The sequence below is a fragment of the Lathyrus oleraceus genome, chromosome 1 (assembly GCF_024323335.1).
Source record: "Lathyrus oleraceus cultivar Zhongwan6 chromosome 1, CAAS_Psat_ZW6_1.0, whole genome shotgun sequence".
NCBI classification, from domain to species: Eukaryota; Viridiplantae; Streptophyta; class Magnoliopsida; order Fabales; family Fabaceae; genus Lathyrus; species Lathyrus oleraceus.
Genome location: NC_066579.1, coordinates 216364676 through 216436764, shown reverse-complemented (window position 1 = coordinate 216436764; position 72089 = coordinate 216364676). Strand labels below are relative to the sequence as shown.

The following is a 72089-nucleotide window of genomic DNA, read 5'->3' as shown; positions in this document are numbered from 1 at the left end:
CATGTACCCCGAGATGAAAATCAAATGGCTGATGCCTTAGCCACATTGTCTTCCATGATTAAAGTTCATTGGCAGAACCATGTGCCACACGTTGCTTTGAATCGACTCGAGAGGCCTGCGTATGTGTTTGCAACCGAGTCTGTTATTGATGAGAAGCCATGGTTTTATGATATTAAGAATTTCCTCAAAAGCCAAGAGTATCCTGAAGGAGCGTCAAAGAATGACAAGAAAACATTGAGAAGGCTAGCTGGAAGCTTTTTCTTAAACAAGGATGATGTGTCGTACAAGAGGAACTTTGACATGGTTCTGCTCAGATGCGTGGTTAGACACGAAGCAGACATGTTAATGCAGGAAGTACACGAGGGATCTTTTGGTACCCACGCTGGTGGTCATGCAATGGCCAAGAAGTTGTTAAGAGCCGGTTATTATTGGATAACCATGGAATCTGATTGTTTCAAATACGCTCGGAAGTGCCACAAATGTCAGATCTATGTAGATAAGGTGCATGTACCACCAAACCCTCTGAATATTATGAATTCTCCTTGGCCATTCGCGATGTGGGGCATCGATATGATTGAAAAGATTGAACCTACTGCTTCTAATGGACATCGCTTCATCCTAGTTGCGATTGATTACTTTACCAAGTGGGTGGAAGCAGCTTCCTATGCCAATGTTACCAAACAAGTGGTTGCTCGATTCACTAAGAAAGAAATTATCTGTCGTTATGGTGTTCCTGAGAGAATCATCACTGATAATGTTTCGAATCTCAATAACAAGATAATGAAAGAACTTTGCAAAGACTTTAAGATCGAACACCACAATTCTTCTCCTTACAGACCAAAGATGAATGGTGTTGTAGAGGCGGCAAACAAGAACATTAAGAAGATTGTGCAAAAGATGGTTGTGACGTATAAGGATTGGCATGAGATGCTGCCTTTCGCTTTGCATGGGTATCGTACCTCAGTGCGTACATCAACCGGGGCAACTCCGTTTTCACTTGTGTATGGCATGGAGGCAGTCTTGCCAGTAGAAGTTGAAATCCCTTCTTTAAGGGTGATGATGGAGGTAAACTTGACGAGGCTGAGTGGGTTCAAGCCAGGTTTGATGAGTTAAATTTAATTGAGGAAAAGCGATTAGCAGCTGTGTGCCATGGGCAGCTATATCAGAGAAGGATGAAGAAGGCCTTTGATCAGAAAGTGCATCCTCGAAGCTATCAGATAGGTGACTTAGTTTTGAAGAGGATCCTTCCTCCCGGTACAGATAACAGGGGCAAGTGGACTCCGAATTATGAAGGTCCATATGTTGTTAAAAAGGTCTTTTCTGGTGGAGCCTTGATGCTTACAACTATGGATGGTGAAGATTTTCCGTCTCCTATGAATTCAGATGTAGTCAAAAAATACTTCGCATAAATTGACCCGCTGGACAAAAAAAGAAAGTCCAGGCAAAAAAGGGCGTCCCGGCGAACCAAGAGAAAAAAGAAGAGAAAAAGGTTTGGGCAAAACTTAGGGATAAAGAATAAAAAATAATATGTACACCCGGTAAGTCGAAAACCTGCAAAGGCGGCTTAGGCAAAAAAGGGTATCCCGGTGGATTGAAAACCTGAAAAGGCGATCCAGGCAAAAGAGGGATTAAAGCAAAGACTACAGTCTGAATCATCTGTACTTCATCGCGTTTCAGTGTCTACCATCTTGAAGGATATGATCAGTCCAATTACTCTTCTCAGAAAGCAAAGAATTTGGGGAAATTGAAGATCTGAGTCATAACAGGATTGGAAAGTAGTGGAATACCGTGTTCACATTGTCAATAGGATAGCTTATTTTCTCTTTTGGGGCAATTACCTCTTCCTAGGAATTGCTTCCTGATGTATCTGCCTTTATAGGTCATTTTCAATCAATAAAAGTCGTTATTCAGTCAATATGCTCTCTTGTTTTTTATTTTCTACTGTTTTGTTTGCAAAAACGTCCGAATTTTTGATAAACATTGCATCTAAAAACATGAAGGCTAGACAATGACATGTGAAAAGATAAAACATCTGAAAATCATTTTGAATGTTGAGTACACTTGAGTATATTTTGTCCATACGATCCCCTGGGGCATGTATGTCTTGTCGTTTTGCAGGTTACTATCTTTGATTGATGGCTAAAGCAGATGAGCCAAAGTTTGTTCGAAGGAAGACCCTGTTGTTTCAACAATGTCCAGTCGTGTAAGAAGTTGGGTCGTCTAAGTCGAGTTCAGGATTTGTTTCCCCAGCATGGTCGTGAGGTTGGTGTTTTCCCGACAAGTGACTCCCCCATTGAGTTGGTTTCTCTACCGTACCGAGAATGTCAGATCAGTAAGTATCCTCAGCAGAATTATTGTATGTCCCCACAGAGTTGGAAGGTCGAATCAGAAATTGTATGCTCAGTAAAGTGATCATTTTCTTTCCCAGTAGGAGTTTTCCTCCCTTTGCATCTCGCATGTAGTAATCATCATTTGCATTCGCATTCTCAAATCGCGTAGCATTTCCATTTAGAATGGAGCATTACGCCATGAAAAAACTCAAACATATGCATACACGCATTAAACCAGGTTGGATCATATCCCTAGAAGAGACGAATCATTTTTCAACATCAGTGCAGCCCATTTGCAACAGTTGCTCTTGGCAACATTCAGAATCGATAATCCCAGTGAGATTTATTTTCTCACTAGTCCGCGAAAGGAAAGCTTGATTCCCTTCCAATTTAGTCACCAGCAAGTGTCTGCCTTATTTTGACATATGTAAATGTCATCCTTACGATACCGGTAAGTGTCGTGTTAATCCCTGCAAGGGTCTGTGCTTTTCGTTGATATCGTCCTGTCAACACCCGTGTCTGCTCTTCTTTGGTGTCGGTAAACATCATTGTTCGATATCGGTAAACATCAGCCGCTTGTTAACCATCGGTAAATGGTTTTTTCGTTCAAGATTCCCCAGCAGATTCGTTATCCGTAAATATCGAGTACTTCATTTTCGCCATCGGTAAATGGTTTCGTTTCATAAATAGATCCTTTCCTTGGTTTTTGTAAACATCATTGTTCGATGTCGGTAAACATCGAGTCTTTTCCCAGTCATCGGTAAATGTTTGGTCTTGTTTCATTTATGAATATCATTGTTCGATGTCGGTAAACATCGAGTTTCTTCCCAGTCATCGGTAAATGTCTGGTCTTGTTTCACTTGTAAATATCTTTTTTCTCCCCAGCGAAGCCGCCATCGGTAAATGGCCTCGCTTTCTTTGATATCGGTAAATATCAAATTTTGTTTTGAAGCCACCATCGGTAAATGGCCTCGCTTTCTTTGATATCGGTAAATATCAATTTGCTTTTGAAGCCGCCATCGGTAAATGGCCTCACTTTCTTTGATATCGGTAAATATCAAATCTGCTTTTGAAGCCGCCATCGGTAAATGGCCTCGCTTTCTTTGATATCGGTAAATATCAATTTGCTTTTGAAGCCGCCATCGGTAAATCGCCTCACTTTCTTTGATATCGGTAAATATCAAATCTGCTTTTGAAGCCGCCATCGGTAAATGGCCTCGCTTTTTTTTATATCGGTAAATATCAAATTTTGTTTTGAAGCCGCCATCGGTAAATGGCCTCACTTTCTTTGATATCGGTAAATATCAATTTGCATTTGAAGCCGCCATCGGTAAATGGCCTCGCTTTCTTTGATATCGGTAAATATCAAATTTTATTTTGAAGCCGCCATCGGTAAATGGCCTCGCTTTCTTTGACATCGGTAAATATCAAATTTTGTTTTGAAGCCGCCATCGGTAAATGGCCTTGCTTTCTTTGATATCGGTAAATATCAATTTGCTTTTGAACCCGCCATCGGTAAATCGCCTCGCTTTCTTTGATTCGTCACCTACAGAGTGCAAATTCTCTGGTTCTTTTGGTATTCAATCCCTATTTACCTCGAAAGTCTGATAGCCGCTGCTTTCATCCGTTCAGGTTCAAAGTTGATTGAATAGGGGCAGTTGTAGCACCTCAAATTTGCCTCCCTCATTCATGCATTCACTTTAGGTCATTTAACATTTCATATTGCATTTCAGCAAAGTTCATTCGAATTACCTTTGGTCAACTGAAGGTCAAATGGCTAGAGAATGCTTTGATTTGCCTCTAACATGTTCAAATGGGGTCTATTCATCAGTCAACATAGTACTCTTAAAGTAACAAAGGTCCGATGCACAGGTTACCAAATTTGGAAAGACTTCCCTGAGCTGTCATGCTCGCTAGGCGAGCAGCATGGTTCGCTTAGCGAATCTCGACTGTCATGCTCGCTAGGCGAGCAAATCCTTCGCTAGGCGAAGCCGACGCGTTTTAAAGAAAAAATTAAATATAACAGAAAAATCTTGGACTTGGACCTCTCCCATTTGGGCCCACAAAGCCACGAAAATCAGGTTATAAAAAGGGGAGAATGGATGAAAGCTGAGGACACTCTAAAATTTTCTCGGAATAAAACCCTAGTGAAGAGCTAACAGAATTCAGAACAGGCTCCAGAGACCGAAGGGAATTCATCTGCAAAGAACCAATTCCCTCTCATATAAACCCTGAGATTGCTCTGCAAACCCAAGGGTGCAATTCAATTTCAACCGATCTCGCCAATCAGGTTTGTCCTATTCCTATTACTTTACGCCTTCAATTTGAAATTTCTAAATGTATGAGGAATTTGGATGAGTGGGTATCGTTAGGTTTCACATGTGGGTTTAAAACAATGCCTTGAATGTTTAATCGTTTAGTTTCTGAAGTGTGTACCATAGGGTTTGGGGTCTCTGAAATCGGACTGTTGTCAAGGAAGAATCTAAAACCCGCAGGCATTCGCTGGCACCTCGCTAGGCGAGCATGTAGCGAAGCTTCGCTAGCACCACGCTAAGCGAAGCAGTAGCGAGCGTGACAGTAGTTGTTTTTTGCTTGCTCTAATCTGTTTTGTGTTTTGTTGTGACGTGTTTTCTATTGCATCCGTGCACTGTTTACCTGACACTGTTGTTGTTATGTTTCTTTTGTTTGGTGCAACTCTTGATTGCATCCCATCTTGTTACTCTAACCTGTTTGTTGAGTTTTTGTGAGGGCTCACATGACTCCTGAAGAGATAACTTGCTTGGTATTCCACTTTATTTGTGGGATACCAGCTGGAGATTTATTCCGATTACCTGTGCTGACTTGATTTCTTTGATGGTGCCAGCTTGAGAGGTCTCTGGGTTTCTTGTTTCTTTAGTTGTTGTTACTTCGGATCTTTATCCGTGTGGTAGATCTTTTGATCCATTTTACATCTTTCCCGCATTTTACCGCTTTCTTAGCTGGAAGACCTCGATAGGAGGCAATGTTTTTTCGTGTGTTTACTTTTGTGTTAAAGACCTCCATGAAGAGGCAATTGACGGACAAAAGGGATTAATAATCAATCCCCCGTTATTCAGTGTGTCGTTCTTTATGCTCACACTATGTGTCGATGCTTCAGAACAAAAGCCAAAGATCTTTTTTCCGGTAAGCCAGTGGAGAGGGTTCCATCTTCCTGAATCCCCACTTTTTGTTACTAGCTCACCCTGTCCAGGGTTAAGAGCTATGAGGTCTTATCCTCATTACCCTTTTGATTTGCTCACCTCGACGTTCAATGTCAGTGGTTAAGAGCCCATTTGATTACCTTTCCATGGCTTGTTTGTCGAGGTTGATATGACCCCTCTTGACTAAAGCCCTACCCATGTATGTTTGAGCCCCTTGTTGGTTTGTTTACTTTAAGATACATGTTTTGTGTGGTGTGATCGTCTCCCCATAGGGTTGCTAGGCTTCGTATAGTCTCTCGTATGCATGACAATTAAGGTAGCATGGTTCCTTTGTCTAGGACTTCCTTTTTGCATGAGCATCCCTAAAACACAACCCCCCATAGGATTGCTAGGCTTCGTATAGTCTCTCGTATGCATGACAATTAAGGTAACACGGTTCCTTCGTCTAGGACTTCCTTTTTGCATGAGCATTCCTAAAAAAACACAAACAAACTCATTGATTTTTCTTCTCCTAAGAACATGTTAACTCCTTCTACTACAGGTGAGTAAGTCTTCAAAGGTCGAGCATCCGGTAGATTGCGTAGTAACGTCGTTCACCTAAAAAACACAAAACAAACAAAAATAGGTCCGCCGAACTACGTTTTGCTCTGATTCTCATTCCAGATGAGATACGTAGGCATAAGACGCGATGTCTTACCGAGCACACTTCTCTTTAACCCGTAGGTAGCCGAGCTACGAAGACTCTGATTCTCATATTCAAATGAGATACGTATGCAGTGGATGCGACATCTGTGCGAGTCATTTTCTTTTGACCCCTCTTTTGGTAAATAGTACATTAGATAAACCCACACCCTTCAGACAAAAACAACAAGAGTGGATCCCGTAGAGTACTACGGATGCGTAGGGGTGCTAATACCTTCCCTTTGCATAATCGACTCCCGAACCCAAGATTTGGTTGCGAGACCTTGTCTTTTCCTTTCCTTTCTCTAGGTTTACTTCGAGCGTTTCCTTTCCCCTCCTTTGGGATAAATAACGCACGGTGGCGACTCTTCTGTCATTTTCCTTTTTCGCCGGTTGTTTTTTCGCAGGTTGCGACAATATCCTACAACCTGGTGGAAATGTGACTGTAGATGTTGGCAAGCCTTTGAATGCCAGACATCTGAAGAGTATCGGGGTCATTGAAAAGGTCTTAGCCAAGCCAACTCTGGACACATCCTGGGAAGCTCTGAAGGATCAGAGAAAGATTCCAAATAGTCTTTATCTTTTCTCCAAGATAGATCCTCCAGAGGTCATTGTCCATTACATCCAAGATCTGGAATCTCAAGAAGTAGATATCTCAGAGTTCTTAGTGGATTAGCTACCATAACATCCACCCAACTTCATGAAGAGTATGAGAGAGCCCTCTGAGAGGAAGTCGAAGAAGAAACCTTTGAAGCTGGGAGAACCTTCAGAAACCAGATCGCCTATGCCTCTGGACTCCTCTGTTTCAAGTAAGTCATATCCCTGTGAAACTCCTTCAAATTCTAATTTAAAGCAAATATCTTCCTCTCTACATTAACCATCTTTCCTCTCTACATCAACCATCTTCTACCTATACCCCCCTTTGAACCCACCATATCTATTCCAACTCCCTCTGAACCTCACAACTCTAACCATTCCTCACCCCCTCTACAACAATTCAACCTCACTACCACAACACTTCCTATATCTGAAGCCTTACTTTTGAATAAACCCATTTCACATCCCTCATCACCACTATACTATGACCTCTCTTCTGACTCTGAACAGGTAGAAACCACTAACCCTCCATCTCCAACATTGGCCCAACTCCAAGCCATAACACTATCTAACCAACCTCCATCTATACTAGAAACCTCAGTGCCTTCACCATATGAACCTCAAACAAAACCTCCATCTGAATCTCCCACTGAACCCCCAACCGAACAACCCTATGAATCTCCCACTGAAACCACCCACACTTCTTCAGAACCCATTAATCCATCATCTGAACCTAAATCAACCTTCCCCGCCCTAGAAGAGTCAGTTGCTTTATTTTCATAATCTTCAGATGTGAAGCTCAGAACACTGTCTGAACCATCCAACCTAAGTGATAATCCCTTTGAAGTGAGGAATCATTGGAATGGATTTCTCAGATGGATAACATATGACGTCTTCAAGTTGAAAGTTTGCTCTAAACAAGTCAGAAACGACTACATTAGAGAAGCTGAGGAGAGGGTAAAGGCTTGTCTGGCCAGAGAAACTAAAGAGAAAGCATGCCAGGAAGCTGAAGAAAAGGCAAGACTAGAAGTTGAAGAGCGGGCGAGAAAGGAAGCTGAAGAAAAAGTTGTTGTTGAAGTTGTTGCTGCTAAAGCTAAAGCCAAGGCTGGCGCTAAAGAAGCAACACATATTACTGCAGAAGAAGCTGCTAAGGCAAAAGAAGTTGCTCTGACTCACGGGGAGTCCTTAAACTCTGACCTTGCTCCGCTGGTGCTCAAGACTCTAGAAGAAGTCCAGAAGGAACAACAGCTTGTGAGAGCCAGATTCGATCAACAAGACTCTGTCAACTCCAGTATTCAGACCCTCATGACTCAGTTGCTTCATAGGATCCCTCCTTCTCCAAACCCTTAGGCACCTAGGCTTTATGTTTTGTGTTCTTCCTTTAACTGTTTTGGCTTCTATGGTTTTTCTTTCTCTGTACTTCTCTCAGATTATCTAATGAAATTCTATTTTGCACTATATGTTTGTCTCTGTTATATCTTTTTGAGTCTGACGAAAAGGGGGAGAAATAATTAAACAGTCTTTTGATGAAATTAATATATGATTCTCATAATTCACTACTTACATCCTAAAATTCTAAAAATATTGCACAGTCTAAGTTTTCTTGCAGGAAATATCAAATTAAACATTTGAGAGACAATCTAAGCAATATAAGAGGCTTTAGTAAGAACCTCTACACTCTCTAAGTATCAGATTTAGGGGGAGCTTTCCTATCTCAGGGGGAGTCATAATATATCTGAATCTGAATTTATTATTATGAAGTATCATTGTTTCATCAACAGTATGAAGTTTTATAATCATCAAAAAGGGGGAGATTATTAGAACAAGATTTTGGTTATGCAATTTATCTCTAAGTTTTGATGATAACAAAGAGTGAAACATTTTGGTACCCTAATAAAATTCTCTAAATGTGCAGGACTCTAACAAAAAAGGAATCTGATGAAACAACATCTGATGTCACAAAAAGTCCAGAACAACTGACTTAGAGTTAAAGGTATTCGCTCTAACACTAAAGACAACGATGTCCATATCATCTGTTATCTGAAGACTCTAAAACTCTGCATCTGAAGGATCCCACATATGAAAAATCTGATGATCCTTACATCAGAAGAATGTCTAATCAGAGATTAGTCAAGAAGTTATGAAGAAGACATAACAGACAATTATCTGAAGAAAAGAAGATCTAAGAAAAGAATATGAATTCCACGCACTCTAATTCACGCCCAATAGATCAAAATCAAGAACTTAACAACGAAGTATTCCAAATTTGGTATGAATCTCTATATGGATAATATTGAATACTCTCCTAAACTACTATGGAAAGGACAATAAAATTAATGTCATTAAGTCCCATTATTGGCAAGATATCAGTATCAATGCTCCATTCAATGGTATCATCTCCGAGAACTATAAAAAGGCCCAACTATCATCATACCAAGATACAAAGCTATCTTACAAGAATTCCACACATCAAAATCCAGTCACACACTAAATTCTTGTTTTACGTTATCACACGAGTTGTTGCTCTAAGTGTGATTTTTGATCATTGTTCTTATTGTGTTCATATTGCTTATCTAGAAGCACTAAACACCTTCTTGCAATTTTATAATAGTTGTTGTAAATTTCCTCAAGTAACTTAAGAAGTTTGTAGACTTGAGAGGGCTAAGAGATCATTATACTCTTAGATGTTTGTTGTAATCTTTATAGATTATTGGATTAAGTCCTTATTGAAGGCGACATCACCTTGGTCGGGTGGACTGGAGTAACTTTGATTTTCAAGCGAACCAGGATAAACTTATGTGTTGTTTGTTATTAGTTTTGTGTGTGTAGCATTTCCAAAAGTTTTTATTGTCCGTGAAAACAATTCAAACCCCCCTTTCTTGTTTTTCTCTACCTTCATATATTAGTAGAAGTCACGGGGATTAAAACAAATCCAACTTCAATACTCAATTCTCATGAGAGGAGGAATAACTGCTAGGAGATAAGCAATGATTGACAAAGATCTTGCTTAAAGCTCAAACTGGGAGAGGAGAAAATACAACATGGGATTTTCCATGAGACGAAAGCACTGCTGAGGATATCAACCAACATGTTGAGGATAAGAGAGGTCTGTTGAGGATCCACATCTCAAGTCGGGGGATATATATATATATATATATATATATATATATATATATATATATATACTTCATAGCAACAAGTCAACACTTTGGGGGATTTTAGGTCAATACCATATCAAATAGGACACAACCCTACAGGGTACGGTTACACGAATACTGCTCAGAGTCAAATACTGTCTGAATGGGGAGATCTTTCACAAGAAGAGGAAACTCCGCAGTGAATCCGCGTCACAACAAGAGGCAAAACTCTAAGTGGAGAATCGGTGAGAAGACAAACTCCAACTGGGTATTTCATAAATCAAGATCAACTATGTGGGGATTAAAATTCGTCAGGACAAATTATGTGTGGGGATTATCTCTAACAAAGAAATAAACGTCGAACAGGGATGCAAAATGTAAACAGATTCCTCAAAAGGAAAACAATCATTCATAAGACTCTTCTTGGGGGATTGAGAAATAAACCAATTCCAAGGTACCAAATATCAACCAGACTTACAGGAACTCACTAAAGGAGAAACAATGCCACAACCATGTAACAACCAAATAAAGGTGTGTTGAGGATCTGAAAACCAAATAAAGGTTTTACTGGAGATCCAGGGTTCAATCACAAAATATGCAAATTGAGGATGAAAATCCATAAAGGCTCTCAACTGGAGAAAGATGATGAACTACAAGAAGAACAACAACATCAACTCTACTGGGGATAAACACCAACTGTTTGGGGAGCAAACACCTCCAAACATTGCATGGAGAAAGCAACAATGCTTCACACGTCAAGACCTACCGTTCTTAGATTGTTGTTGACATTCCTTTTTCGAATTCAGTATTCTTAAAGTAAATGCCTTATTATTTCAAAAAAAAGGTTATTCATTGATTTATTTATTTCAAAAATTATCATCATAAAAATGAAAATTTATTAAACAGAAACAAATAAGAATAGCAATTAATTGGATAAAAGCTCAACTTTATTTAATAGAATGGTAGTCTGCAAATGGCAGGACTCCATGGATCTTTACAAAGTTTGAAAATGGTAATATTCATGGAAAAAGGCTACATTGAATACAATGACCATTACTCTCCCTACCGAACTTGAAATCCAATTGTGCTTTGTCCTTGGTTGAGAATGATGAATCAGAGCAAAATGATTGGAAAAGTTGCTTCAACGATCAGATCTAGCCGAATACATTTACTTGCCATAATCCCTAGTTTTTGCCTAGATTTCCCCAAGGTGGGGTACTCAATCTACCAGAATGATTTTTTTGTTTCATGTCTCTAATTTTTTCCTAGACTTCCCTTTCGGGTTTTCAATCCACCGAGACACTCATTTTTGCCTAAGTCGCCCTTTCAAGTTTTCAACTTAGCAAGCTATTCTTTTCTTTTTTAGGCGAAGTATTTCTTGACTGCAATGGAATTCACAAGACGAGTGAACTTTTCACCATCCATAGTTTTAAGAATCAATGCACCACCTGAGAAGGCTCTCTTGACAACATATGGGCCTTCATAATTAGGACTCCACTTGCCCCTAGAATCAAGTTTGAAAGACAAGATCTTCTTGAGCACGAGGTTATCTTCTCGAAACACACGAGGTTTGACCTTCTTGTCAAAAGCTTTCTTCATTCTCTACCGATATGACTGACCATGACACATGGTAGTCAATCTCTTTTCATCAATTAAATTGAGTTGATCAAACCTGGTCTGACACCATTCATCTTCGGTCAACTTGGCTTCCATCAACGCACGCATTAATGGGATCTCAACCTCCACGGGGAGCACAACTTCCATGCCATAAACAAGAGAGAAAGGGATTGCCCTTGTCGAAGTGCGGATGGGCGTACGGTACCCATGCAAAGCAAATGGGAGCTTCTCATATCAATCTTCGTACGTCACAACCATCTTTTGGATAATCTTCTTAATATTCTTATTCGCAACTTCAACAACCTCATTTAGGTCTGTAGGGAGAAGAATTATGATGTGCTATTTTGAAGTGTTTGTAGAGCTCTTTCATCATATTGTTATTCAAGTTCGATCCATTATCAGTAATGATCTTACTTGGCACGCCATATCGGCATATGATCTGATTCTTGATAAACCTCACAATAACTTGCTTTGTTACATTAGCATACGATGCCGCTTCAAACCACTTCGTAAAGTAGTTAATAGCCACTAAAATGAACTGATGTCCATTTGATGCCTTGGGCTATATCATGCCAATCATATCAATTCCCCACATGGAGAAGGGCCATGGAGAGGAAATTACATTCAAAAGTGTCGTAGGAACATGAATCTTATCCATATAAATTTGACACTTGTGGCATTTCTTCACGTATTTACAACAGTCAGATTCCATTATCAGCCAATAGTAATTTGCTCTCAACATCTTCTTTGCCATAGCATGTCCATTGGAATGAGTACCAAAGGAACCTTCATGGACTTCAGTCATCAATAGGTCTACTTCATGTCTATCCACACATCTGAGCAAAACCATATCAAAATTTCTCTTGTAAAGCACATCACCATTCAGGTAGAAGTTTCCAGTCAGTCTTCTCAAAGTCTTCTTGTCTTTCAAAGATGCCCCAAGCAGGTAAATCTGACTTTGGAGGAAACATTTAATATCATGGTACCATGGCTTATCATCTTTGATCTCTTCAATAGCAAATACATGAGTTGGCCTATCAAGGCGCATTACAATCAGTTTAGGAACTTCATTCCAATAATTTATAACAATCATGGAAGCTAATGTTGTAAGAGCACCTGCCATCCGGTTTTCATCTCGAGAAATATGATGAAGCTCAACCTTTGTAAAGAAAGTTGATATCCTCCTCACATAATCTCTATATGGTATCAAACCAGGTTAATTCGTCTCTCATTCACCTTTAATCTGGTTAACAACCAAAGTTGAATCTCCATAGACGTCGAGATATTTGATTCTAGGATCAATGGCTTCCTCGAGCCCCATAATGCAGGCTTCGTACTCAAACTTATTATTCATATATTTAAAGGTTACTCTAGCTGTAAATGGAAAATGAGTTCCTTGAGGAGTAATAATCACTGCCCCAATGCCATTACCATATGAATTAACAGCTCCATCAAATACCATGCCCCAATGGGAACCAGGTTCTGGCCCTTCTTCAAGCAATGGTTCATCACAGTCTTTCATCTTCAAATACAATATCTCTTCATCATGGAAATCAAACTGTACTGACTGATAATCATCAATAGGTTGGTGAGCCAAATGGTCAGCCAAGACACTAAGTTTAATCGCTTTTTGAGCTCGGTATTCAATATCATACTCAGATAACAACATCTGCCAACGGGAAATCCTCCCAGTTAAAGCAGGCTTTTCAAATATGTACTTGATTGGATCCATCTTGGATATCAAACAAGTAGTATGATTCAACATATACTGGCGCAAACGTTTAGCAGCCCAAGCCAAAGCACAACATGTCTTCTCAAGCGTAGAATACCGAGACTCACAATCGATGAACTTCTTACTGAGGTAGTAAATAGTATATTCTTTCTTACCTGATTCATCTTGCTGACCAAGAACCTAACCCATACTCTCTTCAAGCACAGTCAAATACATGATCAATGGTCTTCCTTCAACAGGCGGAGGCAGAATTTGAGGCTTAAGCATATATTCTTTAATACTGTCAAAAGCTTTCTGGCAATCCTCGGTCCATTCACAAGACTGATCTTTTCCAAGGAGCTTGAATATAGGCGTACATGTGGCAGCCATATGCGATATAAATCTTTAAATATAGTTCAAGCGACCGAGAAAACCTCTGACTTGCTTCTCAGTTTTGGGTGCAGGCATTTCTGGTATTTCTTTGACCTTGTCAGGATCAACTTCAATACCCTTCTCACTGACAATAAAGCCTAACAACTTACCAAAGCGGACACCAAATGTACACTTATTGGGATTCAAGCGGAGTTTGTACTTCCTCAAATGCTGGAATAGCTTCAATAAGTGCTCAACATGCTCGTCTTCAGACCTTGATTTAGCAATCATATCATCAACATAGACCTCGGTATCTTTATGCATCATATCATGGAAAAGAGTGGTCATGTCTCTTTGGTATGTTACACCAACATTCTTTAAACCAAAAGGCATGACTCGGTAACAAAATGTTCCCCAAGGCGTAATGAATGTGGTTTTCTATATATCTTCGGGTGCCATTTTTATCTGATTATAACTGGAAAAAAACGTCCATAAAAGAGAAGACATTAAACTTAGCTCTATTATCTACCAACATATCAATGTGTGGCAGAGGAAAATCATCTTTAGGACTAGCTTTGTTCAAGTCTCTATAGTCGACGCACATGCAAACTTTTCCATCCTTCTTTAGAACAAACACAATATTGACCACCCATTGAGGATATTCAGAAGTAACAAGGAAACCAGCATCAATCTTCCTTTGGACATCGTCCTTGATCTTCACTGCCATGTCAGGATGAGTTCTTCTTAACTTTTGCTTAACTGGCGGAGATCCTGGCTTCAATGGAAATCTATGCTTCACAATATCGATATCAAGACCTGGCATGTCTTGATAAGACCAAGAAAACACAACAGAGTACTCTCGGAGAAGCTCAATCAATCCCTTCTTATCCTCTGGATGAAGTTGTGACCCAATCTTGACCTCCTTGATATCATTTTCGGAACCCAAGTTGACCAACTTATTTTTTTTCAAACGGCTGAATGGTTCTTTCCTCATGCTCAAGCAAACGGGATAACTCATCACAAACGTCTTCATCATCATTCTCTTCCTCAACTTCGAACATAGGGAAATCAAAGTTCGGAGAGGGAGTAGGGTCATTATTTTCAATGCGTTTGAGAAGCAACCTGCATAATGATTTGATACTTTGATTTTAGAAATATGAAGTGCAAACAAATATTATGCAGATATGGGAAAAATTATTGTCTATTTATGTTTTTTGTGATTACCATTTTCAGAAAAAAGCAAAAAGTAAAAACAACATAAATATGGATGAATAAAATCGCATTTTATTGATGATAATTGAAAATGCATGCCAATGTTTTCACTTATCCCTTAGGCATAGGTGATCGCGACTTTAGTAAGTCTATGTGAATCGTGACTGCAAGTGCACAGTCCTATCGCGTAGTTTTAAAGATTATCGAACCCACAAGGACTAATAATCGAACGTATCATGGTCTGAGGTTACTATGTAAATCTAAGGCGAATGATTGTTCTAAGATTGGAGGGATGAAGAGAAATAACTATAAAATAAAATAGAGATAAAGATATAAGATATAGGGGATATCGGTATGTAATACATCAAACCTCAGGGATTCGATAGATAGTTGGTGTAATCTTATGGGTTAAAATATTCTTCAGTAGAAATTATTTATAGAAAGGACTTATCCTCACACTCTCGTTTTATTGACTTCGACCATACTCCTAAACCAGAATGCTTGGCTCTCGCGGTCTCATTTTGAATTTAAAATTACTTTTTGAATATAGATAAAGTCTAATTAATCCTAAAGCGCTCTCGTTGTATTTAGGATCAATGCCTAGTTTCAGTTATCTGGTTAAAATCTCAAACTCTCGTTTTTATTGACCGTAACCTTAGTTTGTTTTGTACTCTCGTGCGAAAACCAATTTGATTAAAATAAGAAACTAAAACCGGAAAAATAAGTTTTAATAAAAACTAACACCAATTATTTATTGAATCCCGTCGTTTCGACGGTCTTTACATACCGACACCTAAGGTATAGCCGGACATAGATCCGGTGACAGACATGGCAATGGGGGAATTAAACATATAGTAAGGCATAAATAAATAAAACAGTAAACACTAATAAACTTGGATTGCAATTTAAGAACTGGAATTGAATCTTGAATCTTCGATTAAATAATTCCGACAGGCTTTGGCAATGAATACCTCTTGCAAATGAATCCCAAATGCCTGAAAAATAATAAACCGTAATAGTCCCAGATGTGGAGAAACTATCACTTTTACAATGGTAAGAAACTGCCTAGAAAACTAAATGAAAAATAAAGCAGAACAAAAATTAAGCGTAAACTAAAAACTGGAAGAAGAGAACTTTTGCTGGTAGTCAGAATGGTCTCTTTTTATATCCTTTTCATGTTCCTCAAATGTAGCAAGAGTGGTGGAAGCCGTGGCTAAAAGGGGGGCGAAAAAGTAGGGATAGTTGGGAGACTTGGTTGTGGCGGTTGCCACAACCCTAAATCCATGATGACTGGCGAGCACCACTCTTGTAGCAACTGCCACCCCACTTTTCAAGGGTTGGTGGAGGGCGTCACCTCCCTTGTGGCCCAATATGGAGGGCGCCACATCCTTTGAGTAATGGGTGCCACAAGCCCATGTGCTTTGGTGGCCCATTTTCCCATTGGATGGTTCATTTTCTTCTCTTTTCTTGCCTTTTTCTTTCCTTTTTGCTATTTCCCATTTTTCTTGCGGTGAACCTTTTATTCGATGAATACCTGCAAATAAACATAAAATTTTTTGTAATAAATAGTGTTAATCGAGTAAAAAGCAGTGCATATAGGGCCAAAAATACGATACGTTTTTGCATTATCAAACTCCCTCATACTTAAACCTTTGCTTGTCCTCAAGCAAATGCCGCATACATGAAAAAGTTGTAAAGTATTTTCCGCATACATTATCAAGACTCGTAGAAAACACAGTTGCATTCGGATAGTCATTCTAGTCTATAAACTTTACTTTGGTTCAAATTTGTATTAACAGGTACTCACTTCCATACTAAGAGTATCATTAGAACACAAAGTCACAATGTTGCAACCATAAGTCTCCCTCCTATACAAACCAATCCGAATCATGTTGTCATGCCTAAACCTACCTTACTAAACCTTCTTTTTATCCTTTTTCATTCTGGTGCAATCACATTAAGCCTGTTATCCTTTCACATTCATAGCAAGATAGTCTTTTAGTGACTATGATCTCATCATTATTTCTTTTTTTCTTTTTTTTCGCACTTTGGCTCAAATAACATTTGAAGCTGGTTATACCGTTGGGCTAAATGACCGGGTGAGGGTCACCTAACTTAGAGGGAACGACGTTTTTCATACATTTTGTAATCTTTTCTTCTTTTAAGCCTGAAAATCATACACTTATTTGCATTGACTTCTTGCATAGTGTGTGCTTAGGATGGTATTGACTGCTAGATAAACTACTTAAGGAATATTAAAGGGTAGAATTTAAGGCTATGGCATGACAAGTACTCAAATCGATCTAATACTTAGGAGATTTAAGGTGTTAAAGCGATACTGATCTTATAAAGCTTTTCCAAATCTCTACAATTCAACTCAGTTTGGTTTATAGTTCAGAATTTTCAAAAGATGCACTGTATTTCTAAGTCTAGATTTTTGTAAAAAATTTGTATGGCTCAAGTAAGCAGGAGAATTAGTAAACAACGGAAACCACGCATAAAGACTCGACATCACATTGATATTTAACTCGACTGACACTTTAACAAAAATTAAAATAACCATAAAAATTATAAAGTAACAAAAAGAAATGGCAATAATATAAATCTAACTAGAAAGCGGTAAATGAAAAGCGGTAAAGCTTCCTTCCCCATGCTTAAATCTTGCATTGTCCCCAATGCAATGACGTAAGATAGGAAAGAAAGGTAGAACCTGGTTTATTCTGCTACTGACGCCTTCTGCCACATGTACATGGATGTCCACCATTCCCTGGCTAGTGAGGTGGCATATAACTCTGGAGATCTTCCACACACATTGTCAGTGTTTTCATTTCATCGGTCAAGCCAGACATGTTTTTTTTCGTTCCTGAAGGCATAGTCGTGCTGATCATGCTGCATTTGGCATAGGAGTTGCATCATTTTAGTTTGCTGAGCTCCCATGGTTTGGAGTTGTAGGTCTCGTTGGGCGTCGAATTCTCTTCAAGAGTGGCTGGTGCCACATTTCTTCTTGGTCTCTGATTGGAAGATGTACCTGCAACATTTTCAAATGAAAAGTGTGTGGTGTGCGGGTCAGTAGCGGGAGCAGTTTGCTATGGAATTTGATCCTCGTCGGTGTCCCCACCAGCAGCTACATTCTCAGGAATGTGCATGAGGACTTGGTTAGGCACCAAATCATTTGTATAACAATAATTATCCGGGTTGCGCACATCTGTGCGATTTAGATTTGGGAGGATAAATTCTTGTAACACATTATTAGCAATTATTGAATTAAATTTACCGTCACTCCTTCGTTTTACTAGTTTCATGCTCCTTGCCATGTCAATGTCAATGGCATGATGCAGAAGCAGGGTTAGTCTGGAGAATTTTTCTTTGAGTCCTAGGACTCTGGCTATGGAGGTTATTAAACCTCCAAAAATAATCGGGCCTCGCTTCACATTGACAATGGCCTGCATGTGAGATAGCATAAACGGGACGATATCTACCTTTTGTGGCGAAAATGAGGCGAACAAATAGAAGAGTTCTTTTTTGTTCACCTTGTTCGAATTTGCTCGGCCAAAAATGGTGCACGCCAATATTTGGCGGAAATATCGATAGCCGGATTTTGAATTAAAGTGCCTCTGTTTCCTCAAAGCCATGGGTTAATGTACCAGTTATTGCCCTCCAAAATGGTTGGAAGGCGCGTTGCCAACCCTCAGTATCTGGAACCTCACTTACTACACCATCCCTATGGGGAAAATGTAGCAGGTCCACTAATTGGGAAAATGTAAGGGCATATTCAATGTTAAATAAGAGAAACTAGACAGTCCCACTGGAGCAGTTTGTGTGGGGTGTGGGATTAAAGATTAATGAGCTTACGAATTCTAATGTTAGTTGAGCATAGACAGGGTCCTTGAGAGATAGAAAATAATTCAAGTTTAAAATATCTAGCATATAGTTAACACTATCTTGAATTCCTAAAGCATATAAACAGTGTTCATCGGCATACCTTGTCGATTCGATCTTTCTAGCGCTTAGAAACGTGTACATCTCCTCTTGTAATTCGCCCGACTCGCCGTTTCTGAACACTATTTTGTATTCCCTCATCTGTGCCATAATGGATTTTATACTCCTTGTGTAATATAGTGAGGATAGAGCAAGAAAGGAGAGAAATATGTGAATGATAGTTTTGAATTGTTTAGGTAATGTGGGTAGTTTATATAGAGGTGGAGGTGGTTGGAAAATTAATTGGTAAATAAATAACATTAATCATATTCAATGCCTTGGTCCACGAGATTTGAAAATTGGTTGAATGGCTTTAAGCATTGTCTGCATGCAAGGAACATTTCATTAAAGGGGAGTTGAATGGACCAAAGCACACAGCCTGCGCGTCCAGGCTTGTGTAGTGGCCTGCGCCACTTTTGATGTGTGTGGCAGGCGCCACTAGGGCTCTGTGGCAGGCGCCACAGCTCTCACATGGGCGCCACAACTGTGTGTGGCAGGCGCCACATGCAGTGTGGTTTCCCATGCGTGTGCTTTTATTTTTTTCTTTGACCATGCAATTTTTAATTTACCAATAAATATAGTGTATGGGAATAGAAAAGCATGACACATTGGAATGGAATTTAATCGCAACATTGACGAGTAAAAGAATCGGGTAGACGGGAAAAGATGAAATAATTTGTCTACTAAAATAAAAGGAAATGAAGTAATTAAATAAATTCCAATGTGTAAAAGTAAACAACAATAAAATTCCAACATGAAAATAAAATAAAATGAAATTCAGTAAATCGGTAACTCTATAGTAAATCAGCCATTACGCCGGTTGCTGGTAGGAGGAGCAAACGAGTAGAAGTGCTGGTAAATGTGATCCAGGTTCTCTGTCACTACATCCATAAAGTCGTGGAATTCCATGCGGAGGGTGCTCAGCTCGCCTCTCGGATTGGCGACATCTGTATGAACAGCTTCAATGGCAACAACATGATCGGTGAAAGGTGTAGCAGGTATAACAGGGGCATGTGATTCAGCATCAGAGAGATAATTGTCAGGGTGAGCATGGATTTGGGGTGGTGGTCCATCCAAATCATAGAGCCAGATGTTCCTATCATGTACACTCGTCCTAGGGTCTGGCAGGGTAAATAGGTGTACTACTTCACGGTTGATTAGCAGTTCAAACACATCTGGACCTAGGTTCTCAATGATACTGGTGTTGAAGCAAAAGTCAATATTCATTGGTCGTATTCCACCTAAAGGGGTGAGCCTGATAAGTGGTTGTCTCATATCGATGGAATTTGCTATCATGGTTACTAAACCTCCCACTAAGATTGGTCCATAGTCCTCTTGTGCCATATGTTACATATTAGTTATCATAAATGTAGCAGCATTAACAGGCCGGGTCTGTGATGCGCAGTACATTATGAAAAGTTCTTCTTTGGATACAAAGGTTCTGTTATATTCTTTTCCAAACAAGGTGTGAGCTAGGATCTTATGGAAGTAATGAATCGTAGGGTTATGGATATTCTCTGAATGCATAAGGTTTGGCTCGGGGTGGTCATTACCTGTGATGCTACCCCATAAGAGATCTAATTGATGGTCTACTAGCCTGTCTTCCTGAGTGATGGTAAAGGTATCAGGTCCATAAGGGTAATCTAGGAGTTCATCCATTTCTCTATGGGTGTAATGGTAATCCATATTAAACAACCTAAAGGTGATTAGGCCTTTGTTAAGTCCAATACCATGGTTTGGCAGGTGCACTAGGGAGCTTAGGAATTCTAAGGTCAACCTATTGTAAGAACTAAATTTTCTCTTCATAGCAAAGGTGTCCCAGCCTAGTTGGTTAATTAGGAAAGTAACATTGTCTCTTATACCTAACTTGGTCATAGAGCGTCCATATGGGTATAGGGTTAGTGTCATTTCTCTCTGAGCTAGAGCCTCAAAATGTCTCCTTTGAGCTCTGCCTCTGAAGACTATATCCATGTAATCTACTTGTTGCATTGTGATAGTCAGTAGCTAGATAAAATCAAGTAGATAGTAGCATTAAGTTAGTAATGGTCAATAATATAGAAATGTATCGATTAACTTTATGAAAAATAAATAAAGAAGAAAACAAAGAAATGAAGATTAAGCAATAGTAGTAATTATAAATTTATGATGAAATTAAATAGTTAAAGACAGAGTGTGGGTTGTCTCCCACCAAGCGCTTTGTTTATTGCCGTAAGCTCGACAGAAATAAGATAGGTGTTATTCTTTCGAATGAGCATGAGGCTCTGCAAACTTAAGATTCGCAATGAAATCGTTGTTATCACCGTTGTGGTAATGTTTCAAACATTGGCCATTTACTATGAATGGTTCGCTCGTTTTTCCTTTTATATTTATTGCTCCATTCGGAAAGATATTGGTAATTTCGAAGGGACTGGACCATCTAGAACAAAGTTTTCCAGGAAAGAGTCTGAGGCGGGAGTTAAATAGGAGTACTTTGTCGCCTTCCTTAAACTCTTTCCTTAATATGCGGTTGTCATGCCATTTTTTTGTTCTTTCTTTATAGATTCGGCCATTCTCATACGCATCTAACATAAGTTCTTCTAGTTCGTGGATATATAATATTCTTTTCTCTCATGTGGCAGTATAATTGATATTAAGGGTCTTAATGGCCCAATATGCTTTATGTTATAATTCTACCGGCAGATGACATGATTTTCCATAAACTAGCTTAAAAGGTGTGGTTCCTATTGGGGTCTTATAAGTTATCCTATATGCCCACAGGGCTTCTGGTAATTTTGAGGACCAATCTTTCCTAGAGGTGGCAACTGTCTTTTCTAAGATTTGTTTGATTTCTCGATTCGAGACTTCTACTTGCCCACTCGTCTATGGGTGGTAGGGTGTTGCTACGCGGTGTCGGACTCCATATTTCACTAATAGCTTTTCAAAGATTTTTGAAATAAAATGGGAGCCACCATCACTGATGACAAGTCTCGGTACTCCGAATCTAGGGAAGATTATTCTCTTAAAGAGTCTAATTACCACTCGTGTGTCGTCTGTTGGAGAGGCAATGGCCTCAATCCATTTGTATACGTAATCAACCACAACAAGGATATACTTGTTACCAAAAGAAGATGGGAAAGGTCCCATAAAATCGATTCCCCAAACATCGAAGACTTATACTTCAAAATTCCTTTAAGAGGCATCTCGTCGCGTCTAGATATGTTGCCAGTGCGTTGACACCGGTCGCAATTTGTGATCACGATGTGGACATCTTTCTATAGAGTGGGCCAAAAGAGGCCAGTTTGCAAGATCTTAGTGCAAGTCTTCGAGGTGCTTGTGTGTCCTCCATAAGAAGCAGAATGACAGTGGGAAATTACATTTTCTACCTCATCTCCTGGGACACATCGACGGAAAATGTCGTTGGCGCCTCTCTTGAAAAGTAGAGGCTCATCCCAATAGTAATGTTTAAGATCGTGGAAGAATTTTTTCTTTTGTTGGTAGGTCAAGTCTGGCGTAAGCACCCTAGCTGCTAAGTAGTTGACGAAGTCAGCGTACCATGGTAGTATGGTTTAGGTGTAGATCGCTTCCATTACTTCGTTTGTTTTAGTATCCTTATGGGTTAACGCATCTTTAGTTGTATTGCTTTCCAATTGGGCTATGAGTCTTTCGTAAGGAAAATCATCGTTTATAGGCACTCGTTCAGGTTTAATACCTTCCATTCTTGACAAGTGATCGGCCACGATGTTTTCCGTGCCTCTTTCTTCCTTGATTTCCAGGTCAAACTCTTGTAATAGTAAGATCCACCTTAGGAGTCTTGGTTTGGCGTATTTCTTGTTCAACAGGTATCTAATTGTAGCGTGATCGGTATAGATAATTATCTTTGCTCCTACTAGGTAGGAATGGAATTTATCCAGACCGAACACTACAGCTAAAAGTTCCTTTTCTGTGGTGGCATAGTTCATCTGTGCAGGGTCTAGGGTTCTACTTGCATAGTATATAGCATGAAGTTTCTTGTCCCTTCTTTGTCCTAAGACTGCGCCTATAGCATAGTCACTAGCGTCACACATGATTTCAAACGGTAGTCTCCAATCGGGTAGTTGCGTGATAGGTGCGTTAATAAGAGTTGTTTTCAGTTGTTCAAACGCCACTAGGCATTTATCATCAAAGATGAATTCAGCGTCTTTCATCAATAAGCCAGTTAGTGGTTTTGTGATTTTTGAGAAATCTTTAATGAATCGCCGATAGAAACCGGCGTGTCCTAAGAAGCTTCGTATTTCTCTTACGGTTTTCGGAGGCTGGAGGTTTTCTCTAACTTCTATTTTGGCCTTGTCGACTTCAATCCCCTTGTTAGATACTATGTGTCCGAGCACGATTCCTTGTCGGACCATGAAATGGCATTTTTCCCAGTTTAGCACTAGGTTCACTTTTATGCATCTTTTTAGTACCATTTCAAGATCCGATAAGCAGCCTTTAAAGCTATGTTCGCGAATGGAGAAATCATCCATGAAGACTTCCATGATGTCATCTATAAAATCTACGAAAATGTCCATCATGCATCTTTGGAATGTTGCAGGAGCGTTACACAATCCGAATGGCATTTGTCAGTAGGCGAATGTACCATAGGGGCATGTGAAGGTCGTTTTCTCTTGGTCGTCGGGATGAATAGGAATTTGGAAAAATCCAAAATAACCGCCTAGGTAGCATAAGTGAGAATGCTTAGCCAATCTTTCAAGCATTTGATCAATAAACAGTAAAGGAAAATGATCCTTCCGAGTGGCTTTGTTTAATTTTCTATAATCAATACACATTCTACTTCCAATAACCACTCTTTGTGCCATAGATTCTCCTTTTTCATTGTTAACAATTGTGACGCTTCCCTTCTTTGGTACGACATGTACTGGGCTGACCCATTGACTGTCAGACATTGGGTAGATAATACCTGCTTCTAACAACTTTAACACTTCTTTCTTTACTACATCTCTCAGAATGGGGTTTATCCTTCTTTGATGTTCTCTAGAGGTCTTATTGTCTTCCTCTAGCATTATGCGATGCATGCATATGGAAGGGCTTATTCCTTTTAGATCTAAGATATTATAGCCTAAAGCAGTTGGGTATTTTCTCAAAACATGTAGAAGCTTCTCGGTCTCTATCTATCCTAAGTCTGCATTTACGATTACAGGTCGCTCAAGTTCAGTGTCTAGGAATTCATACCTTAGATTTTTGGGTAACGTCTTAAGTTCTAGGGCTGGTTTCTTTGGGCAAGGCATATGATCAGGCGTTAGTGTTAGGCATTCACTTAGGTTGTCATCTTGGTATTCCTTACTTAAATTTTCATCTTTAAAAGTATGAGGCCTTGGAATTTTCAGTATTTTGGAGTATGATGCTTGCTCATTCTCCATTTCTCTTATGCATTCATTAATGACATCTAGTAGACAATAGGAGTCGTCTATGGTTGCTGCCTTTAGGAATTGCGTCAAAATAAATTCGACTTTTTCCTCACCAACTTCGAATGTTAGCTTGCCTTTCTTAACGTCTATGATAGCTCCGGCTGTGGCTAGGAATGGTCTTCCTAATATGATAGGGATGTTGGAATCCTCCTTTATGTCCATGATTATAAAATCAGTAGGAATATAGAATTGTCCTATGTGCACCAGAATGTTTTCTAGCATACCTACGGGAAATTTAACAGAATGTTCTGCAAGTTGTACATACATCCTTATAGGTCTTAGTTCTCCCATTTTTAGCCTTTCGCATATGGATAAGGGCATTAAACTAATACTAGCTCCTAAGTCGCATAGTGCTTTGTCGATGACAAACTTTACGATTACACAGGGTATGGAGAAACTACCTGGGCCTTTCAGCTTATGAGGCATATTGTTTTGTATTATGGCGCTACACTCAGCAGTAAGTGTAACAGTTTCGTTATCCTCTATCTTCTTCTTGTTAGATAAGATTTCTTTGAGAAACTTAGCATATGAGGGCATCTGAGTTATGGCTTCTTTAAAGGGTATTGTGATATTCAATTGTTTTAGAAGCTCTATGAATTTTTTAAATTTCCTTACACTTTTAGATTTAACAAGTCTTTGAGGATAAGGGATAGGGGGTTTATATGGTGGTGGAGGCACATAAGGTTCTTCTTTCTCTACGGCCTCTTCATTTTTATTTTCCTCTTGTTCGTCTGCCTTCTCAGTTACCTTACCTGGGTCTTGATGCATGGATGGGTTTTGAGTTCTAGGTTCGGTTGATCCGTCTAGTTCTGTCCCACTTCGTAATATAATAGCATTTGCATGACCTTTCGGGTTTGGTTGCGGTTGTCCAGGAAATGTGCCTGCAGAAGCAGCAGTAGGTGCTTGTTGTTGAGCCACTTGTGAGATTTGTGTTTCCAACATTTTGTTATGGATGGCTAATGCGTCTACCTTGTTTGCTAACTGCTTGATTTGCTCACTAGTGTGTATGTTTTTATTTAAGAAATCCTTATTTGTTTGGGCTTGGGTAGCTATAAAGTTTTCCATCATTATTTTTAAGTTTGATTTCCTAGGAGCATTTTGAGTATTTGTGGCATCTTTTTGATATCCTGGTGGTACAACAGGTGTTTGATTAGGTGCATACAATGCATTATTATTTTTGTATGAGAAGTTAGGATGGTTCTTCTAACCTGGGTTATAGGTATTTGAGTAGGGGTTTCCTTGAGCATAGTTCACCTGGTCCGTAGAAGTTCCTGTCAAGAGTTGACATTCTGGGGCGGCATGCCCTTGAACTCCGCATATCTCATAGTTTGGTGCTACGGTAGCCACGGTGGCTGCTGGTGTTATGGTCAAGTTGTCTATCTTGTGAGTCAGGGCATCTACCTTGGCATTGACATGGTCAAGACTGCTCCATTCCTACATGTCGCCCTTCGGTTGAGGTTTCTCTACAGAGGTTCTTTTGCTTCCCCATTGGTAATGATTTTGGGACATACTTTCAATGAGTTAATATGCCTCGTTGTATGGTTTATCCATCAATGCGCCACCTGCGAAGGCGTCTATTGTCAATCTTGTATTGTACAAGAGACCATTATAAAAGGTGTAGATTATCATCCATTCTTCTAGACCGTGATGTGGACATAGCCTCATCATGTCTTTGTATCTCTCCCAAGCTTCAAAAAATGATTCATTATCCTTTTGTTTAAACCCGTTCATTTGGGCTCTTAGCATAGCCGTCTTGCTAGGTGGGAAATATCGGGCTAAGAAGACTTTCTTCAACTCGTTCCATGTAGTGACAGAGTTGGATGGTAGAGACTGGAGCCAAGCTCTAGCTCTGTCTCTTAATGAAAATGGGAAAAGACAGAGTCTAATAGCTTCTGAGCTAACACCATTCGCTTTCACCGTGTCTGCATATTGCAAAAATACTGACAAGTGTAGGTTCGAGTCCTCCATGGGACTACCTGAAAATTGGTTTTGTTGTACGGCTGACAACAGTGAGGGTTTTAGTTCGAAATTGTTGGCTTCGATCGCAGGGGCAGTGATGTTGTTATGAGGTTTATCCTGTGAAGGGATTGCATAATACTCAAGAGGACGGTTTTGCACTTGTTCGGCCATCTCTGGTTGAACAACTGATGCAGAAGTAGGAATGTTAAGGTCAGGAAGATTTATCTTGATACGATGTTCCCGTATCAAGTCTCGTATCCGACATTCTAACCTGATATAACGCTCGGGTTCGTCGAGTTGTAGCTTTAATTTCTTGCCTTGAGAGCGAGTACTTGGCATACACTCGACAGATGTAGAAAGGGAAAAGGAATTGTTGCCTTAGTCTATACTGAGTAACATTAGAGTTACGATATCGACTAAATTAGTCCTAGGCAACGGCGCCAAAAACATGATCGCGACTTTGGTAAGTCTATGTGAATCGTGACTGCAAGTGCACAGTCCTATCGCGTAGTTTTAAAAATTATCGAACCCACAAGGACTAATAATCAAACGTATCCTGGTCTGAGGTTACTATGCAAATCTAAGGCGAATAATTGTTCTAAGATTGAAGGGATGAATAGAAATAACTATAGAATAGAATAGAGGTAAAGATATAAGATATAGGGGATATCGGTATGTAATACATCAAACCTTGGGGATTCGATAGATAGTTGGTGTAATCTTATGGGTTAAAATATTCTTCAGTGGAAATTATTTATAGAAAGGACTTTGCCTCACACTCTCGTTTTATTGACTTCGACCATACTCCTAAACTAGAATGCTTGGCTCTCGCATTCTCATTTTGAATTTAAAAGTACTTTTTGAATATAGATAAAGTCTAATTAATCCTAAAGCGCTCTCGTTGTATTTAGGATCAATGCCTACTTCCAGCTATCTGGTTAAAATCTCAAACTCTCGTTTTTATTGACCGTAACCTTAGTTTGTTTTGTACTCTCGTACGAAAAACAGTTTGATTAAAATAAGAAACTAAAACTGGAAAAATAAGTTGTAATACCAATTATTTATTGAATCCCTTCGTTTCGACGATCTTTACATACCGATACCTAAGGTTTATCCGGACATAGATCCGGTGACAGACATGGCAATGGGGTAATTAAACATATAGTAAGGCATAAATAAATAAAACAGTAAACAATAATAAACATGGATTGTAATTTAAGAACTGGAATTGAATCTTGAATCTTCGATTAAATAATTCCGGCAGGCTTTGGCAATGAATACCTCTTACAAATGAATCCCAAATGCATGAAAAATAATAAAATGTAATAGTCCATGATGTGGAGAAACTATCACTTTTACAATGGTAAGAAACTTCCTAGAAAACTAAATGAAAAATAAAGCAGAACAAAAATTAAGCGTAAACTAAAAACTGGAAGAAGAGAACTTTTGTTGGTAGTCTGAATGGTCTCTTTCTATATCCTTTTCATGTTCCTCAAATATAGCAAGAGTGGTGGAAACCGTAGCTAAAAAGGGGGAGAAAAAGTAGGGATAGTTGGGAGACTTGGTTGTGGAGGTTGCCAAAACCCTAAATCCATGATGAGTTGCGAGCGCCACTCTTGTAGCAACTGTAAGACCCCAATTTTGACCCTAAGATCCCTCATGCAATTTCATCATAAGCATTAGCATTGGGATAATATCTTGGCATTCTCCTTACCCATTTCATTAGGTTTGTTTTGGGAGAGATCACCAAGCATCTTTGGGATTATATCACACTTGTATTTTATCATTTCACTAACCAAAATACCAAAAATATGTCTTTGCTTTTGTCTAACTGTTTTTGTAGGAAGGACATGATCTCATTGATTCATTGATCACATCTAGGGTTTGAGACCCTCGTGAACAAAAGAGAACAACCAAGAATTGATTCAAGAATGGTTATAAGCATCATATATGAGTCACAATGATCTTTACATTGTTATATTGATCAAGTTCTCTTCAAGAGTTTGAGGGTGATTTGCCTTGGAAACCCTAGTTTTACTAAGTATCTTAAGTAACTTCTCCAACAAGCTATCTCACCAATTGATCAAATTTCTCAAAATACACTTCAAATATCAACATCTTATTCCTATATGATCTACCATGATCCAATAAAGTCAAGAGAATTGGAAATTAGCAAGTTGGTTGATGGTGGTTGGCCAGATGAATTCACTTGATCAAAACTGGGTCTCCCTAGACCCTATCTCCTACAATTTTCACCATATGAAAATGATTCCAAGAGAAAACCTACTCTAAATAACATTACAAACAACTTTCATGTTGAGACCTAGATCTAATTTTTCTTTGAAAATCATTTTCTATGATGAAACATTATAGGTCATTTTGTCTAAACCCTAATTGGAAAGTCAACTTCCCAAGCCCATAACTTTCTCAATTTTTATGATATGAAATATTTCCAAGTTGCACAATCAAATTCAATGTGTCTAATTCAACTTTTATGTTTGGAGTGGGAGCTAATTCAACATTTTTGAGCATGTGATATGAGGTTACATTATAGGTCACTTTTGACCTATACCATTGATCAAGTGACTTTTCCAAACTTCAAAAATACATAACTTTATCATTTAAAATCCAAATGACATGAAATTGGTGACTATTTTGAAGTTCTTTGAGAGATCTACAACTTTGATGAATACACGTTTCTCATATGAAGCTCATAGAAAAAGTTAAGCAAGGTGGAATATTGAGACATATGGCTTAACACTTAGAAATTTTTTGATATGTTAAGTTTTTCCAAACTTCCACCTCAAATTTCCTCAAGTTCCAAGCTCCAAATAAAAAAGTGTTCAACATCAAACTTGTTTCTCTTGATCTCACCTTTCGAAAGAGCTCAAATTCATTCATTTTGGACTTGAAATGCATAGGTTGCACATGGCTTTAACAGGCTAATATCATTTGGCATGGATCCAACTTCAAGCATCAACGCTCAGTTGCCTTGCAATCCAGTCAATCTTCAAAGCATTTGATCTTCAATTTGGACCTTCAAACCATCATTCCATGGGACTATGCGTGCCCATGCAGCATGGTATCATCATTTTACCAAATTTGGAAAGTGGAGAGAGTGTGCAAATATCACATGAATTCATCTATAAATACAGCTCCATTTGCTCAGAAATAACACACATATTGTGCCAGGTTTGATCCCCCATTGAAAACCCTTCACTCTCATAGGATAAACCTGATAAATTCATTTGAATTTGAGCTTGAATCTCCACTATTTTGGAATTCAATTCTCCAAGAATCCATTGCTTCTAAACCTTTCCATTCCTCTCCTGCAAGTGATTGAAGCGAGTCCAAGTGCAAGCAAGCTCAAGATCCATCAAGTTCAGACCTCCATTGAAGGTAATTTGCAGAAATTTTAAACTCTTCGATTCTCTCAATTTATTGCTCAATTCCATTGATTATTTGGTTGTCTGAAGTCCTACCAATGTAGGCAAGAAGATTGAGTTGCTTTGAGGTCAAATCGAAGCAACTCAGTTCATGTACCTCGTTTTTCAATTCCACATATCTCTTAATATATTTGGAATTTGGAGAATTGGAGGTCACATTCAAACTCAATGATGTTTCTTCTTTAAGATCATGTCTCTATTTTTTATTTTGGTGATGGTTCATCTTGACCAGTCCGGTGGAGCTTACCGGGGAAGATGACCGGAGCTCTGGCTCCGACGATGATGTGTCTTACATCTGAACCATAGGATCCTCAAGCCACGTTCTAATCTTGAGCGTTTGTTTTAATTACCAATGGTACAGCGCAATTGACTCAAGAACACATGGAACGCGCGTTTTGGATCATCACATCTGCCACCTCAATTAATAAGGGAGATCTGATGGTCCATGTATTTTTGAATTTCTGTATTTTGTTTTAATTACATTTTCTTCAATAATTCATATTAAATTCAATATTGATCCAAAAAATAAGGGACTTTCACCCAAAAAAATCAAATATTTTTCTCTTTCATATTCTGAATTAAAATTATTTTTTGGATCATTATTAATATTTTTCATGAATTAATTGATTTTGCATTTGTTTTTAATTGCTTAAAAATATTTTTAAATGTCCAAAAATTATGAAATTTTTTGTCCAAGGTCCTTTGACCTTGTTTGACCTATGATAAATCTCATGGCCATTTCTTTGGTGTTTTGATGAGATTTTAGGAATTGGACAAAACATATTTGAATTTAATGTATTATTTTATTATTGTTAATTGAATAAATGTCATTTTAATTGTGTTGACCATTTGTATTGACTTAATTGAGTTTGATTGTTTGTTGTTGGGCCTTGGTCAAGGTTGATTTGACTTTGTCAAGTTAATATCATTGGATTTAGGGGATTGATGGAATGTACATTCCATCTCCAAAAATGAATGAATGATATTAATTTGGTAAAAGTCCTCCTTTGACCAATTTGTGATCTCATTCATCCCCTTCCCCTTCATCTAATTCCCCTTCTTCATTCATTCATTTCCATTTGGCCAATGACATCTCAAAGTCCTAATGCTAGTTGATTGAAAGATTAACATGAGTATGGATGAGATTATGCTACCCTTTTTGCATATTTTTGTGTGTGGTATGTTTAATGAGCATAGTTCATAATACTATGTCTTCAACATGCATTAACACCAAAAGTCCATTGCTCGGCCTCAAATAGTTGTGACTTCTATATATGTCCAATTACGATTACTTAACATAGCGCTAAATTTGTTACACAAAAGGTATAAGCATTCTAGTTAGTGAGATTGTAAGTCTCCCCTCTTCCATGGTATTGTGTGGAAACTTGGCCTTCTTTCCTTCCTTTGGAAGATGTTTTGGTTCAAGGATCCATGCTTGTGGAAAGTGGGTTGAGTGTTCTCCAAAGAATGTCTTGAAATCAAAAGCAAAATAAAACTAACTTCTAACTTATTAACCATTAAATTTTAATTTCAGGCTCTTACTTTTAATGCAATTTACTTTTAGCACTCTATTATCATTTGCCATTATACATATCATTCTAGTTGTTTATGTTAATGTAATTTTCACTTTGTCCATTTGGACCATATTGTGTGATATATTTTGTTTGTGTTGCTTTGTTTGTTTGTGTGGTCTTTGACCATTTAATGCACATAATAATCATAAAAACCCTAAAAAACTTCTGAGTGGACTGTTGGTTTGATCTTGAGTAAAGGACTTAGAATTTAGGCAACCTTCCTAAGCTAAAGGACTTGGCCAATGCCAATTTGTGAAGAACCAAGTGCTTACAATTTGAAATTCATCTGATACATCTTTGAAGATCTCTCTTAGTTCATCTGCAACATGATCATTGTGAAGCTGTTATTTTATACCTGTGACTTGTGGAATTCATTTGTTACATGGATTATTTCTGAAGAAGATCACAGAATGGACAAGCTTAGATGAGGTCATCTTTATATGATGCCTTGCTCTTCAAGATAATGTAATTGTGCATTTGTGTGTTCCTTGATTCTAAAAGTCTAAGGGAATTCTGGGTTTCTATTGACATACTTGTCTATTGGATTGCTATCCATTTGGCCAGATCTTTTCAACTTTAAACTTTTAAATTTTGTGCATAGGGTAGTCTCTTCATCTTCTCCCCATTTCTTTAATTTCAAAATCTCTACCTCCATTTTCAAAACCTTTTTTGTGTAAACTACTTTTGTTCTAAACTTTGACCACTTTCAAAAAAGATAGAAACTTTGGCCTTATGCCATTGCATTTTCAAACTTATTTTCTTAAATCAAACTTATGAATAAACTTAACTATACTTGACTTAAACTTTCAAAAAAGCCAAAAATAAATAACTCATTCAAACCATTTTAGGCCTTTGTACCTTTCAAACTTAATTTTTTTGTTAAAACCAACACACTTATTTTGAAATTTGTAGCACGAACTACAAGGTTTTGATCCCTCATTTTTATGTTGGTACGTAGGCACAAGACCGAAGGTCTTGTCAAACAAAAATATATAATTAATGAATTCTTTTCTCATCCCCCCATTCTATTTGTTTGTAAATATCACTTTGCACAAAATACATATGCACACAAAAAGGGCTCCCTAGGAGTATCTAGGACACTTTGGGTGTTAACATCTTCCCTTTGGGTAACCAACCCCTTACCTGTGATCTCTGACTTTTATTAGTTTTTATTTGAAAACTTCTTACTTATTAGGTTTTGTTCGTACTTTTTCCCTTTTCCCTTAGAAACAATAAAAGCGCGGTGGCGACTCTTGTTAATTGATCTCTAGCTTATCAATAGCTTGATGATCATGAATTTCCCACTATAGAAATTAAGTGGCGACTCTGCTGGGGAGTAGTCTCCAGTGGGTTTAGCCTACTTTTTATAAGAATATATTTGTATATATGTGATGTTTTTATATATGTATGTGTGATATAATCTGCTTGTTGTGCTTTGTGATCTCTGAGTGGTGAGATAAGTTCTAACCTGAATTTGAGTGCAATTAAGATAGGAGGATGGTATAGTCATGTTCGACTTGTGTGGAGTAGTCCTTAACAAGTTGGCTTGAGATCCATCTGCTCAGTGGAGACTCCTTTGGATTTGGAAATGTCACACAAGTATTTGTGGTTAGGCATTACTATTTCTAATTGGGTCTGAGAAGCTGAGGACCTTAGAACACCTAACCCATCTTGGCCTATTTAGGACGTAGTGCGAAAACTGTTCAAGTGTAGACTTGATAATAGTTGTTACGTGATACTACATTCAGACGAGTTTCTCTTGAGAATATTATGGGTCGATGAGTCAGTCATCTTAACCTGTAATATTTGATAGATGGAACTAAGACTCTGGGAACTTTTTAGAACATGATCTACAGGTTTTATCCTTAGTTCACTCCTTTGGGATGGTTCTTACCCAGACTCCATGCTCGTGACTTGGAACAAACCCTTGATTCTTGGTTGATCCAATCAAGTCTTGTCAATATCAATGGAACTTGGGTGTTTATAAGGTGCAAACCATAATCCACCAAAATGGATGATTGATCTTGAAAAAGACTTGATACATCCCTTGACCTTTGTTTTCCTTGTGTGTGATCCCTTACTTGTGATTAATGCATTCATGCATTCATGCGCATCATAACATTCATCACACGAAAATTTCAAAGAACTAAGGTGTCATTTGCAAATATTTCCAGACCATGGATTATGGACGAAGGAACACTAAGAAGTACAGTTTCAAATGTCCCGACTTGAAAGAGTTAAGGAAGCTAGCATCTTTTGTGTTAGATCCCTTAGACTTCAAACAACATCATGGGAAGCTTCTATCCATCTTGTCTGCTGATGTAGTTGAAGGATTGTTGAGTGTATTGATGCAGTTCTATGATCCTCCCTACCATTGTTTCACTTTCCCGGATTTTCAGCTTGTGCCTGCCTTAGAGGAGTATTCTCATCTTTTGGGGATACATGTTTCTAGTAGAGTGCCTTTTAGTGGATTGGAAGAGATTCCCCAGTCTAGTATTATTGCTGAAGCTCTTCACTTGAAGAAGTCTGAGATAGAGGCTCATTGGGTGAAGAAAGGAGGGTTATTTGGATTGTCTTTTGATTTCCTCATCAAGGAAGCTACTACTTTTGCTCAGGCTGGTAGTGTGGATGCTTTTGAAGCTATCTTTGTGTTGCTCATCTATGGATTAACTTTGTTTCCTAACATTGACGGTTTTGTTGATGTTAACGCCATTAGACTTTTCTTGATTAGGAATCATGTGCCTACTTTATTGGGTGATATGTACTTCTCTTTGCATCTAAGGAATTCTAAGGGTGGTGGAACAATTGTCTGTTGCATTTCTTTTCTGTACAAGTGGTTTATTTCGCACTTGCCTCAGACGCCTGCTTTTGTGGAGAACAAACAATGTCTAAGGTGGTCTCAAAGACTTATGTCTCTCACTAATGATGATATAATTTGGTAGGATCCGTCCTTAAGCAGTTTGGAGATTATTGATAGTTGTGGTGAATTCTCTAATGTGCCTCTCATTGGTACACAAGGAGGAATTAACTATAACCCCGCTTTAGCTCATCGTCAACTTAGGTTCCCCTTGAGAGACAAACCTAATAACACTTTGTTAGAAGTTCTTTTCTATCAAGAGGGTAAAGATCCCCAACATTTGAAGCAGAAGATTGTGCATGCTTGGCATATTGTGCATAGGAAAGGAAGATTCGAGCTTGGTCCGTGCAATTGTGTAGCTTTGGAAGCTTACACTCTTTGTGTGAAGAAGAGAGCTATGGAGTTAAAGATGCCTTATCCTTGTGAAAGACCTATGTCTATGGTTGTGGTTGAGCCATTAACTCTCCCTAACCAATATGTAGAGGAGTTGGAAGACGCGCTCGTCAAGATGAAGCAAGAGAAGGATATGTGGGAAGAGCGTTTTCATGCTTTGAGCAAGAAGCATGAAGAGTTGCAGTTGGAGTCTAAGGACAAAGAGGCACTTATCGAGCTACTTGAAGACTGAGTGACGAAGAAGCGGAGAGAGCCAGAGGTTTCATCTTCTAGCATGCCTCAGCCTTCCGTTGCTTGGAAGAAGATTATTGACCAGCTTCTCCTCGAGAAGACCTAGATGAAGGCTTCTTTTGAGACTGAGATCCGTCGCACTCGAAGGAAGTACGCGCCTTCAGCCAGATCTTCTAACATTGTTGTTAGGGATCCTTAGGATGACTAGTCTCCTTTTCTCTTGTATCTTTTTATTTTTGTTTCTGAAATTGTACTCAGTGTAATCCTTCCAATTTATATAAATAAAAAGAAATTTTTGGTCATATCAAATTGTTGCAATTGCCATTTAAATATATATATATATATATATATATATATATATATATATATATATATATATATATATATATATATATATATATATATATATATATATATATATATATATATATATATATATATATATATATATATATATATATATATATATATATATTTGCAAATGATATAGTAAGTTCCTTGAAAACAAAAATAAAAATAATCAAGCATTGCATATCATGCATCATCTACATAAGCAGGTTTTTTCCTGGTGTCTGATTGGTGTTCTTCTGTGCATTAGCCAAGCTAACTCACCGGTACAACACCAGAGCTAATCATCCAAGAATTATGAAGCACCTTGAGCAAGAGAAACAAGATTTGAAAGAGGAGATTTCCCGGATGACTGCCATGATGGAGTCAGTTCTCGCTGCCAAAGCCAAGCTTCTCCAACGCCCGCAACTCCTCCCGTGAGGACTATTATTTCTGAAGTGGTTACCTCTATTGTGCCTGCTACCACCGCCCACTTTGCACCAAACTTAACTGCCGGATTCCCGTGGGGAATGCCGCCCAATTTTGTGCCAGAAGGCTTTGCGCCTACTTTTGCTTCCATGCCGGCATCTAGCCCAGTCATGTCTGTGCCACCTCCCGTTGTGCACACTTTGCCTCACGTAGAGGACAACATCTATCATTCTGAGCCGTCTGAGGGCCCAGATGTTTATGAAAAGATGGACGAGATGAAAGACCAATTTCTTGAGTTGCGCAAGGAATTGAAAACGCTGAGAGACAAAGATCTGTTTGGGAAGAGTGTTGTTGAATTATGCTTGGTACCCAATGTCAAAATACCAGTGAAATTCAAAGTGCCTGACTTTGAAAAATACAAGGGAAACTCTTGTTCGCTCAGTCATCTTGTGATGTATGCCTGCAAGATGTCAACTCAAACAGATAATGACCAATTGCTGATTCACTACTTCCAAGATAGCCTGACAGGTGCTGCACTCCGTTGGTATATGGGGTTAGATAGTGCAAGCATCCGCACTTTCAATGATCTAGGTGAGGCTTTCATGAAGCAGTATAAGTACAATGTGGATATGTAAGACCCCAATTTTGTCCCTAAGATCCCTCATGGCATCATAACATTGCATTGCATAGCCTCAAGGATCTTTAAGCATCTTGGTTCCCCTTGCCTTTGGGTGGGACCCCTTGTGAGTGGTTTGAGATCACCAAGAATGCTTGAATTGTATATCATTGCTTTTCTCATTTTATTTACTAACCAAAAGCACAAAAAATATGTCACTAACATTTTTTGTTTGAAGCTTGAGCAATCACAAGGTAAAAGGCTTCAAGGAGGTCATTGGTACAAGGACATGGTCAAGAGGAGATGAAAGCAAGCATGGTAATGGTTCCCAAAGTTCTCATCCATCAAATATGCCCCCTAATGTCTCAATTCATCATATTTGATCAAAGCAAGTCAAAGGATTTGAGGTTTGTTCCCTAGAGAAGCCCTAATTCATCTGTGCACCATAATACCTTGCTCATGAAGCAACCTCAGCCCATGATCAAATACAATCAAGGGAAGTTCTTTAATTCATCATTTCATGCATATTTGAACTTATTTGAGTATCCTCAATCATCAATTCATCAAGATATGAGTCATGGACTTGAGAAGTTGATCAGTCAATTCATCTGACTATTTTGAAATGCACTGAGACCTAACTTTTTATGTGTTGGTCAAATGGAAATGGTTCCAAAAGAAAACCTGTTCTTAAGGACAATATGAACAACTTTAATGTTCATCAAAAATTGAGTTGAAGCATGGAAGTTTTGATCAACATGACATTTGTTCCTTATGCAATAAGCTTTCCAACCATTACTCATAAGCTTGCATTTTGATTTTGGGCATGGCATTTTCGAAGGCTTCAATGAAATAATGCATTTTATGAAAATCATTCCAATTGCCATGCATGATCCATTAACATCCAATCTGCACGTCCAATTCATATTTGGTGATGTATATCTTGCAATTCCAATCAGAACTGCACCCTCCATGCGCCTATACAGGCCCATGCATGGAGGCCCTCTTCTCCCATGCACACGAGTTTGATGATGCTTGCAGCTCCCTCCATCTATAAATACAATGCCTTGCCCTCTCAATTCTTCAACCTGAAGGCGCCTGAACCTCTGCTAAATTGAATCCCCACCCTCACACCAAAGGAACTCTCTCTTTTCTCTAAAAATTTCAGATCTACAATTCAGTTTCCTCGACTGTTTTCTTAGATCTAAAAGTTCCTAGACCTCTTCACCTTGATCCATAGAACTTATGTTTTAGCAAGGCAAGCAAGGTTACAAGCTCAAATCACCAGAACTCAAACTTGAACTCCAACTGGTATTTTCTTCGATTCTCTTAATCCTTTGACCTATTGGCTGTGATTTTGTGTTAGCTGAAGTCCTCTCAATAGAGGTATCATGTTTATGCTTTTAATTTTTGCAATTCATTGAGTTCATGATGAACACCAGAATTTTCAACTTCTGATTTCTCAAATCATAGAGATCTAGAATGAAAATGGATGGTATAGGGATGATGTACATCATCCCAGCTTTCTATTGATGTATAGATCGCACGTTTTGGTTTCCTTTTTTATTTCTGCAACTTGGCCGGAATCTGGGAGCTCACCGGAGAAGACGGTGGCTCCGGTGGCTTCATCATGTCCAGTTTAAATCTGGACCGTTTGATCTTGTTTCTAGATTGAATCGTGTCCTTTGGATCTTATGACTTTCGATAATGCATTGTGTTTCGCCTTTGACTCTGGATCATCGTGAGCGCGCGCATGAGGGCCTTAGGATGTGCCACCTCATTTAATGAATCAGATCCAACGCGCCAGGCTTTTTTCTATTTTCTTAATTTCTGTTTTATTTTCTTTAATTCCATTTTATTTCAATAATTAATATCTCTTTCATTTTTTATCCAAAAATTATGGGACCAATTGCATTATTTCCCGAATAAATTCTAGTTTCTATTTCTAATTTTTAATATTTTTTATTTTGTCATTTGATATTTTTTTGTGAATTTTCTCTTTTCTGGTCATTTTTAATTCATTTTAAATAGTTTTTGATATTCAAAAAATACAAAATATTTTCCTAACCTATTTGAATGATGATGGATCTATGAAAAATATTCTCATCAATTTTTGAATTTATTTGAGATTTATTTGAGATTTTAGTTCAATTAGGTTATTTTTATTCATATTTAATTGATTAAAAATAGTTTCTGACTTTTAAAAATGCTGAAATTTTTTGTCAAACTTTGTTTGACCTTGTTGAACTTAGGATAAATCACTTGGACCTTTCAAGGTTGATTTGAAGTGATTTTGAAGTTTGACCTTTCCATTTATTTTTAATTCAAGTTTATTTTTAATATTAAAAAATGCCAAAAATAGTTTATTCATTTCGTGACTTCCAATACTCATCTCACTTCTGTTTTTGATTGTTTGACCTTGACTTTCAATGTTATTGGTCAACATATGAGGATTGGTACATTTTATTCCATTTAATGCATTTTATTTTGTCATTTCCATTTTCTCTTATCCATCTTCTCCTTCTTCTTCTACTTCTTTTCTTTTTGATCAATGAGTTGAAGGTTGATAAGTTAGCATTGATTAGGGAGATTTAACATTCCTTGATTCAAATCTAATTCATCTTGATCAATTGATCAAGTGAATGGCTTTGCATTAAGGATATGTTGTCTTCTAAATCATGCAAATGGCTTAAACCAATACAAGATCAATTCTCTTCTTCTTTTTGGCATGGCAAGTTGTTGGGACTTGATTCACTAATCAAGACTCCTAACTTGTGTTTTTTGCGTACATTATTATTGATCGGCCTCAGATAGTTGTGACTTCTGCATAAGTCCAATTACGATTGCTTAACATAGCGCTAAATTTTGCCTTATGGCACACGAACCATTAACCACTAACAAATAATTTTTACTTTATGCAATTTACTTTTATGCAATTTACAATTCTTGCACATATTATTCATTTGCTTTTTCCTTTTCTCATTGGAGCACATGTTTATGTTAATGCCATTTGCCTTTTGCCCACTCGGGTTTATAATTGTGAATATATCTTTTGTGCTTGTGTTTGTCTGTTTGTTGTGACCCAAATGCAAAGAATTGGACAATATGGACTTAGAATCTAGGACCTTACCCAAGCAAATGGAATTTGAAGAGCAACTAGGCATTGGGCCTTTAGAGTGCTATAAAAGTCAAAGAGCAACTAGGCATTGGGCCTTTAGAGTGCTATAAAAGTCAAAGAGCAACTAGGCATTGGGCCTTTAGAGTGCTATAAAAAGAGAACTTTGAAAGGACTATATTCTAAAACTCCCTCTTGTCCATTCTTTGATTGTTTATAGAACTTTTTGATGTGTGTTTTCTTGTGCTAGGGGATTTCAACCTTGAGTAACTTTGAGGAACCATTACCATGAGCATCCAAAGTGAGAGATACAAAAGCCATCGGAGGATTCTTAGAAGCATGACCTTGTGTTCGATTGCTTGAAATATTTACTTGTGATTGCTTATTCCAAAGGATGGGAGCTACTTGGATCATCAATACGGTCTCAAGAGAGGAACTCCTAGTGTGGTTCATTTTCTTATCCCTCACCTTTTTGTTTTGCTTAGGGCTTTAGCCATTCTTCTTCTTCTCTCCCCTCTAACCCAAGCCAAAACCTTTTGTGCAAACATTTAACTATTGTTTTCAAACATTAGAAACCTAAGCCTTATGCTTTTGATTTTTAAACTTTCTTTTCATAATACTTGTTTTGAATTGAACCTTTTAATCAACTTTGACCATTTTGTATATACTTCTAATTGGTAAACATAACTCATTCAAATGTCTTTTTGTGGTTTCAATGGCCACTTCTTAATCAAACTTTTTCATAACCTTTAGCTATTAGGTTTGAGTTATCTTTGTGGTAGATGTAATACTCACCTATATCCTTAGTGATGGACAATGAGTCTTCCATGCTTATTATAGGGTTAACCCCTCATTATCATGTTGAAGCTATCCTCACATGGTGGATTTGTGGTTTGGTTGAGTTTTCTCCCTTTGATAACAAAAGACCTTAAGGCTTTTGGACCAATCAATTCACCAACTTGTTTTTGAGATTTTTACCCCGAACTACGAGGTTTTGATCCTAATCTTTTTTAAGATGGTACGTAGGCAATGGGTTTATCCATTCAAACACAAAATGTAAATAACTTGTATATTCTTCTCTCATCCCTTCAATCATGTTTGCACAAATAAATTTTCACAAAAAATACCAACCTTACAACAAGTATGAAAAGGGCTCCCTAGGAGTACCTAGGATGTTTTGGGTGCCTAACACCTTCCCATTGCATAACCAACCCCCTTACCCAGATCTCTGTTTTCTTTTACTAGTTTTTGTTAAAACTTTTAGGTTTTTGTTCGCTTTCTGACCATTCCTTTGGATAAATAGAAGTGCGGTGGCGACTCGACTTGTATGGTTTACCTTGGATTTAGTCAATATCTCTAATGGTAACGAATACCCCGCTACAGAAAAGTGGCGACTCTGCTGGGGAGAAAATTTGCCTAGTGGGTTTTGCCTACTTTTCATTTTTGTTGTATTGTGTTGTATATCTGTTTTATGACATATTTTTGTGCAATTTGGGATTACTGTATTGTATGTAATGATTGATTTGCTTGATATTAATTCCTTGTATGCTTGGTGATCTTTGTGAGATGAGTTCTATACCCGAACTCGAGTGCACTTAGGAAAGGAGAATGGCATAGTCTTGTTGACTTGTGTGGAGTTATTCCTTAGCAAGTTGACTTGCAAGCCCATTCACTTGGTGGAGGTCATGTTGGGATCAATAATGTCACACAAGTAAGTTGTGGTTAGACATTACTCTTTCCAATATAGACCTTAGAAGCCAAGGACCTTAGTTTACCAAACCCATCTTGGCCTATACTTAGGATGTAGTGCGAAAGTCGTTCAAGTGTAAGATTTGATACGATTGTTACGCGATACTACACTCATAAGAGTCTCTCTTGAGAATATTTTTGGAATACGAGTATTCGTTCCTCCGATAATATTCAAAAGATGGGATGATGACTATGGGAACCTCTTGTAGAACATGTTTGGCAGGTTTAAACCCTAGTACATTCCCTTTTGGGTGGTTCTTAACCAAAACTCCATGCTCGTGACTTGCAACAAACCGTTGATTCATGGTTGATCCGTTCATGTATCCTTACTATCAATGGAACTTGGGTGTTGATAAGGTGTAAACTGTAACACCCTTCTAAATACCCCAAATATTTAATTAAAACAACAACAATTAAATCATACATATCAGAGTAAATATTGTCACTCAAGGGTGTCACATAACAACTTCTTCACATAATTCAACATAAAAGCAGTCATACTCAATTTTATTCGACATAAAAACTTCTTTAACAATACGCAGCGGATAAAATATTTCAACATCTGTAATTCATCAAAATTAACATTTATTCGACAATTCAAACATCCCGTCCCGATGTTACATCTATCAGAGCATGACCCTCTAACCACACTAGACTTCAAGCACTAGCTCCTACTCAACTCACTGCTCGTTACCTGAAAAATATTGTAAGGGTGAGTTTCTCAATCGATATAACAAATATTATAAATCATCATGTTATGTTAAGTAATTCTACACGTTAATCACCCAAATCATATCATGCATGCGGTAACGGCACATTCAACTCAATTATCATACGCAAATACAACGTAAATACAACTCAATAACAACATAAAATGCAACTCAATGAGACTCGACTCTTTATGCATGTGGTACCATTTGGAGTAAAACTCCCAACTTAAAATCATTGCCAGTTTAGTGGGCATCAAGGCATAAGCCTTCAACTTTCAACTTAAAATTTTGCCAATCCAGGCCAACGTGGTGTGAGCAAAAGCCCCATAATTTTTGCCAATCCAGGCCAACGTGGTGTGAGCAAAAGCCCCGACTTAATGCATATGAATGTCTATGGCATGTACGACTTGAACTCAACAACATAAGAATAACAGCAACATAACAGCTTTTCTTTCAACAAAACAACTTATAATCAACTTTGGCTCATCAGCCTACAACTCAGTAATTTTCAACAAAGCAACTTAAAATCAACTTTGGCTCATCAGCCTACAACTTAATATTTTCAACAAAACAACTTATAATCAACTTTTCAACATATTTGCATCGGCATTTCACAACATAAACTCAACAATTTTATTCATCACAATTAACTGCAATAGGCCAACTACCAATTGCATTTACAACATAAAAATCAACTATTTTTCCACACTGCAACAGTGTTAACCGGTTAACGCTATAGGTTAACCGGTTAACGCAGGACAAAAATACCATTTCTGGCAAAACGCAACAGTGTTAACCGGTTAACGCTATAGGTTAACCGGTTAACGCAGGCAAAACTCAACATTTTCTCAATTTATAACAGTGTTAACCGGTTAACACCCTGGGTTAACCGGTTAACGCAGGCGAAACAGCAGTTCCTGCGCTAACACAAGGCAGAATGCAGAGTTTCCGCATTTTCCGCCGTTGGAGGACTTCCGGACCTCCGATTCCAAATCCGTAAAAAGCGATACGTTCAGAATCTCACAACTCACACAGCTACCGATCTAATTTCAGCTTAAATTCAACTTATTCATCATAATATTTCAGCATCCATAATCTCAATTCGGTCAAATTAACAGCTTATCACTACCCATTACATGTTAATCGATAATACCCGTTAAACGACGATAAACCCCCCTTACCTGATATAATCCGGCAAATCTCTAAGCTTTAGCTTCTCCGTTCCTCAACCGTGCTTTTCGGCTCTTTGCCCTTCTTCCTCTTCTCTGCAGCTTCTCTGTTTCTCACGTGAAACCTTTTCCAAAAAATGAAACCCTTTCCTTATTCCAACTTATATATTTTTCCAATAATTATTATTAATAATAATAATAATCCAATAATTCAATTTTATTTAATTAAATTAATAAATATATTATCAACTTAATTAAATAATTCTTTTTCTTTATTTGGGGTGTTACATAAACCATAATCCACCAAAATGGATGATTGATATTAAGGATGATATGATCCATCCCATGACCTTTGTTTGGTGTGATTTTCTTGATCCTTGAGTGTGATTGTTGCATTCATGCATCCATGCACCCATTTTGCATCCATATCATCGAAATAATAAGAAAATTTTCAAGGAACTTAAGGGGTTTATTTGCAAAATTTTCAGACATGGAAAGACAAAGAAGGAATACAAAGAAGTACAGCTTCAGACAACCAGATTCAAAAGAGTTAAGGAAATCTGACATCCTATGTATTAGATCCCTTGGGTTTCAAAGCTCGTTTTGGGAAGCTTCTTCCTCTTCTGACTACTCAGGTGGATGAAGGATTGATGAGCGTGTTGGTGCAGTTTTATGATCCCTTGTATCGTTGCTTCACTTTTCCGGACTTTCAACTTTTGCCTACCCTTGAGGAGTATGCTTATCTTGTGGGCATACCTATTCTAGATCAGTTGCCATTCAGTGGCTTGGAGAGTGTTCCTACTTCTCAAGAGATAGCAGACATGTTACACATAGATGAATCTCTGGTTGGTGCTCATATGACTACCAAAGGTGGAATTCAAGGTCTCCCTTCTGAGTTCCTCATTGCTCAAGCTACTATGTATGGGAAGGCCATGAGTGAGGACGCCTTTGAAGCCATATTTGTACTTCTCATCTATGGGTTGGCATTGTTCCCCAACATCGACAAGTTTGTGGATGTGAACGCTATTAGGATCTTCTCAGCTCTTAATCCCATTCCGACTCTGTTGGGTGATGCTTATTTCTCTTTGCATATGAGGAATGCAAAGGGTGGTGGTGTTATTGTGTGTTGTTTGCCTCTGTTGTATAAGTGGTTTATTTCTTACTTACCTCAGACGGTCGCTTTAAAGGAGAGCAAGGGATGTCTACGGTGGTCCACGAGACTTATGTCTCTCACTAATGATGATATCTCTTGGTATAACCGTGCATATGATGGTGGGCAGATTATCGACTCTTGTGGTGAATTCTCCAATGTGCCTCTTCTTGGTACATGTGGTGGGATTAACTACAACCCTGTTTTGGCACGTCGTCAGCTTGGGTTCCCCCTAAAGGATAAACCCAATAACATTTTGTTAGAAGGTGTATTCTTTCAGGAGGGTAAAGATCCCCAAGGCTTGAAAACTAGGATGGTCCGCGCTTGGCACAAGATTCATAAGAAAGGAAGGAAGGAGTTGGGTCCTAAGAATTGCATCGCTTTAGAGCCTTACACTGCTTGGGTAAGGGAGAGAGCGTCTGAGTATCTCATGCCTTACGAGTATCCGAGACCTACACCTATGATTATGGTTGGGCCTTCAACCCTCCCTAATCAAGGAGTAGAGGAGTTGAGAGACGAAGACCGTTCACGTGCCTGGATCCGTGAACGTGAAGAGTTGCTTCAGCAGATTAAGGAGAAGGATGCCTTGATAGAGTTTCTTGAGCATCAGGTTATTGATGATCCTGATAATGCATGAACTTCTCTACTTCCTTAGTCTTCCCATTTCTGGAAGAGGAAGTATGATCGACTCGCCAAAGAGAAGGCAGATATGGAGGCAGCTTATATAGAGGAGGTGAAGAGGCTTCGTGTATCTTATCTTCCTGTGTCCCGAGCATTAGATGATTGTTTCTAGGGATCCATAGGATGATTATTTTCCTTTCCTCTTGTACATGATTGACAATGTTGTACTTCTTTTCCCTGATGTTATTTTATGAGATATTTCCATATGTGATAAAATGCTTAATGTTTCCAAAATTTGCAAATAAAACCCTAAAAGTTCCTTTGAAATATAAAAACAAATCATATGCACAAGCATTGCATGCATCATGTGCATAAGCAGGTTTTGTTTCCGGTCTCTTGTCCTGTGGTCTAACTCTGTGCTCTTCATTTATTTTGAAGACAAGCTGACTCACCAGTACTACACTAGAGCCAACACTGCAAGACTGATGGATCATCTAGAGCAAGAGAACCGTGAACTCAAGGAGGAAGTAGCCAGATTGACTGCCCTGATGGAGTCATTCATGGCTGCCCAGAGCCAGTCTTCTCCGACGCCTTCAACTCCTCCCCAGAGGACGGTTATCTCCGAGATTGTATCCTCAATTGTGCTTGCTGCCAGTGCACACTTCGCTCCGACAGCCATGCCAACCGGGTTTCCGTGGGGGATGCCTCCTAATTTCATGCCTGAGGGTCCTGCTCCAACTTTTGCTGCTATGCCGGCATCTAGCCCGGTCCTTGTTGTTCCTCCTCCTGTCGTGCATACCATGCCCAGGATAGACGACACCATCTATCATTCTGAGCCATCTGAGGGCCCAGATGTCTATGAAAAGATGGATGCTATGAATGATCAATTTCTTGAGCTTCGCAAGGAATTGAAAACTCTTAGAGGAAAGGATCTCTTCGGCAAGTCTCCTGCCGATCTTTGCTTAGTTCCAAACGTGAAGATTCTTGTAAAATTCAAGGTCCCTGAATTTGAAAAGTACAAAGGAAATACTTGTCCTCTCAGCCACCTGGTCATGTATGCCAGGAAGATGTCTACTCAGACTGATAACGACTAGTTGCTCATCCATTACTTTCAGGACAGTTTGTCAGGTGCCGCTCTGCATTGGTACATGGGGTTAGACAGCGCGAACATCCGATCCTTCAACGACCTTGGCGAGGCCTTCGTTAAGCAGTACAAGTACAACGTGGATATGGCTCCTGATAGGGATCAATTGAGGGCCATGTCCCAGAAGGACAAAGAAACATTTAAAGAGTATGCCCAGAGGTGGCGAGAGGTGGCAGCACAGATCGTGTCTCCGCTAGAAGAGAAGGAAATGACCAGGATCTTTCTGAAGACCTTGAGTTAATTCTATTATGAGTGGATGATTGCTAGCGCTCCTTCTAACTTCACCGAGATGGTGAATATGGGGATGCGACTAGAAGAAGGGGTCAGAGAAGGGCGTCTGACCAGAGAAGAAGGCTCTTCTGCCAAACGTTATGGGGCGTTTGCAAAGAAGAAAGATGGAGAGGCACATGCTGTGACCTCCCATGTGAAACCTAGAAGACCCTCTGTGAGGAGGAAGACTGTGCGTCCCGCCAGTAACCAGCATCAGGTGGCTCATATAGCACCTGTTTTCAGAGACAATCAACAGTACCAGCATCACAACAACAATCAGCAACCACCTCAATAATATTAACAACAACAGCATCGTCCGCAACAGCAGGCCTACCAGCCTCGAAACAGTAATTAAACCAGCACGAGTTACGAGAGGAAAAGGGTCACCTTTGATCCTATTCCGATGACGTACGCAAAGTTATATCCCTCTTTGATAGAGAGGAAGTTGATTACTCCGAGAGATCCACCGGCTATACCTGTTAACCCCCAGTGGTGGTATAAGCCTGAATGGCATTGTGTTTATCATTCTGGTGCTCCCGGCCACGACGTGGAGAACTGCTATCCTTTGAAGACCAAGGTTCAAGACCTTGTAAGGTGTGGCATTCTGTGTTTCGAGGACGTAGGTCCTAACGTGAAGAAGAACCCATTGCCCGAGCATGGGAAATCTGTTAACATGGTCCAGGGTTGCCCTGGCAAATACAAGGTCAAATATGTCAGTCATATTCGACATTCTTTGGTCCAGATGCATCATTTGTTGTGTGACTATAGTCACTATGAGCACGATCATGATAGATGTCGAGTCTGCTCTGTTAACAGATTAGGTTGTTGCCAGGTGCGTAAAGATCTTCAAGAAATGTTGGATGAAGGAGTTATTGAGATCCTTCAGAATATGAATGTTGACGAAGATGAGCCAGAGGTCAACGTAATTTCCCCAGTATTCCGGATGCCCAAACCTGTTACCATCAAGTATGATGGTAGTAAGCAGAAGGTTTCCCCTTCCCTGATCATTAAACCTTCCGGTCCTGTGTCGTACTCTTCCGACAAAGCAATTCCCTTCCGTTACAACGTTGTTGCTGTGGAAGATGGGAAAGAGGTGTCTTTACCATCCTCCTTTGTTGTTAATATCGCAGATGTAAGTGGTTTGACCCGCAGCGGTCGTGTGTTTTCAGCACCACCGAAGCCTCAAGCTAATACTGATTTTGTTGAACGCCCGATTAGGAATGCGGTGAGCACCTCGAATCCGGCACTTGCTGTTAAACCCTCCTCTACACTGATAACTCCTACTTCTGTTGGCCCGAGTGGCAATATGAAAGAAGACTGTGATGAGATGCTGAGGCTCATCAAGAAGAGCGAGTACAATGTTGTAGACCAGCTTCTACAAACGCCATCCAAAATATCGGTGTTATCATTGCTTCTGAATTCAGAACCCCATAGAGAGGCTCTGCAGAAAGTTTTGGACGTGGCATATGTAGATCATGATGTCACTATAGAACAATTCGATAGCATTGTTGCAAACATTACTGCTTGTAACAATTTGAGTTTCTGTGATCTGATCTTCCTGAGGAGGGAAGAGACCACAACCTGGCATTACACATCTCCATGAACTGTAAAGACGGCGCCATGTCCAATGTGCTGGTAGACACTGGGTCATCCCTGAATGTATTGCCAAATTCCACTCTTTCAAAATTGTCATATCAAGGGCCTCCCATGAGGCAGAGTGGAGTTGTTGTGAAAGCTTTTGATGGGTCGCGTAAGACTGTGATTGGGGAAGTTGATCTCCCAATCAAGATTGGACCAAGTGATTTCCAGATTACCTTCCAGGTTATGGACATTCACCCATCATATAGTTGTCTCCTGGGAAGACCATGGATTCACGAGGCTGGTGCCGTGACATCCATCCTACACCAGAAGCTGAAATTCGTGAAAAACAAGAAACTGGTAGTGGTAGGGGGAGAAAAGGCTCTCCTGGTTAGCCATCTGTCTTCCTTCTCTTATATAGATGTTGAGGATGAAGTTGGAACTCCTTTCCAAGCTTTATCTATAGCTGAGCATATGGAGAAGAGAACTCCTTCATTTGCTTCCTATAAAGATGCAAAGTTGGCCATCGAATGTGGTGCAACTGCTGGTTTAGGAAAAATGATCGAGCTAGAAGACAATAAGTCTCGGGCTGGCATTGGCTTTTCTTCTGGGGTCTTCAATGCACAAGGGTTGTTCAAGAGTGGAGGTTTTATCCACACTAGTCAGGACGAAGAAGCTGCTGCTGTCTTGGAAGAGGATGTAGAGGACTCTGGCAATTTCATCATCCTTGGAGGGATCTGCAACAATTGGGTCGCTGTGGATATTCCTACAGTTATCCACAAGTCAACGTAATGATCACTTTGTTTAAAAACCCTTCCCCCATGCCAAAAGGAGGAGTGATGACATTATTGGCACATAAATACAATGATATTTTTATTCAATAAATTCATGTTAAATGTTTGTTTTTCCAATTTATTTTTGCTTTTTGCTTTTTGCATGAAATTGGTGATCACATAAAACCTTAAAAATAGAATAAAATCAATCTTTTCATCTGCATAATGATTTGCCTTGTTTGAATTCTAAAGCTTTTCATATCCAAAATCATTATGCAGGTTGATTTCTAGACCCATTGAACATAATGACCCAACGCCATCTCCCAATTTTGAGTTCCCTGTATTTGAGGCAGAGGAAGATGATGTTGAAGTGATTCCTGATGAGATCACCCGTCTACTTGAGCACGAAGAGAAGATCATTCAGCCACATCTTGAGAATCTGGAAACAGTCAACTTGGGATCTGAGGATTGTGTGCGAGAAGTAAAGATTGGGGCACTCCTGGAAGAATCTGTTAAGAAGGGGTTGATTAAATTGCTACGAGAATATGTTGATGTCTTCGCCTGGTCATATGAAGACATGCCTGGTCTAGATACTAATATTGTGCAACATTTCCTGCCTTTAAAGCCTGAGTGCGTGCCTGTGAAGCAGAAGCTCAGAAGAACTCATCCTGATATGGCAGTGAAGATCAAGGAGGAAGTTCAGAAGCAAATTGATGCGGGGTTTCTGGTGACTTCTACATATCCTCAATGGGTGGCCAATATTGTGCCCGTGCCTAAGAAAGATGGAAAAGTCCGGATGTGTGTGGACTATGGAGACTTGAATAAAGCTAGTCCGACAGATGATTTCCCTCTACCACATATTGATATGTTGGTAGATAATACATCCAAATTCAAAGTCTTCTCATTTATGGACGGATTTTCCGGATATAATCAGATTAAAATGGCACCCGAGGATATGGAGAAGACAACATTTATCACACCTTGGGGAACATTCTATTATCGAGTGATGCCTTTCGGTTTGAAGAACGCTGGAGCCACGTATCAACGAGCTATGACTACCTTGTTTCATGATATGATGCACAAGATGATTGAGGTATATGTTGATGATATGATTGCTAAGTCAAGAACAGAAGTTGAACATGTAGAGCACCTGTTTAAGCTTTTTCAGCGTTTGAGGAAGTTTATGCTTCGTTTGAATCCCAACAAGTGTACATTTGGAGTCCGTTCTGGCAAGTTATTGGGCTTTGTTGTCAGTGAAAGAGGTATTGAGGTTGATCCTGCAAAGGTCAAAGCAATACAAGAGATGCCTGCGCCCAAAACTGAGAAGCAAGTCCGAGGTTTTCTTGGCCGCTTGAATTACATTTCCAGATTCATATCCCACATGACTGCCACATGTGCGTCGATATTCAAGCTCCTCTGGAAAGATCAGTCTCATGATTGGACCGAGGACTGCCAGAAAGCCTTTGACAGTATTAAAGAGTACCTGTCCGAGCCTCTGATCCTGTCTCCACCCGTGGAAGGGAGACCATTGATTATGTATCTGACTGTTCTTGAAGATTCAATGGGTTGTGTCCTGGGTCAGCAAGATGAATCAGGAAAGAAAGAGTATGCCATCTACTACTTAAGTAAGAAGTTCACTGATTATGAGTCTCGATATTCAATGCTTGAGAAAACATGTTGTGCTTTAGCTTGGGCTACTAAGCACTTACGCCAGTATATGATAAATCATACGACTTGGTTGATATCCAGAATGGATCCAATCAAGTACATATTTGAGAAGCCTGCTTTAACTGGGAGGATTGCCTGTTGGCAGACGTTGTTGTCTGAGTATGACATTGAGTATCGAGCTCAGAAAGCCATCAAAGGTAGTATCTTGGCTGACCACTTGGCACATCAGCCGATCGAGGATTATCAGTCAGTTCAGTATGACTTCCCGGATGAGAAGATTCTGTATTTGAAAATGAAAGATTGTGATGAACCCACACTCGACGAAGGGCCAGAGCCTGGTTCCAGATGGAGTATGGTATTTGATGGCGCTGTAAATCAGTATGGAAATGGTATTGGGGCAGTGATTATTACTCCTCAGGGCACACATATTCCTTTTACAGCAAGGCTAACTTTCAAATGCACGAATAATATGGCTGAGTATGAGGCCTATATTATGGGATTGGAGGAGTGCGTCGATCTAAGGATCAAGCATCTTGATGTTTATGGTGATTCGGCCCTCGTTGTCAAACAGATTAAGGGTGAGTGGGAGACGAATCAACCTGGTCTCATTCCCTATAGAGATTATGCGAGGAGGATCTCAACATTCTTTACTGAGGTTGACTTCCATCATATTCCTCGAGATGAAAATCGGATGGCGGATGCTCTTGCTACACTTGCTTCCATGATTGTGGTCAAACTGTGGAATGAAGTCCCCAATATTACTGTGATGCGCTTGGATAGACCAGCTCATGTGTTTACAGTTGAATAAGTGAAGGATGATAAGCCATGGTATTATGATATCAAATGTTTCCTTCAGAACCAGATTTACCCGCCTGGGGCGTCTGTGAAAGATAGGAAAACTTTGAGGAGATTGTCAGGCAGTTTCTACCTCAATGGCGATGTGCTTTACAAGAGAAATTTTGACATGGTTTTGCTCAGATGCGTGGATAGACACGAAGCAGACCTGTTGATGACTGAGGTCCATGAGGGTTCATTTGGTACTCATTCCAATGGCCATGCCATGGCTAGAAAGATGTTGAGAGCAGGCTACTATTGGCTGACAATGGAGTCTGACTGCTGCAAATATGTGAAGAAATGTCATAAGTGTCAGATTTACGCGGACAAGATTCATATTCCTCTGACACTTCTGAATGTTATTTCATCACCATGGCCTTTCTCCATGTGGGGAATTGACATGATTGGCATGATAGAGCCGAAAGCGTCCAATGGACACAGATTCATTCTCGTAGCAATTGATTACTTCACCAAGTGGGTTGAAGCGGTATCATATGCAAATGTGACTAGGCAGGTGGTCGTGAAGTTTATCAAGAATCAACTCATATGCCGTTATGGTGTGCCAGACAAGATCATTACTGATAATGGATCTAACTTGAACAACAAGATGATGAAAGAGATGTGTAGCGAGTTCAAGATAGCACATCATAATTCTTCTCCTTACAGACCCAAGATGAATGGGGATGTTGAAGCTGCTAACAAGAATATCAAGAAGATTATCCAGAAGATGGTTGTCACGTACAAGGATTGGCATGAGATGCTGCCATTTGCTTTACACGGATATCGTACTTCTGTCTGCACTTCAACGGGGGCAACCCCTTTCTCCCTTGTTTACGGCATGGAGGTTGTACTCCCAGTAGAGGTGGAGATCCCATCAATGAGAGTCTTGATGGAAGCCAAGTTGAATGATGCTGAATGGGTTCAGAGTCGTTATGACCAGCCGAATTTGATTGAAGAGAAGAGATTGACTGCCATGTGTCATGGTCAGTTATATCAGCAAAGGATGAAGAAAACTTTTGATAAGAAGGTCAAGCCTCGTATGTTCCGAGAAGGCGACCTGGTGCTCAAGAAAATCTTGTCTTTCGCGCCCGATTCCAGGGGCAAGTGGACTCCAAACTATGAAGGTCCATATGTTGTTAAGAGAGCCTTTTCAGGCGGTGCTTTAATACTTACAACTATGGATGGGGAAGATTTTACTCGTCCTGTGAATGCAGATGCAGTCAAGAAATACTTCGCCTAAAAAATAAAAAAACAGAATAGCTCGCTAAGTTGAAAACCCGAAAGGGCGGCTTAGGAAAAAATGAGCGTCTCGGTGGATTAAAAACCCGAAAGGGCGGTCCAGGCAAAAGTTAGAGACATAAAAAAATATATATATGTATCCCGCTAGATTGAATACCCCATCCTTGGGCAATCTAGGCAAAATTAGTAATTTGGCAAGTAACTGCATCCTGACAAGACTTTCAACTGTCATCCATCAGAGATGCTCGCTCAGTCATCATCAACTGAAGCTTCAAATACATCGGATTCAGAATTGGTGGAGAAATGGTCATTATGTTCAATGTAGCCTTTTTCCAATATATATCACCAATTTCAAATTTGTAAAGATCTATGGAGTCTTGCCATTTGCAGACTACTATTCCATCAAATAAATTCGAGCCTTTTATCCAATTATTTGCACTCTTATTTGTTTCTATTCAACAAATGTTTCACATGTTTTAGTTGAGAAAATATCATTGTTTTAAACAAATAAATTTTTCACAAATTATTTTTTTACAAAGTGAACATTCACAATGATGAAAGGATACTTAGGAGATCCTTAGTGCTCTCCCAAGGGTGGTATGATCTCCAACAGGGTAAGACATTTGTTCATATTCCTGGCATGACTGTATCCTCTCCCCCCAGAATTGTTGTGGTTTAGTCCACTGAGTAGAGTGCTTGTTAAGGCTATTCACCTCCCCTCCCTTCAGCAGAGCTGTGATCTTTCCTCCTCAGCAGATGTGTTTCTCTTTGGAAGGTTCGGTATTTGGTGGTTGATCCCCAGAATTCTTTCATTTCCTCGGATAAATCCCCAGTAGAGTTATTGGTGTGGTGGATTTTATCTGTGATGATTGATCCCCTGCAGAGATACTGCTGTTGCCTTGTACCTCTGATCCCCGGCAGATTGGATACTCTCCGGTGATCCTGGTTCTTTCTCTTGAGATGTAGTACCAGATGGTTGATTCCTGGACTTGCTTGTGTTAGATATGTCTGTCTGTCAGCATTCATCAAACATAAACCACGCATATACATGCATAATTATAACATTCAGATATTCATGTTGCATTTCTTTGCCATATATCATTGTTTGTTGTCTCCTGCTATTTGGTGGTATATATTTCCCCAAGCAGATGTGTGCGTCTGATCTCTTCATATAGAGTCAGCTCCATAGGCAGAAAGTGTCTATCCTTTCTCCCATATTCCCCACCGAGTTATATCCTCGTGGATGATGGTTGTTTCTGTTTCCTCCCAACACATATATTGGGATGGGTTCCCCTATTGACTTATATCCTCATTAGGGCGAGTCTTGATTCAGTTTGCCTCTTTGGTTTGATCCTAAATTGGCGCCTTATGACTGTTTCCTTTTGCTTCCCTGTGGTATAAATGAATAATTAATCAGTAATAAGCAATCATTCATATTATCCCCGGCGGACTCTGTGGTTTTCTACCCTTATACCGGTAATTGTAAACCCTATTCTTTTTCCTCGAAGAGTTAACCTTTGGTTCATCTTAATCGGTGACGGTTATTTTTCCGTGGTTTCCTATCCAGTATCCGGTAGGTGTAATCCCCTCCTTGGTGTTTATCTTCATCCAATATTCGGTGTTGATATTCCCTCTTTTGCCTGGATAGTTTCCCTGTATACGCAATTTATCCCCAGTGGGTCATCTCTTGTTTACCCTTTCGTTGTTGGTAACGTTTGTTTCCCTCCTGAATTGGTCATCATTATATACCTAGTTTCGGTATCCCGATGCCTTTTCTTTTCGGTCGATTTATCCTTTATTAACCCAGTAACCGGTTGTGGATAATCTTCCATGCAAGTATATTATCTACATTCTGACGGTAATAGATAGTATATCTCATGCACTCTTTGGTTGAAGCCTTTTTGTTCTTCCCCAGTTGAGTAAGATTCGTATCCCCTTCGCGGAATCGAATATCTATCCTGTGATCGAGTTTGCTTTTAGCCCTCTTTTGGATGATGAGTGTCTTGGGAATATTCCCCAATTCACACCTTGGTTGGTCACCTATTATATGCCCAGTAACCGGTATCCCTGGTGTTCCTCCCTTTCTGCTCCCTATTATGACTTTTTTTGTCCCCTGTGGAGTCAGATTTCCCTGAGTTGAAATATACCTTTTAGGTCTTCCTCGGACGTTTGAAGTTTTGATATCTCTCACCCTTATACCGCTCTTAGATATTAATTTCTTCCCGAGTATGTTGTATCTCTCACCCTTATACCGGTGTTCAGATCACATGTCTCGTTGAGCTTATTACCCAGTAACCGGTAATACCTCATCCCGCTACTTCCCCAGGAGATTAGTGGGTTGTTGTCGCCCGGATTTTTATCCGAAGTACCCATTGTGGGTAGTTTTTGCTGTATTGGCATATTCCCCAATACATACATCTTTGAGTCAGCTCGAGTCTTTCCATTGGTCTTTTCCCCTTGGAATTCTGATCCCTAAGCTTTGAGTCATGACCTGCTCACGCATTTTATCCTTCTTTTATCCCCATAAGAGTCCCCAGGATCTTGGTCCCATTGGGTGAATTACTCATATGGATTATCAGTGTCTTCTGATTTCTTTTCCTTTGTGAATGCATATCCCCACAAAGTTTTACCTTTTGCATACATACATTTGCATCGTGAGGTCTCTTAGGGACCAAAATTCGTCTCTTTGTTATTGTTTAAGCCCATTCTACCTCGTCGAGACGATGATTTTAACCTTCCCTTCTCCGGCTAGAATGACCTTAAATAGGGGCATCTGTAAGACCCCAATTTTGTCCCTAAGATCCCCCATGGCATCATAACATTGCATTGCATAGCCTCAAGGATCTTTAAGCATCTTGGTTCCCCTTGCCTTTGGGTGGGACCCCTTGTGAGTGGTTTGAGATCACCAAGCATGCTTGAATTGTATATCATTGCTTTTCTCATTTTATTTACTAACCAAAAGCACAAAAAATATGTCACTAACATTTTTTGTTTGAAGCTTGAGCAATCACAAGGTAAAAAGCTTCAAGGAGGTCATTGGTACAAGGACATGGTTAAGAGGAGATGAAAGCAAGCATGGTAATGGTTCCCAAAGCTCTCATCCATCAAATATGCCCCCTAATGTCTCAATTCATCATGTTTGATCAAAGCAAGTCAAAGGATTAGAGGTTTGTTCCCTAGAGAAGCCCTAATTCATCTATGCACCACAATACCTTGCTCATGAAGCAACCTCAGCCCATGATCAAATACAATCAAGGGAAGTTCTTTAATTCATCATTTCATGCATATTTGAACTTATTTTAGTGTCCTCAATCATCAATTCATCAAGATATGAGTCATGGACTTGAGAAGTTGATCAGTCAATTCATCTGACTATTTTGAAATGCACTAAGACCTAACTTTTTATGTGTTGGTCAAATGGAGATGGTTCCAAAAGAAACAATGTTCTTAAGGACAATATGAACAACTTTAATGTTCATCACAAATTGATTTGAAGCTTGGAAGACCATCTTCCATTCCAATACATTATAGGTCATTTTGACTGAAACCCTAATTTTAGGTCAACTTCCCAAGGACATAACTCACTCATTTTTTATGATTTTTAGGTGGGATCAAATGCATTGTAAAGATTAAGATGTCTACTTCAAATACTATGTTGAACAAAATTTCAAAATCTCAAAGGAAATACATGTGATAATGCAAGACATTATAGGTCCTTTTGGGTCAAATGCATTAAAAGTCAAAAAAGTCGAACTTCAAGTGCCCATAACTCTTTCATCAAAAATCCAAATGATGCAAAGTTTAATTCCATTTTAATTGTCTTGAAAAGGTCTACAACTTTGATGTTGGAGGTTTTTCCATTTGGAGCTTGCATCATCAAAACAGAAGGGCTTGAAAGTTGGCCAATTTTAGAAACCTTGCCTTGACATGTTTTGCACATCACCCTTCAAGCTCAAATTTCACTAATTTCCAAGGACCAAATGAAGTTTTGATCAACATGACATTTGTTCCTTATGCAATAAGCTTTCCAACCATTACTCATAAGCTTGCATTTTGATTTTGGGCATGGCATTTTCGAAGGCTTCAATGAAATAATGCATTTTATGAAAATCATTCCAATTGCCATGCATGATCCATTAACATCCAATATGCACGTCCAATTCATATTTGGTGATGTATATCTTGCAATTCCAATCAGAACTGCACCCTCCATGCGCCTGTACAGGCCCATGCATGGAGGCCCTCTTCTCCCATGCACACGAGTTTGATGATGCTTGCAGCTCCCTCCATCTATAAATACAATGCCTTGCCCTCTCAATTCTTCAACCTGAAGGCGCCTGAACCTCTGCTGAATTGAATCCCCACCCTCACACCAAAGGAACTCTCTCTTTTCTCTAAAAATTTCAGATCTAGAATTCAGTTTCCTCGACTGTTTTCTTAGATCTAAAAGTTCATAGACCTCTTCACCTTGATCCATAGAACTTCTGTTTTAGCAAGGCAAGCAAGGTTACAAGCTCAAATCACCAGAACTCAAACTTGAACTCCAACTGGTATTTTCTTCGATTCTCTTAATCCTGTGACCTATTGGCTGTGATTTTGTGTTGGCTGAAGTCCTCTCAATAGAGGCATCATGTTTATGCTTTTAATTTTTGTAATTCATTGAATTCATGATGAACACCAGAATTTTTAACTTCTGATTTCTCAAATCATAGAGATCTAGAATGAAAATGAATGGTATAGGGATGATGTACATCATCCCAGCTTTCTATTGATGTATAGATCGCACGTTTTGGTTTCCTTTTTTATTTCTGCAACTTGGCCGGAATCTGGGAGCTCACCGGAGAAGACGGTGGCTCCGGTGGCTTCATCATGTCCAGTTTAAATCTGGACCGTTTGATCTTGTTTCCAGATTGAATCGTGTCCTTTGGATCTTATGACTTTCGATAATGCATTGTGTTTCGCCTTTGACTCTGGATCACCGTGAGCGCGCGCATGAGGGCCTTAGGATGTGCCACCTCATTTAATGAATCAGATCCAACGCGCCAGGCTTCTTTCTATTTTCTTAATTTCTGTTTTACTTTCTTTAATTCCATTTTATTTCAAAAATTAATATCTCTTTCATTTTTTAACCAAAAATTATGGGACCAATTGCATTATTTCCCAAATAAATTCTAGTTTCTATTTCTGATTCTTAATATTTTTTATTTTTTCATTTGATATTTTTTGTGAATTTTCTCTTTTCTGGTCATTTTTAATTCATTTTAAATAGTTTTTGATATTCAAAAAATACAAAAATATTTTCCTAACCTATTTGAATGATGATGGATCTATGAAAAATATTCTCATCAATTTTTGAATTGATTTGAGATTTATTTGAGATTTTAGTTCAATTAGGTTATTTTTATTCATTTTTAATTGATTAAAAATAGTTTCTGACTTTTAAAAATGCTGAAATTTTTTGTCAAACTTTGTTTGACCTTGTTGAACTTAGGATAAATCACTTGGACCTTTCAAGGTTGATTTGAAGTGATTTTGAAGTTTGACCTTTCCATTTATTTTTAATTCAAGTTTATTTTTAATATTAAAAAATGTCAAAAATAGTTTATTCATTTCTTGACTTCCAATACTCATCTCACTTCTGTTTTTGATTGTTTGACCTTGACTTTCAATGTTATTGGTCAACATATGAGGATTGGTACATTTTATTCCATTTAATGCATTTTATTTTGTCATTTCCATTTTCTCTTATCCATCTTCTCCTTCTTCTTCTTCTACTTCTTTTCTTTTTGATCAATGAGTTGAAGGTTGATAAGTTAGCATTGATTAGGGAGATTTAAGATTCCTTGATTCAAATCTAATTCATCTTGATCAATTGATCAAGTGAATGGCTTTGCATTAAGGATATGTTGTCTTCTAAATCATGCAAATGGCTTAAACCAATACAAGATCAACTCTCTTCTTCTTTTTGGCATGGCAAGTTGTTGGGACTTGATTCACTAATCAAGACTCCTAACTTGTGTTTGTTGCCTACATTATTATTGACCGGCCTCAGATAGTTGTGACTTCTACATAAGTCCAATTACGATTGCTTAACATAGCGCCAAATTTTGCCTTATGGCACACTAACCATTAACCACTAACAAATAATTTTTACTTTATGCAATTTACTTTTATGCAATTTACAATTCTTGCACATATTATTCATTTTCTTTTTCCTTTGCTCATTGGAGCACATGTTTATGTTAATGCCATTTGCCTTTTGCCCACTCGGGTTTATAATTGTGAATATATCTTTTGTGTTTGTGTTTGTCTGTTTGTTGTGACCCAAATGCAAAGAATTGGACAATATGGACTTAGAATCTAGAACCTTACTTAAGCAAATGGAATTTGAAGAGCAACTAGGCATTGGGCCTTTAGAGTGCTATAAAAGTCAAAGAGAAACTAGGCATTGGGCCTTTAGAGTGCTATAAAAAGAGAACTTTGAAAGGACTATCTTCTAAAACTCCCTCTTGTCCATTATTTGATTGTTTATAGAACTTTTTGATGTGTGTTTTCTTGTGCTAGGGGATTTCAACCTTGAGTAACTTTGAGGAACCATTACCATGAGCATCTAAAGTGAGAGATACAAAAGCCATTGGAGGATTCTTAGAAGCATGACCTTGTGTTCGATTGCTTGAAATATTTAGTTGTGATTGCTTATTCCAAAGGATGGGAGCTACTTGGATCATCAATATGGTCTCAAGAGAGGAACTCCTAGTGTGGTTCATTTTCTTATCCCTCACCTTTTTGTTTTGCTTAGGGCTTTAGCCATTCTTCTTCTTCTCTCCCCTCTAACCCAAGCCAAAACCTTTTGGGCAAACATTTAACTATTGTTTTCAAACATTAGAAACCTAAGCCTTATGCTTTTGATTTTCAAACTTTCTTTTCATAATACTTGTTTTGAATTGAACCTTTTAATCAACTTTGACCATTTTGTATATACTTCTAATTGGTAAACATAACTCATTCAAATGTCTTTTTGTGGTTTCAATGGCCACTTCTTAATCAAAAAATTTCATAACCTTTAGCTATTAGGTTTAAGTTATCTTTGTGGTAGATGTAATACTCACCTATATCCTTAGTGATGGACAATGAGTCTTCCATGCTTATTATAGGGTTAACCCCTCACTAGCATGTTGAAGTTATCCTCACATGGTGGATTTGTGGTTTGGTTGAGTTTTCTCCCTTTGATAACAAAAGACCTTAAGGCTTTTGGACCAATCAATTCACCAATTTGTTTTTGAGATTTTTACCCCGAACTACGAGGTTTTGATTCTAATCTTTTTTAAGATGGTACGTAGGCAATGGGTTTATCCATTCAAACACAAAATGTAAATAACTTGTATATTCTTCTCTCATCCCTTCAATCATGTTTGCACAAATAAATTTTCACAAAAAATACCAACCTTACAACAAGTATGAAAAGGGCTCCCTAGGAGTACCTAGGATGTTTTGGGTGCCTAACACCTTCCCATTGCATAACCAACCCCCTTACCCAGATCTCTGTTTTCTTTTACTAGTTTTTGTTAAAACTTTTAGGTTTTTGTTCGCCTTCTGACCATTGCTTTGGATAAATAGAAGTGCGGTGGCGACTCGACTTGTATGGTTTACCTTGGATTTAGTCAATATCTCTAATGGTAACGAATACCCCACTACAGGATATGGCGCCAGACAGAGACCAGTTGAGGTCTATGTCTCAGAAAGACAAGGAGACTTTCAAAGAGTATGTGCAGCGATGGAGGGAGTTGGCTGCCCAGATCTATCCTCCTTTGGAGGAGAAAGAGATGACAAAGATCTTCCTGAAAACCCTGAGTTCATTTTATTATGAACGTATGATCGCCAGTGCCCCCAATGATTTTACCGAAATGGTAAACATGGGGATGAGACTTGAAGAGGGGGCCCGTGAAGGACGTTTGTCAAAAGATGAGGCATCAACTAGCAAGAAGTATATGAGCAGTTTCAGCAAGAGAAAAGATAGTGAAACCAATGCAATTTCTAGTGGGAGGAAGCGGAGGCCTCAAGTAAGAAGAAATCCACCACCCCTTCAACATCATCATCATCAAGTATCATCAGTAATTCCATTATTCTCTAATCAACAAGCAACAACAATTTAACAACAACAACAACATCAGTATCAAAATCAACGTCAACAACAACAACTGCAACAAAGAATAAACACCTACAACAACGACAATATCAACAACCAGCATCAGCAGAACTTTGAGAGGAAGGTCTCTTTTGACCCGATCCCGATGTCGTACGCAGAGTTGTATCCATACCTGGTCCTCAAAAACTTGATTCAACCGAGGAAACCACCGCAGATTCCAGAGCCACTTCCTTGGTGGTATAAACTTGAGCTTCACTGTGATTTTCATCAGGGTGCACCTGGGCATGATATTGAAAACAGTTATCCGTTGAAGTATGAGGTGAAAAAGCTTATGAAAAGTGGTATGGTGTCCTTTGAGGACCGCGCGCCTAATGTGAAAGCTAACCCTTTGCCCGCTCATGGGAACTCTTCAGGGAATATGGTGGACGGTTGTCCCGGTGAATTCAAGGTTTTTGATGTCCGGTTTATCCGAAGATCGTTGGTGCAGATGCACAAAGATATTTGTTTGGTGAGTGACTATGAACATGACCATGATGTTTGTGTTGTCTGTAGTGTGAACCCAAGGGGTTGTGACGTAGTGAAAAGGAACATCCAGCGTTTGATATGTTCATCCTAACCAATGATGGATGATCTCTCTGTCAGATCTTTATTGTCTCCTTACTCAGTAACAGGTAGTAGATAATAGATTTTTGCTCCTCCTGTGTTGAAGTTTATTTCTTCCCCAGTTGAGTTAAGTGCGCATTTCCTTAGTGAAATTGCTTTTCCCCTGCGCGAGTCGAGTACTTCAGTTTTATCCTGACCTACCCGTATTCTCCGCAGATGTCTTTGTTTCCCCGGCTGAGTCTTTCCATTTTGTATGGAATCCCTCGAGTCCCCTAGTAGTTTTAAGTCGTAGCTTGGCCTACGCATAACTCCTTTATACCCCCTCCCCAAGAGTCTCTATCTCCCCAGTGAGTTTTCCTCATGGAATGCATTATGCTCTTGCGGACTTTCGGTCTCTCTGATTTCTTTTCCCTTTGTGGCAATATCTCCCCACATAGCGTTAACCTTTTGCATTTTTCATTTCATATGCATCATGAGGTCTCTTAGGGACCAAAATTTGTTTCTCTATGTTGTTATTTAAGCCCATTCTACTGAGTCGACATGAAGATTTTAACCTTCACCTCCTCAGTTAGAATGTCCTTAAATAGGGGCAGCTGTAAGACCCCAATTTTGACCTAAGATCCCTCATGCAATTTCATCATAAGCATTAGCATTAGGATCATATCTTGGCATTCTCCTTACCCCTTTTCATTAGGTTTGTTTTGGGAGAGATCACCAAGCATCATTAGGTTTGTATTGTGATCTCATTCATCCCCTTCCCCTTCATCTAATTCCCCTTCTTTATTCATTCATTTCCATTTGTCCAATGACATCTCAAAGTCCTAATGCTAGTTGATTGAAAGATTAACATGAGTATGGATGAGATTATGCTACACCTTTTGCATATTTTTGTGTGTGGTATGTTTAATGAGCATAGTTCATAATACTATGTCTCCAACATGCATTAACACCAAAAGTCCATTGCTCGGCCTCAAATAGTTGTGACTTGTATATAAGTCCAATTACGATTACTTAACATAGCGCTAAATTTGTGACACAAAAGGCATACGCATTCTAGTTAGTGAGATTGTAAGTCTCCCCTCTTCCATGGTATTGTGTGGAAACTTTGCCTTCTTTCCTTCCTTTGGAAGATGTTTTGGTTCAAGGATCCATGCTTGTGGCAGGTGGGTTGAGGGTTCTCCAAAGAATGTCTTGAAATCAAAAGCAAAACAAAACTAACTTCTAACTTATTAACCATTAAATTTTAATTTCAGGCTCTTACTTTTAATGCAATTTACTTTTAGCACTCTATTATCATTTGCCATTATATATATCATTCTAGCTGTTTATGTTAATGTAATTTTCACTTTGTCCATTTGGACCATATTGTGTGATATATTTTGTTTGTGTTGCTTTGTTTGTTTGTGTGGTCTTTGACCATTTAATGTACATAATAATCATAAAAACCCTAAAAAAACTTCTGAGTGGACTGTTGGTTTGATCTTGGGTAAAGGACTTAGAATTTAGGCAACCTTCCTAAGCTAAAGGACTTGGCCAATGCCAATTTGTGAAGAACCAAGTGCTTACAATTTGAAATTCATCTGTTGCTCTTCAAGATAATATAATTGTGCATTTGTGCGTTGCTTGATTCTAAAAGTCCAAGGGAATTCTGGGTTTCTATTGACATACTTGTCTATTGGATTGCTACCCATTTGGTAAGATCTTTTCAACTTTAAACTTTTAAATTTTGTGCATAGGGTAGTCTCTTCATCTTCTCCCCATTTCTTTAATTTCAAAATCTCTCCCTCCATTTTCAAAACCTTCTTTGTGTAAACTACTTTTGTTCTAAACTTTGACCACTTTCAAAAAAAGATAGAAACTTTGGCCTTATGCCATTGCATTATCAAACTTATTTTCTTAAATCAAACTTGTGAATAAACTTAACTATACTTGACTTAAACTTTCAAAAAAGCCAAAAAGAACTAACTCATTCAAACCATTTTAGGCCTTTGTGCCTTTCAAACTTAATTTTTTTGTTAAAACTAACACACTCATTTTGAAATTTGTAGCACGAACTACGAGGTTTTGATCTCTCATTTTTATGTTGGTACGTAGGCACAAGACTGAAGGTCTTGTCAAACACAAAAATATAATTAATGAATTCTTTTCTCATCCCCCCATTCTATTTGTTTGTAAACATCACTTTGTACAAAATACATATGCACACAAAAAGGGCTCCCTAGGAGTACCTAGGACACTTTGGATGCTAACACCTTCCCTCGGTGTAACCAACCCCCTTACCTGTGATCTCTGACTTTTATTAGTTTTTATTTGAAAACTTCTTACTTATTGGGTTTTGTTCCTACTTTCTCCCATTTCCCTTGGAAACAATAAAAGCGCGGTGGCGACTCTTGTTATTGATCTCTAGCTTATCAATATCTTGATGATCATGAATTTCCCGCTATAACAACTGCCACCCCACTTTTCAAGGGCTGGTGGCGGGCGACATCTCCCTTGTGGCCCAATGTGGTGGGCACCATATCCTTTGGGTAATGGGTGCCACAAGCCCATGTGCTTTGGTGGCCCATTATCCCATTGGATGGTTCATTTTCTTCTCTTTTCTTGCCTTTTTCTTTCCTTCTTGCTATTTCCCATTTTTCTTGCGGTGAACCTTTTATACGATGAATACCTGCAAATAAACATAAAATAATGTGTAATAAATAGTGTTAATCGAGTAAAAAGCAGTGCATATAGGGCCAAAAATACGATACGTTTTCGCGTTATCAATAGGAGAATGATTTTTCTTTAAACAATAAGGTATATTACTTTGAACTATGAATTATAACAAGAACATCAACAACAACCCAATTGTTGCAAATTTGTCCATGTGTTATAAAGTTAGCACCGTCTTCTTCTTCATCTTCGTCTTCATGAAGGATCGTAGTTGATTGTTGTTCTTCCTTGTGGATGAACCCTCATCTACGAAAAATATGTTGCATGGCCTTGACTTCCTTCTTGAACGGCCCTTCCTCGAATCCCAAACTGGCCCGATTCTTATTCTCAACCACTTTCATGACACTGACCCAATTGTTTATGTCACCAGCCAGAACAATCTCTTGTGCATCTTTAAAAAAAGAAACGGATGCCCTAGTCTTCTGGATCACATTAGCCACAGACAAAGCTTGGAACAGAGTTCTAACAGCTTCCTTGGCTTTCTTTCCAACTATGACGTTCTCAACAACCTTCGGGAATACCAGACTGAACACTTGACTGCTTCGGGTCATCTTGACAATGTTAGCAATGCTTACTACTGAAATAGCTACGGGAAGAGTAACCTCTTCCCCATCTTTGATCATAGTAGCATTGTACTTGTAAGGCACAACTTTATCAGATGTGTACGGGATTGGGCCCATCAACTGTATCACTAACAGTGATACCGGTCTATTGCTTCTCTTACTGCTATCATACTGAATCACCACTCGTTAAGGAGTTTTGAAAACTGGAACAATCATAATCAGGTCATCGTCCAGATTTCTAGCTTGGTGGATGTGAATCATACCTTCATCCATTAACCTTTGAATACCCCCTTTCACAATCACGCACCCACATGGATTGACACTAAAAATGATACAACCGTCATGATCATGCTCACACTCACTAATATAACACAAAGTCTTGTGAAGCTCTACCAAGTATCTTCGATTATATCGGACATCATAAACTCTGTACTCACCGGGACAACCGTCCACCATATTTACAGAGGAGTTACCATGAGCGGGTAATAGATTGGCATTAACATTCGGCGCACGGTCCTCAGAGGACACCATCCCACTTCTTACCAATTGTTGAACCTCATATTTCAACGGATAACAGTTCTCAATATCATGGCCTAATTCCCCTTGATGATAGGCACAATGTTGATCAGGCTTATACCACCACGACAGAGGTTCAGGCATAGGTGGAGGACTTCTTGGCTGAACCAGATTTTTGACAATAAGAGACAGACATAATTAGGCATAAGACATCAGAATAGGGTCAAATGTGACCTTCTTCCTCTCATATTTGTTGTGCTGATTATTATTGTGATTGTTGTTATGAGTATGTTATTGTTGTTGTTGTTGTTAAGGTTGGACTATTGTTGATTGAACGACAGAATTATTGGCAAACACTGAAATAACAGAAGACACTTGATGATGTTGTTGATGAGATCTGGAACTCTTCTTTACATAAGGCTTCCTTCGCCTCTCCATAGTCACTGAATTAGTTTCTCCATCCTTCTTTTTTGAGAAACCACTCTCATACTTCTTACCGGTTGACGCTTCTTCTCTAGACAATCTGCCCTCACGGACACCTTCCTCTAGACGCATCCCATGTTCACCATCTTAGTGAAATAATTGGGAGCGCTAGCAATTATACGCTCATAGTAAAATTAACTCAAAGTCTTGAGAAAGATCTTTGTCATTTCTTTTTCTTCCAACGGAGGAATGATCTGAGCAGCTAGCTCTCTCCATCTTTACGCATATTCTTTAAATTTTTCTTTGTCTCTCTGAGATATAGACTGAAGTTGGTTACGATCAGGCGCCATATCCATATTATACTTATACTGCTTGACAAAGGTCTCACCTAAGTCATTGAAATTACGAATGCTACCACTGTCCATACCCATGTACCAACAAAGAGAGGCATCGGTCAAGCTATCCTGGAAATAATGAATGAGCAACTGGTCATTGTCTATTTAGGTTGACATCTGGAGGGCATACATCACAAGATGGTTTACAGGGAAAGTGTTCCCCTTGTATTTCTCAAAGTCAGGGACCTTGAACTTAACAATGATCTTCATATTGGGCACCAAGCAGAGCTCAAAAGCGCTCTTCCCAAACAAATCTTTTCCCCTCAGGGTCTTTATTTCCTTCTTCAGTTCTTGAAACTGATCCTTCATTTCATCCATCTTTTCATACATATTTGGGCCTTCAGACGAATCAGAATGGTAGATAGTCTCTTCAACATGAGGCATGACATACACAATAGGAGAAGTATACATGATCGGGAGAGATACCCGCATAGGAGAAATGATAGGAACATAACCCTCAGGCACATAGTTTTGAGGCATTCCCCAAGGGAATCCGGCAGGCATAGAGTGCGTAGGCTGGTTGATTGGAGCCACAGACACGGGCGTTTAGGTAATCTCAAAGATAATTGTCCGTTGTTGCGGAGTTGCGGGAGCTTGAGTTGCCTGACTCTGATTTGTGATGAGAGACTTCATAAGAGTAGTAAGTCTAGCAACCTCCTCTTTGAGTTCACGATTTTCTTTCTCCAGTTGATCCATCTTACATTGATGATTAGCACGAGTGTTGTACTGATGCGTCAGCTTGACTGATACAAAGATGAAGATCATGAGACACCTGACCGAAGGGCTAGAATGCAAGAAATCTGCGATGCAAATGATGCATGAATGCAATGTTTTTGATTTTATTATTTTCAAGAACATACAAAGTCTTATTTTCAAACATTTCAACAATAATAATCAATAATAACAATTTGAATTGACCATAAAATCTCATTTTTAATCATAATATTTGGAAGGATTACAATGAGTACAATTTCAGAAACCAAAATATAAATACAAGAGAAAAGGAAAATAGCATCCTAAGGATCCCTAGCAACTACATCAGATGAACTGTTTATGGGCATGTACTTCCTTCGAATGCGTATGATCTCTGACTCGTTGGCGGTCTTCATATGACGAGGTAATCGACGATCTTCATCCAAGCACTGGAAGACTGAGGGATACTTCCTTTCTTTTTCATATTTGCATCAATCTTAGACTTCTTCAAATGAAGAGCATCAGCTATGACTTGAGATTTCAGAATCTCCTCTAATCCACTAAAAGGCACCTTATTAGATACAGGTATATTCAAGAGATAGGCATACTCCTCCAACATAGGCATAAGATGGTAATCGGGAAAGGTGAAGCACCAGTAGAGAGGATCATAGAACTGAAACAACACGCTCATAAGTCCTTCAAAAATCTCGATAGACATCACAAATAGAAGCTTTCCATGACGTTCTTTGAAATCCAAGGGATCAACTACAAAGGATGCTAGCTTCCTTAGCTCTTTCAAATTTGGACATCTAAAACCCATTTCTTAGTGTTCCTTTGCCCATAATCCATGGTCTAAAAATATTTACAAACACGACCTTAGTTCCTTGAAATTTATTTTTGTGATGAATGTTATGGATGTTCATGTATGGATGGATGCAAAAATCACACACAAGGGATCACACACAAGGAAAACACAAACAAAGGTAAAGGGATGGATCAAGTCATCGTCAAAATCAATCATCCATTTTGGTGGATATGGTTTTCACCCCATCAACATCCAAGATCCATTGATATTGATGGTAACTGATTGGATCAACCAAGAATCAATGGGTTTGTTACGAGTCACGAGCATGGAGTCGGGTTAAGAACCATCCCAAAGGAGTGTACTAAGGATAAAAGCCTGTGGAGCATGTTCTAAAAAGTTCCCAGAGTTGTGATCCCATATATCAAATATTATAGGTTTGGATGACTGACTCATCAACCCATAGTATTCTCAAGAGAAACTCGTCTGAGTGTAGTGTCGCATATCAACTAAATCAGGATAGCTCCTGGTTAGCCACTGCACTACATCCTAATAAGGCCAAGAGGGGTAAATGGGTTTCTAAAGTCCTCAGCTTCTCGGGCTCCCAAGTCGGAAAAAGTAATGCCAACTACGACTACTCGTGTGACATCAGTAATCCCAAATGGGCCTCCACTGAGCGGGGGATCTCAAGTCAAATTTTTCAGGAATGACTCCATCAAAGCCAACATTGACTATACCCACCATCTTAATCATAAGTTCTCTCAAGTCTAGGTTAGGACTTATCTCACCACACAGAGATCACCAAATACAACAGACAGAAAATACCATACATATAATACATACAAACATATAAACATCAATAATCAACAAATATAATACACACCAAAAGTGGGCTAAATCCACTGAGGACTATTCCTCAGCAGAGTCGCCACTTTTTTTCTGTAGCGGTAAATTCATGACCAACGAGCTATTGGTTAACTCAACGTCAATAAAACGAGAGTCGCCACCATGCTTTTATTATTTCCAAAGGAAAAGGGTAAAGTACGAACAAAACCCAAAGATAATAAGTTTTCAAATTAAAACTAATAAAATGTCAGAGATTACAGGTTAGGGGGTTGGTTACACAAAGGGAAGGTATTAGCACCCAAAGTGTCCTAGGTACTCCTAAGAAGTCCTTTTTGTGTGTGCTTGTTTTGGTTGAAAAGATGTTTGTTTTAAAAATATAATGATGGGATGAGAAAAGAATTCATTATTTACATTTTGTGTTTGATAAGACTTTTGGTCTTATGCCTACGTACCAACATAAATGAGAGATCAAAACCTCGTAGTTCATGGTAAAAATTTCAAAGATGGGTGGATTGATTTTAACAAAAGCTTAAAGATCTTTTGTTATCAATGGGAGAATACTCAACCAAACATCCACCGATAATTAGGGCTTTACAATATTTAAGAGGGAGGGCTCCAACTCGGATTAAATCAACAAGTATGCCTCTAACCCCTAGTAAATGGATAGTCTTGCACTCAAAATGTCATGGAATGGGAGAATTACATCTCAACCAAGGATAACTCAAATCTAAATGTTTTCTTTTTAAAAAGTTTAAAAGGAAAAAATCACCAAGTGGCCGAAATGATTTTATGAGGTTATTAGTTCTTTTTCGTTTTTTTGAAAATAAAGTCAATATGATTAAGTCTTCTTACAAGTTGGATTAAGAAAATAGTTTGAAAATCAATGGCATAAGGCCAAGGTTTCTACTCATTAAAACAAGTCTAAGTTGAAAAACAAACAAGCAAAGAAGTTTTGAAAATGAGAAGGATATTTTGAAATTAAAGAAGAAGGAGGTGGAGATGAAAAGGCTATATTAGACAAGATTAAGAGTTCTGAATTGAAAAGATCTAACCCATGGGAAGCATCCACAAGACAATAGTGTAAGATAGAAACTCATTTCCTTTGGATTATAAAGTAAACAGCAAAGCCATAATCATCCAAGCAATTAATAAGAAACCCAATGGTATCAAATAAAGATAACCAATCATCCAAGATAGCACTCCAAAGCAAGCAATCTTCAATGTCTTTTATGTGTATCAGATGAAAAATCCCTTGAAACACGCTCAAAGAGAAAACATCAAATAATAACAATAAGATCAAAATACCAATTTAGACAAAGAGAAAGAGTGTATCAGATAAACCCAAGGGAGTCTCTCAAGCTTGTGTCAGATGAATGACATTGGCCATGTTTTTGGTCTCAAATTAATGGCATTGGCCAAGTTTTTCTTCCATAGCTCAGGAATGTTGCCTACTCTAAGTCCATAGGTCCAAATCAAGTCATAGACAAAGATCCAACAGTCCACCAATGTATTTTTTAGTGTTTTGTTTTTATTAAGTGTTTTAAGGACTTAAGACCACAAACAAAATATGATCACAAGCACAAATATATCACAAGCACAAAATATAATGGGTCAAGTGAGCAAAAAATGAAAATAACTAAAGCATAAACATAAGCCCAAGTGGGCAAAAAGCAAATGTTGATTCTAAGTGTTGGCAACAATTTTGGTAAAACAAAGAATGTTCACAAGATGTTATGTGTGATGTCTTAACATGAGATATCCTATGTACCTGTTGGAGTTCAAGAACATGTGCATGCAGGATTGTTTCAGAATGCCACATACAATGTCATGGCTTCTGATATTGGATGTACCTGATGGAGCTTAAATGAAAGACATGTTCATGCAGGATTGTTTCAGATGACATACACAAGGTCATGGCATCTGATATGGTTGTACCTGCTGGAAGTTATAAAAGGAATTATTGGATTATGCAGGATTTGTCCAGGATGTCATGACATCCTGTACACAGAATATTCAGTGTGAATGTCTGGTGTTTTATGATTGCACAATTAATGGCAATCTATGTATGATTGAAGATATGATTAGCTGGCGCATTCAATCATGGATTACAACCTGATTTACTTATTTTCCAAGGAGATCTAACCAGCTGTTATAAAAAGATTTGATTGGAAAATAGATTTAGGGTTTTCAAGATGTCCAAGCCCAGCTGGATGCTTCTATAAAAAGGGACTTAGAAAACCTGTTTAAACACACAACCAATACTGAGCGAAATACAGAGAGGGAGCTAGGTGTAAGACCCTAATTTTGACCCTAAGATCCCTCATGGCATCATAACATTGCATTTGCAAAGCCTCAAGGATCATGAGCATCTTGGTTCCCTTTGCCTTTGGGTGGGAATGCTTGTGAGTGGTTTGAGATCACCAAGCATGCTTGAATTGTATATTATTGCTTTTCTTATTTTGTTTACTAACCAAAAGCACAAAAATATGTCACTAACATTTCTTGTTTGTAGCTTGAGCAATCACAAGGTCAAGAGCTTCTAGGAGATCCTTTGTGCAAAGATATGATCAAGAGAAGATGAAAGCAAGCATGGTAATGGATCCCAAAGCTCTCATCTATCAAATATGCCTCCCAAATGTCTAAATGCATCATTTTTTATCAAATCAAGTCAAAAGGTCTGAGGTTTGTGTTCCAAGGAAACCCTAATCCATATGTGTACCAAGTGTGCCTTGCTCATGAAGCAACCTCAGCCCATGATCAAATAAAATCAAGGGAATTTCTTTAATTCATCATTTCATGCATATTTGAACTAATTTGAGTGTCCTCAAATCATCAATTCATCAAGATATGAGTTGTGGACTTGAGAAGTCGATCAGTCAATTCATCTGACTATTTTGAAATGCACTGAGAACTAACTTTTTATGTGTTGGTCAAATGGAGATGAATCCAAAATAAAACATGTTCTTAAGGACAATATGAACAACTTTCATGTTCATCAAAAATTGATTTGAAGTTTGGAAAGTCATCATCCATTCCAAGACATTATAGGTCATTTTGACTGAAACCCTAATTTTGGGTCAACTTCCCAAGAACATAACTCATGTTTTATGATTTTAAGGTGGGATCAAATGAATTGGAAAGCTTGATATGTCTACTTCAAATGTTATGTTGAACAAAATTTCATAATCTCAAAGGAATTACATGTGATAATGCAAAACATTATAGGTCACTTTGGACCAAATGCATTGAAAGGCAAAAAAGTCCAACTTCAAGTGCCCATAAATCCTTCATCAAAAATCCAATTGATGCAAAATGGAAGTCCATTTTGATTTTCTTGAAAAGATCTACAACTTTGATGTTGAAGAGTTTTCCATTTGAGGCTTTCATCGTCAAAACAGAAGGGCTTGAAGTTGGTTCAATTTGACAAATTTCTCAAAGGCATGTTTTGCACTATGAACTTCATGGCCTATTTTCATAAATTTCCACACTTCAAATGAGTTTTTGTCCAACATAACATTTGTTCCTTATGTCAAGACCTTTCAAACCATTACCCACATGCTTATTTTTGGATTTTCTAATTGGCATTTTCGAAGAGGGGAAGTTTTAGGCTCATTTATGCATAACATGTTGAAACTCATTGCACAAGCCAATTCAATCACATGTACACGTCCATTTCATCTTTCTTACATCTGAACACTCATTTGCCATTTCATTTGGGCCTCCCATGCGCCTGTACAGGCCCATGCATGGAGGCCCCCTCACTTCATGCACACGAATTCTACATGCCTTGCATCACTTTGTGCTATAAATAGAGCTGCTCAGATTCATTCTAAACCAACCTGAAGGCGCCTGAAATGCTGCAAGATTGAAATCCATAACCACACTCAAAGGAATTTTCACTTTCTTCTAAAAAATTCAGATCTGAATTTCAACTACCTTGGTTGATTTTCAGACCTACAATTCCTTGGCCTTGCTTCATCTTCATCACTAGATCCTACTGCAAGCATTAGTTGAGGAGAATTGTGCTCTCAAGACCTACATTTCAAAGGTAGATATCAGAACTTATTTGCTTCGAAACTCTTCATTTATAGCTTGTTTCTTGTGTACATTTGCATTTTTGAAGTCCTCACTTGAGAGGCAAGCCAGTGGTGGCTTTGATTTTATGTTTTGATGAATTTCAGTTTATGTACCTGGATTTTCCAACTCTGATTTCTCATTCCATAGAAACTTTGAGTACAATCCAAGGTTACAGGGGTGATATACATCACCCCAGCTTTCCAATGATATGAGGATAGCTCATTTTT

General features: G+C 38.7%; 1 non-coding gene across 1 annotated transcript; it reads left to right on the top strand.

Moving 5' to 3' along the window:
• The first annotated feature begins 25876 nt into the window (after nt 1–25876).
• LOC127117069 (small nucleolar RNA R71) lies at nt 25877–25983 on the top strand. Its single transcript, XR_007801831.1, has one exon. It is a non-coding gene; the product is annotated as a small nucleolar RNA R71 (small nucleolar RNA).
• Nucleotides 25984–72089: the final 46106 nt, after the last annotated feature.